At 34.6% G+C, this 60,948-nt stretch overlaps 1 protein-coding gene and 1 pseudogene across 1 annotated transcript; one reads left to right on the plus strand and one right to left on the minus strand.

The window, feature by feature from the left end:
* Window positions 1-17,397: 17,397 nt before the first annotated feature.
* Window positions 17,398-20,141, minus strand: LOC144257211 (14-3-3 protein zeta/delta pseudogene; annotated as a pseudogene).
* An 8,546-nt stretch (window positions 20,142-28,687) lies between these two features.
* Window positions 28,688-60,725, plus strand: Usp38 (ubiquitin specific peptidase 38). The gene is made up of 10 exons (XM_026392706.2): window positions 28,688-29,891; window positions 31,393-31,528; window positions 38,484-38,613; window positions 40,287-40,388; window positions 43,688-43,846; window positions 45,395-45,588; window positions 49,658-49,751; window positions 52,420-52,526; window positions 53,321-54,683; window positions 59,512-60,725. The coding sequence occupies exons 1-10, from the start codon at window positions 29,210-29,212 to the stop codon at window positions 59,671-59,673; spliced, it is 3,129 nt and encodes a 1,042-aa protein (XP_026248491.1). The 5' UTR covers window positions 28,688-29,209; the 3' UTR covers window positions 59,674-60,725.
* Window positions 60,726-60,948: the final 223 nt, after the last annotated feature.

Genomic DNA, 60,948 nt, shown 5'->3' on the forward strand with positions numbered 1-60,948 from the left:
GGTGTCACACGCCTGTAATCCCAGCAGCTCAGGAAGCTGAGGCAGGAGGATTGCAAAATTCAAAGCCAGCCTCAACAAGGCCCTAAGCAATTTAGTAAGGCCCTGTCTCAAAAATAAATAAATAATAAAATAAAATAAAAAGGGCTAGAGATCAGTGGTTAAATGTCCCTTGAGGGGTGACTCAAAACAGAGTAGGGAGGAAGAGCATGAGAAGATTACCACTAAACAGGGACGAGAGGTGGAAGGGAATGGGAGGGAGAAGGGGAATTGCACAGAAGATGGAAGAAGACTCTCATTGTTATACAAAATTACATATATGATGGTGTGAGGGGGAATAAAAAAAGAAAGAGAAATGTGTCACAGTAGATTGGGTAGAGAGAGGTGATGGAGGAGAGGGGAGGGGAGGGGGGATAGGAAGGGCAGAAGAATACAACAGACACTAGTACTGCTGTATGTATAAATGTGGCTGTATAACCAATGTGAACCTGTAATCTGTACACGTGGAAAAATAAGAATTCATACTCCATTTGAATCAAATGTATGATATGTCAAGATCATTGTATTGTCTTGAGCAACCAATAAAAAAAAATGCCCCTTGATTCAATCTCTGATACCCCCCACCCCCCCACACCCATACACACACACTAAGGAATGAAGTGGAAATTGACATCAGTATCCCATTTATAAATAATTTAAAATTAATTATATGAACCTATATATTAAAAATCCAAATGTGAAGAGTTTCTCTCCTTAAGTATTGCTAAAAAGAGATTCCAGAATTGAAAGGAGAGTTAATCTGCCATTGGCTCCTAGCATCTTGCAGTTTTTACAGCACATGACAAGAATGCAAAGACCTGACCATTTCCTGCCCAGGCCATTTCTGGAAGTTGGATGTACTAGCAACCTTGAGAATCAAAAAAGCCATCTTATTGACTGCTTGCTATAAAAGCAGTGGACTCTCAAATTCAAGATTGCTCTCCTGTAACACAACCCATTGCATGTGCAGGCTCCCAACTGGACCCTCTGTGCCACCCCTTGGGAATAGGAGGAAAGCAGATCCAATGCAAACATATTGATGCTTCTGCTTGTTGCTGTGCCATAGTAATAAAGTGCTTCCTCTGATGCAGAAGACACATATCTCCTATCACTGTGGATAAAACAGTTGATGAGACAGCAAAAGGCTAATTTATTAACCTTGAAAGTAAGGTAGAACTAAATCCCAGAACTGACAAACTCTGCCTGAATTTGTAATGAAAATTCCAGAATAGACAGCATGAAGTAAATAGTATATCTTACATAATATGTTTCTAAAATTTAACAGTTTTACAGATTTTTTCCACAAAAGTGTCTCCAATAATATAAATTGCATTAAAAATCTCACAGAGGTTCAATAAGAAATGACTCCTGAGCCATCAAAACTAAGTGAACATTCTTTTTCATGCAATTTAGTGTAATCTGTCACTTTATAAAGCGTTGCTGAAGTCCTATGAGAGCCCAAAGGGTAAATAGATATAATAACAAGATTGAGGGACGGAGTGAAAGCCAAGAGAGTAGAGAGAGATTGATGAATCAAGGAGATGGCTGATGAAGCAAAATGTCACAGCAGGTGGGAAGGAATACAAGGCACACATAGGAGGGCATGTAGTGAATGCCTGTAATCCCAGGAGCTTGGGAAGCTGAAACAGGAACCCTGCAAATTCCTTCAGCTTATTTAGCTATAAGCAATGTAGTGAGACCCCCCATCATAAAATTAAGAGATAAATAAAGTAAAAAGGACTGGGAGTATAGCTCAGTGGTTAAGCACCCCTGGGTTAAATCCCCAGTACTGGGCGCAGGCAGGGGCTAGAAGAAAGAAAGAAAGGCACAGACATCAGAATTAAGGAAAGAGAAAAACGTAATACAGAAACTGTGTTTTCTGCTGGAGCAAAGGGAAATTAAGGGAGTTGATGTGATAGTTCTCAATCTTTTCAATGCAGTAAGAATGAAGAATATTACAAGGAGAAGTAGAGATAGGGTGCTTGAGTGCTGGGATAATATGCAATATTTAGAGATGAATATAAAATTGAACAGCAATGAGGCCATAACTAAGGATGGGGAGCATAAATTAGTAGTATAACCAATTAGTCTGGTTTTAAGTCTAAGTATTAATAATATTTGACAGCCTGAAAACTGGAGTAGGAGAATTGAATTGTGAGAAAACTGACTGAATCCAAGTATGAAAATTTAACTGGAGTAGGTAATGCCTAATTAAGTGGCCTCTGCCTACTGATCTGTTGAAACTTTTCTCTCTGTAAAAAGGGCTTTTATTAAACTCACAGTGATCTATAGAGAGTTAAAGCTACTGTGGTACATATCATTGGTAAGAATAAAATAAACCTTGAAGTATAACAAATGAATTATTTAAATAATTAGAATTTGCATCTGCTGGAAGCTAAAGTGAATAGATGGATTAATTTATCATTGTGATGTTATCACTTTCAGATAATTTTACCAGTACAATAATCTGGGCCTAAAAAGGAATTACATTAAGACAGAAATGGGGGGGGGCAGGGGTATTAAATAAATATGTTATTATTGATTTGATGCTGTAAATGCCACTGGAAAAGACAGGCTTTCTTTAGCTTCAGGACAATATACTTGTGAATTATACTCAATAGTTCCCGTTACAAAATTTAAAAGAAAATGCCCCATCAGCTCAAAAACCAATAATTTTTAGCTTTCCTACCAATTCCACCCATCTCTTTTGTGGGTCCCTTTATAATACAGAAACTCTGTAATTAACATGAAAAATTATTTAGTCAAGAATAATAAAACCTGGGCTGGTGTTGTGGCTCAGTGGTAGACCACTTGCCTGGATAGTGTGAGGTGCTAGGTTTAATCCTCAGCACCACATATAAATAATTAATTAAATAAAGGTATTGTGCCCATCTACAACTAAAAAATATTTTTAAAAACAAATAATAATTTTACTTAATAACCCTTAAGTATCTTCAATGTTTTTATTAGAACTTTTTTTCTCAACAAGCTTATTGCTACTCTGGTTTTCCACCTTTTCTAAACCAATCCAAGATACACACGTGGATAGTTGGGAGAGTATATACCCTACATTTCCCTGACTCCTAATTACAGATGAAATCCAAACCACAATCTTTACCCTTTCAGATAGTAAAAAGAAAGAAGGAAGAAATGAAAGGAGGGTAGAAAGGCAGGAGGGAGGGACCTGGTCTGCAGTGTAAAAGGATGTGGTTTAAAATCCTAGGCTGCTGTTTTTTCTAAACCAAACCACCATCTGATAAGAAATACAGTCAGTCCTCTGTGAACTTGGGTTTTGCATCTGTAGGTTCAACCAACTGTGGATGGAAAACAGTTTGTTTTTTTTAATTGCATCATGTAGGGACTTTTTTCTTGTTATTATTCCCTAAACAATGCAGTATAACTATTTACCTAGCATTTGCATTGTATTAGGAATCAGAAGTAATCTAGAGGTGTTTTAAGTATACAGGAAGATGTACAAATATCATGCCATTTTATGTAAGAGACTTGAGCCTCAGCAGATTTCAGAACAAATCCCTTACTGATACAGAGGGATAACTGTATTCTTGTATGTCCATATGTGTCAGAAACAGGTACACTAGATTTTTTAATCTATGGCATGTCTCTTGAAAAACTCATACTGTCCTCATTTTGCACAGATGAGTAAACTGTGGTCCAAATAACTTATACAAGGCCACAAATAAAAATAGTCAATCCAGTTTAGTCTGTTTTAAAAATCATACATATTTCTCCACTAATCTACAACTCAAAGTGAAAAGGTATACAACATATTAAAACACAGAAAGATAACTGGACTTTGTTCCCAATTCTCTGGTTCTTTGCCATCACACAGCCTACATTCTAGAGGAACACTTTAAATAAACACTCCAAAATGCTCTGTACATGAAAGTGTCTCATAGCTGAAGCTGACTCAAGCAAAATCCTAAGATACAAATATTTCCCCTGCATTAGAATTTATAATAGACTACCACATCCTGTCTCCCCATCTCCTCCCTCTCTTCCCTTCTTCCTTCCTGTCTTCTTCTCTCCCTTCAGCTGGACTGCCCCCTCTCAGAGTGATGAGGGCAACAAGACTGTGTCTGCCAGTAGGGTCTATTCAGACAGTCAAGCCACATACCCCAACAATAGGGCTGAATCCTGTACCCAGTGTATTGGAAGCTCAGAGATCAGCAAGGCTACCATCTCACTCTTCTGCAATTTCTTGCATTCTAAGGGAAGGTAGTCACAAGAGTTGCTGATGCACCAGGTCCACCAGACATTGCAGAAATAATAAAAATTGTGCCTCAGAAATCTGAAGAAAACTTGAATCTGGAAAAGTGGAATTTATCCAATGTGGGGATCTGGAATAATCATTGTGGCTGCTGTTTATCATCAGACAAAAGAACAGTCATTATAATGAAGTGACAAATGACAAATTGCATATTAAATAATTTAAATAAATATTGTATTAAAAAATAATTTTAGAAAATTTAGATTAATACTTGTTTTCCCTTGGTCAACTTCTCCACAAGTTTCTCTAATTATTATGTTCTTTATACTTATTAAAGTAAACTTTTAAAAATGTTGGGCCGTTAATTTACTCTTTATTATCAAGTATTACCAGTGATGAAGTATAAAAAGTTTACAATGATTAGTAAACTATCATAGGTTTCCCATAATTTCATTTTTCTTTCTGTTTTTTCTTTTTAAGACCTGGAAAAAATTTTGGGGCAGAATCACTTTAGGTAAGTAATTTCCTGAAATTAGATGAGGATCAGTGAAATAATGACTCTATGGTTTGTCCTTAATTCTATGATGTTTTTCATTCACAAGACTACATAATTGGGTTAATAAGTGTATCTTACACTAAATGATAAAAATGTAGCTAAGATAAAACACAGTGACTGTGGTATTAAGACTATAATGCAAAAATCTTAAAGAAAAAATAAATGTCAGCCAAGCACTGTGGTGCATGCCTATGATTCCAGCAGCTTGGAAGGCTGAGGCAGGAGGATCACAAGTTCAAAGCCAGCCTCAGCAGCTTAATGAGGCCATGGGTAAGTTAATGAGACCCTGCCTCAAAATAAAAATTAAAAATGGGCTGTGGATGTGGCTCATTGATTAAGCATCCCTGGGTTCAATCGCTGGTTTAAAGAAAAAAAGGAAAAAAGAAAAAAAATGGAAAATAAGAGATCAAAATGAAAACAACATATAAACAAATGTTTTATTAGAACTGTAATTTATTATAGTTAGAAGAATGTGAAAGTCTTATTCTTTGGTTTGGTTTGGTTTTGATTGTGATCATCACTGTGACAAAATACCTGAGATAAACAACTTATAGAGAAGAAAGTTTTATTTTGATTCATGGATTCTGAAGTTTCAAGCTGTTGTTGGTTGGCCCTGTTGCCCTGGCTTATGGTGCTACAATATGTCACAGTGGAAGCATATAACAGAGGAAGTCTATTTACCTCATGGCAACCCATAAGCAAAAAGAAGGAGTCTAAGCACCAGGGTGTCAACATCCCCTTCAAAGGCAGGCCCCCAGAGACCTAACTTCCCTCCACTGCACCTCACCTCCTAAGGGTTCTACCGCCTCCCAATAGCACCAACCAGAAATAAACCTTAAACAAATGAGCCTATAGAAGACAATCAGCACCAAACTGTAGTATATGCAAATCCTGACAACTATTCACTTTCTCAAACTTAGTATCTGAAAGTCTCATAAAGTCAGCCTAAATATTTACTATATTAAGGCAACCTGTGAAACTTTAATAGGATTTTCCTATGCCAACTGTGCCAAGGGTATGTACATTGTGAAAGCCTCATTCTTCCATGCTTTAAATTTATAATAACACTAAAAAGTTACTGTCAAATCACTTCTTAAAGATATAGTTATACACCAAAACAGTGTATTCCCAAAGTATTTTTAATAGTATGGTAATTTAATAATTGCTAAGTCCTGAGTACTAGAAGATACTCTGCTGGATGCTGGGTAAGGAGCAAGAAAAAAAGATAAACATGATTCCTGTCCTCAAAGAACTTACATCTAATGCAGAATAAAGACATTCAAGAAGTACTGAAATAAGTAATATTTGTGCTAAGTACCAGAGAGAAATACAGGATCTATGAGGGTATTTTACAGAATAATTGGCCTATTTGATGAAGTTAAGCAAGGCTTCCCTAGATGGTGGAACATTAGAGCTGAAACCTGAAATAATGAGCCAGTGAGGCTCGAGGAAAGGGTCCAGGATAGAGAAGATATATTATGATTTAAAAAGAGTGGAGAAAGGATGCACATAGCTAGCTCAACATTAGTTTATGTAAATATTTAAAGAAATTTATTGCAACCAGAAGCCATTACTTTATATCTATAAGACATCCTAAAAACTAACAGGTTAATTTCTCAAAGAGGTTTTAAGAAATAAAATGCAACTTAAGCCAAGCATTAGCTATATACCTTGCAAGTTTTAATCTATTCTTACAAGAAAATAATTTCCAGATTCTAGATATATTCTCTGTATAAATCTGCTGGGCTAAAATATTGCATATCAATTGCCACACAGAAACTTTTTGAAAGTACATATAACAGAGTGAATATAATTAACAAAAATGCATTGCACATCTCAAAAATAGTTAAAGATAGGATTTTGAGTGTAAATATAAAGAAACTATATAGTAATGGATATACTAATTACCCTAGGTCATAATTCAATGTATACATAAAACAAAATAGCACTTTGGACCTCAGAGATATGTACAAACCCATGCATCAATTTTAAAAATTAATGAAAATGAACCTAAACATTAAATAATAAAGCTATCAGTACTGCCCTGCCTTCCATCTAAATCTTTAAAACCTATACAAAAACATTGCACTTTTATCCAATCTAGCCTTCTTCCTATTTTAGCAAACATGAGATTTCAGACTACATAAACACCCCACTCACATGAAAAGTAAAACTGCAACTATGCCATAGAGACCTCTTAGAGTAGTTCTAATTTTTTGAGAAGCCTCTACCCTTATCCATAATGCAGAACTCATTTGCATTCCCACAAAAAGAGTGCAATTGTTCCTTTTCTCCACATCTTCACCAACACTTGTCTTTTTTATGGTAGCCATTCTAACTGGAGTGAGATGATATCTCACTATGGTATTGATTTTTATATCCTTGATGATTAGTACGTTAAGCATTTTTCATATTCTTGTTGCCTATTTCTATGTCTTCCTTTAAAAAATGTCTAGTTATATATATTGCCCAATTTTAGTAATTTTTTGTCTTGTTTGCTGTTGTTTGGTTTCCTTATATACTTTGAATATCAACCCCTCATTGGACATACAGTTTGCAAATATTTTCTCCCATTCTGTAAGATGTCTCTTCACTCTAATGCTTCCTTTGCTGTGTTAAAGCTTTTTAGCTTGATATAATCCCATTTGTTTATTTCTGCTTGTTTATTGTGTTTCAGGGATGCTAACAAAAAAAAAAATCCTTGCCATAGCAAACACCATTCTTGCTTTCCACCTCATTCCCACTTATACCATCCTGCTCCTACAAGCAAGCCCCTCTGCCAGCCAGTCAATGCCTCAGTTGTTTCCAATCAGAAAATTGTAAACCCTTCAACATTCAGCAGTAGATATGATAGTTCTGAGTTCAAATGAGTAAAGAGGAGACATATGTCCAGTCCAGGTAAGTGATTTGAACAAAAGAAGTGGCTAAAAATTAATATCCCTAACCAATGTTTTTTCTGTGTCACATGTTGATAATTTCAGGTAGCATAAAGGGAACAATAACAGGTTTTTCTGTGCCTATAAACAATCGGGTGCTTTTTTTCAGGTTTGGAGTCCTCCAGCACCATTTCTTTGTTTTGAATTCATGTTCAGCAAGTTATGATTACTTTGATCTTTGGGAATTTTTTGCATCAGATTTCAAGTTTAAAATATTGTTTGAATGTTACTAGCTAAAATGTCAAGTCAAAAAGATGCTACTGCCACTCAAATTCCTGTCAGGCAAGAGGGCAAAACCTTTTTGCCTATCTTTGAGAAAGAGATCATCATCGTGATAATAAAAATCTTTGATAGTAGAAACAATTGCTGTATTACACTATTGAAGGTAATGAATAATGAACCTCAGTAACCTTCAAGGCCTTCCGATTCCTTCCTAATCTCAGGTACCACCTGTGCCCATGCAAGGAGGACAGACATTTTGCCTTAGGCATTTCACTTGTGGCTAACCTAAGCACAGGCTTGTCCTTAAATCTTCACAGAGCTTGTATATTTGTTTCATTAAAGGTTTAATTCCAAACCTAAAGTTTTTAATCAAAAACTTTTACCAAGTGAATCTCATTATGCCCTTCAAGCTTGTTGATTTTAGTTGCCACAAAAAGTCAAAATCAAGTCTCATCCTCTGGACTCTATTTCTGTAAGGTTTTAAACAGCCCCTTTTCTGACCCCCTTTCTTATCCCTGCCCAACTCCTGAAATCTTTCCACTATGCCCTCATATGAAGATGACTACCCGAAGAGCCCAACATGGCCACCAGCGAAGAGGCAGCACATTCAATGCGCCCGTGGTAAGGGGATCAGAGAGACTCATTAATACACCCACATGCGTCAGGCTGAGAAACTTCAAGCAAAATTCCACTGAAAGGAGACCTACCGGGAACTATGACTTCTTCCCATCCCTTCTAATACCTTTCCTCCCAAGCATCAAATAAATTTATAGGAGTAAACAGTAACTCAGCAGTCAAACAGAACAAGAAACAATATGAATAGCATGAAAAAGCAAGGAAGAAAAGGAGTGCAAACAATGCAGGGCAGTCTAAATATTCAGGAGGATATAGAGTCACCAGAAAAATGCTCATATAAAGAACTCATGGATCACCTGAGACAGATGGAACGGAACCTTAAAGAGGATATGAGACAGCAAATTCAAGCAGCGAAAGAACACATTGAGAATGAAGTACATAAACAGATAAAAGAAGAAGTTAAGCATCTTTATCAAGAGATAGAGACTACAAAAAAGAATCAAACAATGATCTTAGAAATGAGGGAAATTATAAACCAAATTAAAAACTCAAATGAGAGTATCATTAATAGAGTGGAGCAAGTAGAAGCCAGAACGTCAGATAACGAAGACAAAATATATCATCTGGAAAAGAGTCTAGCCAACTCAGATAGGCTGGTTAAAAATCACTAGAGAAACCTACAAGAGATATGTGATAATATAAAAAAACCAAATTTAAGAGTCATTGGGATAGAGGAAGGGATAGAGATTCAAACCAGGGGAATGAGTAATCTACTTGATGAAATAATTGCAGAAAACTTTCCAGAAATAAAAAAGGAAACAGATATACAAATTATAGATGCATACAGGACACGGAGCATACAAAATCACAGTAGACCAACGCTAAGACACATTGTTATGAAGATATCCAATACACAGAACAAAGAGAAAATATTAAAAGCTACAAGGGAAAAGAGAAAGATTACATTCAGGGGTAAACCAATAAGGTTAACAACGGACTTTTCAACTCAGACGCTGAAAGCGAGAAGATCCTGGAACAACGTATTTCAAACACTGAAAGACAACGGATGCCAACCAAGAATTCTGTACCCAGCAAAATTAAGCTTCAGATACGACAACGAAATAAAAATCTTTCACGATAAACAAAAACTAAAAGAATTTGCAGCCAGAAAACCAGCGTTGCAAAGCATCTTGAGCAAAACACTTCACGAGGAAGAAATGGAAAACAATAACCAAAGCCAACAGTGGGAAGTACCTCAGTAAAGACAGACGGAGTGGGGAAAGCTAATCATGGAGAAACAAACGAAATATTAAAAAAAAAGAGAGATAAATAATCAAACATGGCTGGAAGTACAAACCATATATCAATAGTAACTCTAAACATTAATGGTTTAAACACTCCAATAAAGCGACATAGGCTGGTAACATGGATTAAAAAAACAAATCCAACAATATGCTGCCTCCAGGAGACACACCTGACTGGAAAAGACATACACAGGCTGAAGGTGAAAGGTTGGGAAAAAATATACCACGCACACGGTCCACGCAAGCAAGCAGGTGTGGCCATCCTCATATCGAATAAAATCGACTTCAAGACTAAGTTAATCCAAAGGGATAAGGAAGGACATTATATACTGTTGAAAGGAACCATTAAACAACAAGATATAACAATTATCAATATTTATGCACCAAATAACGGTGCTGCGAAATACATAAAACAAATTCTCCTCAAGTTCAAGAATCAAATAGATCACAACACAATAATTATGGGTGACTTCAACACACCTCTCTCACCATTGGACAGAACCTCCAAGCAAAAGTTGAATAAAGAAACTATAGAACTCAATACCACAATCAATAACCTAGACTTAACTGACATATATAGAATATACCAACCATCATCAAATGGATATACTTTTTTCTCAGCAGCACATGGATCCTTCTCAAAAATAGACCATATATTATGCCATAGGGCAACCCTCAATAAATATAAAGGGGTGGAGATTATACCATGCATTTTATCTGATCATAATGGATTGAAACTGGAAATTAATGATAAAAGAAGGAAGGGAAAAGCCAACATCACATGGAAAATGAAAAATACGTTACTGAATGATCAAGGGGTTATAGAAGACATAAAGGAGGAAATCAAAAAATTCTTAGAGATAAATGAAAATTCAGACACAACATATCGGAATCTATGGGACACAATGAAAGCAGTTTTAAGAGGGAAATTCATCGCCTGGAGGTCATTCCTCAAAAAAAGGAAAAACCAACAAATAAATGAGCTCACACTTCATCTCAAAGCCCTAGAAAAGGAAGAGCAAAACAATAGTAAATGCAGCAGAAAGCAAGAAATAATTAAAATCAGAGCGGAAATCAATGAAATTGAAACAAAAGAAACTATTGAAAAAATTAACAAAACTAAAAGTTGGTTCTTTGAAAAAATAAACAAGATTGACAGACCCTTAACCATGCTAATGAAGAGAAGAAGAGAGAGAACTCAAATTACTAACATAAGGGATGAAAAAGGCAATATCACAACAGACGCCACAGAAATACAAAAGATAATTAGAAATTATTTTGAAAACCTATATTCCAATAAAATAGAAGATAGTGAAGACATCGATAAATTTCTTAAGACATATGAAATGCCCAGACTGAGTCAGGAGGACACACACGATTTGAACAGACCAATATCAATGGATGAAATTGAAGAAGTAATCAAAGGACTACCAACCAAGAAAAGCCCAGGACCGGATGGGTATACAGCGGAGTTTTACAAAACCTTTAAAGAAGAATTAATACCAATACTTTTCAAGTTATTTCAGGAAATAGAAAAAGAGGAAGTTCTTCCAAATTCATTCTATGAGGCCAACATCACATTGATTCCGAAACCAGACAAAGACACTTCAAAGAAAGAAAACTACAGACCAATATCTCTGATGAACCTAGATGCAAAAATCCTCAATAAAATTCTGGCGAATCGGATATAAAGACACATCAAAAAAATTGTGCACTATGATCAAGTAGGATTCATCCCTGGGATGCAGGGATGGTTCAATATACGGAAATCAATAAATGTTATTCACCATATCAATAGACTTAAAGATAAGAACCATATGATCATCTCGATAGACGCAGAAAAAGCATTCGACAAAGTACAGCATCCCTTTATGTTCAAAACATTAGAAAAACTAGGGATAACAGGAACTTACCTTGATATTGTAAAAGCTATCTATGCTAAGCCCCAGGCTAACATCATTCTGAACGGAGAAAAATTGGAGGCATTCCCTCTAAAATCTGGAACAAGACATGGATGCCCTTTATCACCACTTCTATTCAATATAGTTCTCGAAACACTGGCCAGAGCAATTAGACAAACAAAAGAAATTAAAGGCATAAAAATTGGAAAAGATGAACTTAAATTATCACTATTTGCAGATGACATGATCCTATACATAGAAGACCCAAAAGGGTCTACAAAAAAACTACTAGAACTAATAAATGAATTCGGCAAAGTGGCAGGATATAAAATCAACACGCACAAATCAAAGGCATTTCTGTATATCAGTGACAAAACTTCTGAAACAGAAATGAGGAAAAACACTCCATTCACAATATCCTCAAAAAAAATAAAATACTTGGGAATCAGCCTAACAAAAGAGGTGAAAGATTTATACAATGAAAACTACAGAACCCTAAAAAGAGAAGTAGAAGAAGATCTTAGAAGATGGAAAGATAGACCCTGTTCATGGATAGGCAGAACTAACATCATCAAAATGGCGATATTACCAAAAGTCCTCTATAGGTTTAATGCAATGCCAATCAAAATCCCAATGGCATTGCTTGTAGAAATAGATAAAGCAATCATGAAATTCATATGGAGAAATAAAAGACCCAGACTAGCAAAAGCAATTCTGAGCAGGAAGTGTGAATCAGGTGGTATAGCAATACCAGATTTCAAACTATACTACAGAGCAATAGTAGCAAAAACAGCATGGTACTGGTACCAAAACAGGCGGGTGGACCAATGGTACAGAATAGAGGATACAGAGACTAATCCACAAAGTTACAACTATCTTATATTTGATAAAGGGGCTAAAAGCATGCAATGGAGGAAGGATAGCATCTTCAACAAATGGTGTTGGGAAAACTGGAAATCCATATGCAACAAAATGAAACTGAATCCCCTCCTCTCACCATGCACAAAAGTGAGCTCAAAATGGATCAAGGACCTGGATATCAAATCAGAGACTCTGCTTATGATAGAAGAAAAAGTTGGCTACGATCTACGTATTGTGGGATCAGGCTCCAAATTCCTTAACAGGATGCCTATAGCACAAGAGTTAACAGCAAGAATCAACAAATGGGACTTACTTAAACTAAAAAGTTTTTTCACAGCAAGAGAAACAATAAGAGAAGTAAATCGGGAGCCTACATCATGGGAACAAATTTTTACTCCTCACACTTCAGACAGAGCCTTAATATCCAGAGTATACAAAGAACTCAAAAAATTAGACAATAAGACAACAAATACCCCAATCAACAAATGGGCCAAGGACCTGAACAGACACTTCTCAGAGGAGGACATACAATCAATCAACAAATACATGAAAAAATGCTCACCATCTCTAGCAGTCAGAGAAATGCAAATCAAAACTACCCTAAGATACCATCTCACTCCAGTAAGATTGGCAGCCATTAGGAAGTCAAACAATAACAAGTGCTGGAGAGGATGTGGGGAAAAGGGTACTCTTGTACATTGCTGGTGGGACTGCAAATTGGTTCAGCCAATTTGGAAAGCAGTATGGAGATTCCTGGGAAAGCTGGGAATGGAACCACCATTTGACCCAGTTATTGCCCTTCTTGGTCTATTCCCTGAAGACCTTAAGGGAGCGTACTACAGGGATACTGCCACATCGATGTTCATAGCAGCATAATTCACAATAGCTAGACTGTGGAACCAACCCAGATGCCCTTCAATGGATGAATGGATTAAAAAAATGTGGCAGTTATACACCATGGAGTATTACACAGCTCTAAAAAATGACAAATTCATGGAATTTGCAGGGAAATGGATGGCACTAGAGCAGATTATGCTTAGTGAAGCCAGCCAATCCCTAAAAAACAAATACCAAATGTCTTCTTTGATATAATGAGAGCAACTAAGAATAGAGCAGGGAGGAAGAGCAGGAAGAAAAGATTGATATTAAACAGAGACACGAGATGGGAGGGAAAGAGAAAGAAAAGGGGAATTGCATGGAAATGGAAAGAGACCCTCATTGTTATAAAAAACTACATAAAAGAGGTTGTGAGGGGAATTGGAAGAAAAAACAAGGAGAGAAATGAAGAGAGAAGATGGGAGGGGAGGGGAGGGGGGATAGTAGAGGATAGGAAAGGTAGCAGAATACAACAGTTACTAATAGGGCATTATGTAAAAAGGTGAATGTGTAACTGATGTGATTCTGCAATCTGTATTTGGGGTAAAAATGGGAGTTCATAACTCACTTGAAACTAATGTCTGAAATATGATATGTCAAGAGCCTTGTAAGGTTTTGAATAACCAATAAAAAAAATAAAAAAAATTTTAAAAAAGATGACTACCCAGGTAGTCATCAGCAGAACAAGCTTCTTGAACAGGGCTTTCTGTCTTGCTTTTAAACTTTATCAACCCTGTAGCCCTCTTCTCTGCAGCTCTCTTCAAAAGTGTGTGTTATTTCACCCAAACTCCACTATTACTATTCCTAGACATTAAGAAGACATTCTTGTTCTTTGTTGCTCCTTCCAGACTATTCCTCTTCCCTCTCTGAAGAAACACCCATTTAAATTATGACATCAAAATACATGCTATCTTTTCCTTTTGCAGTGCTCAATCTCCATGTCACTCTCTCTCTACTCCACTCCTTGCAGAATTTAGCTCTTGACTCACTAAGACTGTCTCAGACCCTATTCCTGTCATAATCCTTAGGTGACTTCAAAGCCAACATAGATTAACTTTCTAATATGGTGTCTGTCACTCCATGGCTTGAGTTCATCTCTTCCAATGTTTTTGCCTCCCTTCCTACTCCAGCTACTTACCCTCATGGTTAAAACTCATCCACTGTCATTCCCAACAAATACAGTACCCATCTCAACTTGAAACATCCTATCTTTCCAACTCACTTCCTCCAGTTGGAATCTGAAGGATCCCAATACCCCTTGACCTCACTAGAACCTACAATTAATTTATTGATCCTAACAGCTTTTTCATTGTCCCTCACTCAGATCCTCAGTTCTATCTTTATCCAGTTTAAATTCCATGGTTAATCTAATCACTCCCTTGCATACATCTTACCTGTCCTTGTCTTGCTTGATTCCTTGTACTTGACTAAACCACAACCTTGGTTCTATCCCTTTCTCCACCTATTCTACACTTACCTGCACATATTAACATAGCTAGATTTTTTAAAAAAACATAAATAAATTGACTATTCTCATTAACATTCATGGTCTCTAAAACAGCCCCTTAATGCTAGGAATTATACTGTATTTCCATTCTCCCAAACAACTGTAACATAGTTCTACCTCTCTCCTAAAACCTGTATCCCATCCTCTCATTTTAACTGATACTCTTCCTTTATATTTTACTGAGAAAACAGAATCAGAGAACTTCTGCAAACTCTCAGAACCACATTCACCCGCCTACATGCACTGTACTCTCTCCTGTTACTGTGAGTGAACTTCATGCTCACAGCAAAAGCAAACCCTCCACTTGTGCACTAAATCCTTTCTCACTTACTCAAGGGTATTGTCTCAGCAATTTTATTCTTTTCTAGATATTTTATCTAATAGCCAGAAAACATAATTTTTCTCTTTTGTTAACACTTCAGCTTGATACTACACTTCACTTTACGGCTACCAACACATTTTTCCTCTGCCTTTGGCAAATCTCCTTGAAGTAGTTATTTATCCTTGCTGATTGCAATTTCTTTCCCATTTTCTCTTAAGCCTACAATTAAGCTTCAATACTCACCTCTCCATCCAATTGCTCATTTTTATGTTATTAAACACAGTATTCAATCCTCAAGCCTTGTTTTATTAGACTATTTAGCAATATGGGACACAGATAATTCTCTTCCTCAAATGTCTTCCAGAATTCGTGTTCCTCCTACCTCACTGGTTATTTCTTTAGAATACTTTTTTTTGTCCTCCTCTCTGAGATGATCTGAATGTGTGCTCTTCAAAAATTTATATTTTGGAAACTAACCCCAAAGGTGATGATATTAAGAGGGGGACCTTTGGAAGGAATTAGGTAAAAGAAACTCAAAGGAGCCCCATCTTCTTTTACCATGTGAGCACACAACAAAGCGCCACCTTTGAAACACAGAGCCCTTACCAGACATTGAATATGCTGGTACCTTGATCTTGGAATTCCAGCATCTTAAACTGTGAGAAATAAGTTTGTTTTTTTATAAAATTACACAGTCTAATGCATTTTGTTATAGCTGACTGAATGGACTACAAACTCTCACCTCCCAAATATCTTAATGTTGGAGTTCAACTAAGAGCTATAACTCTATTTCTTTTCACCTAATTCCTTTACTGATATCAACCACCTTATGCTTTAAATACCATTATGTGCTGATAACTTTTGAATTTTATCTCCAGCCTTACTCTTTTCCTGTACTTGAGACTCATTCAACTATTTAACATCTTCACTTGGTTATCTAGCAGATATTTCAAGTTTAAAAAGTTAACAATGAAGATCACCTCTCTTAAACATGCATTTTTGGCAATCTTCTTCATCTCAGTTCATGGAAACTCTATCTTCCAAAATGCTCAGGTGAAAAGTCTAGGAGTCATTCTTCTCTTCTCTCTCACTCTACATCCAATCTAAAAAATCTTATTAGTGCTACCTTCAAAACATACTTGTAATCTTAATATTTCTCACTACCTCTACTATTAATAGTCCAGATCTAAGTCACAGTCAATTATTCTTCTGGATTATTACAAGTTATTTAACTGATCTCTCTACTATTACTACTGAAATCCTTCTTGCCCACGTTAAGTCTTTTTTAGAACAAGATCCAGAACATTGTTGTATTTTATTTTTTAATTTTATTTTTACTTTGGTACTGGGAAATGAATTTTATTTCTAGCCTTAACCTTTAATGGGGAACTTTACTACTGAGCTGTATTCCCAGCCATTTTTATTTTTGAGACAAGATCTCACTAAGTTGCTGAGACTGGCCATTAACTTGTAATCCTCCTATTTTAGCCTCCCCAATTGTTGGAACTACAGGGATGTACCCACCATGCCGCACCACCATTATTATCATTCTTCTTTTCCTCCTCTTCCTCCTCCTCCTCCTCCTCCTCTTCTTCTTCCTTTTTTTGACTTTTATAACTATTATCTATCTTCAACAATTATCAATATGCAGCAATCTTTTTTCAATAAAATCCACAATCCTAATCCCACATTATTCTGAAGTAAATCTATGACATCATTTTATCTTTGAATATTTCAGTGTACATCTACAAAAGATAAGGACTCTAAAACATAATCACATATACCTCAAACACTTTTCATATTTTTCATATCATCAAATATCCCATCAGGGTTCACTTTTTCCGTTTTATTTTTTAAATGTTATTAAACTGAAATCCAAACAAGATCTATATATTGATTGGGTAATATATTACTTAAGTCTCTTTTCATCTATACTAAAAAATCTCTCCTCCTATTTCCCTTTCTTTCAAAATATCTTTTGAAAATTTATCTCTTGCTTATCCTGGAGTTTATCAGAGTTCGGATTCTGTGATAGCATGTTTGGCATCATGTTTCTTTTTTTTTTTTCCCATCATCAATATTTATTGAGCATTTACAGTGTACTAGGCACAATAGAACATACAGAAAACATTGTCCCTGCTCTTGAGGAGCTTACATTCTAAAAGGGGGAAAAAAATACAACTCTTTTAAAATGGAATTTTTGTTTGGTGTTTTCTGTAAAGTACTGAGGAAATATTCTGCAGGGTGAGCTTTGGGTATAACTTAGCCCCATCATTATTTAAAGAGAGGAAGAGGAAAGATTTTAAAGGCAGACAATGACAGACCATTCAGGATTGGTAGGGTTTACAGGGAGATAAACACAATCTCATCAACTAAGGAGAGATGTGCTGCAGTAAAGAGGATGTGGGAAATAGTTGGTGGGATGCAAGCAAAGGAAGCAGGGTGGGTATCTTAGACATTGAGTGGAGCCAGAAAGATCATGCGGCCTTTTCCCAAGTACACGGCCACCAAATAGGAATGGTTGGTGACAAGACAGAAGGCTAAAAAAGAAAGGTAATCTTGTGCACCTGACAAAGGATCAAAATTGAAGGCAAGCCATAGAATATCAAGAAATTCTTAAAATCCAAAATGATTTGGAAGCACAAAACTTTCAGTTAATGCTACCCAATGTCATGATGGGTCAAGAACATTGTGGCTTCCTAAGTTAGAAAATGCCATGTACCAAAATTCTGAATGGAACACAATACTTTTTTCCAATCAATCTCACCCTCCCCCAGAAAACAATTTTTTTTTCATTTTTTTGGGGGGAGAGGGAAGAAGGGGAACATGGGACACGGTTGAGAATGGTAGTTATATTAGTAGTATTCTTGTTATTATAAATTTTGCATTTAAACTTGGTAAAAGCCCATTAGCTGCCAAGAGGGAATAAGGAATACATTTCCAAGAATGTACAATTTACTTTAGAGAAGTTTCAAAACCAAAAGACTATAATTTACATGAAAAGCTGTAGAGAAAGTAGTTGAAAAGTCCATTCATAAAACTTTTATTCCACTTACATGAACTTAATACATGGGTTCTTAACAATTATGCTTGAATTGTTCATGAAAATTTCATAAGACATTAAACAAAGCTAGCCATCATCTCAAGTTATTTCCCTGTTATCTATTTTTACAGCACATGCATGTTAGGCAAGTATCAAAAAAAAAAAAAATCACAAAAGCAAAAAAAAAAAAACCAAAAAAAAAAAAAAAACAAAACCAAAAAAACCCTAAAAAAGTTAAATACAAGGGGTTTGTTTTGTTTACTGCTGTGCTTGATATACATGAAGTAATGGATATCAAGCAATTCATTTTTTACTGCATCTTTACTTTTACATTTGTTCTTAGGTTGCCTAAAATATTTAAATACAAATAAAATGTGTAGCAAAAATAATGAAAGCAAACAGCAGGTAACTTTACAAATAATGGAATGTGAACCGTTTTTGCCCTTATCCAGAGTAAATTGGGTCACAACTTTGTCTAAAGGAGCACTTGTGCAGCTGTAGTCAAAGTTGTGCACACTGAGATTGACTATTCCACAGAAATACATGATTCACACATGTAGGATCCATGGGATATCTGTTTCTACTACAGCCTTGTAAGTGCTCCAATCCTTAAAGTACCCACAATAACTACACCTGTGACTGGAACCAATGATCCCTTTTATTCCCCACCAGGACAAACCAATATGTAGGCAGTTTTCTTTGCTTAGACATGGAAGCAGTTTTAACACTGGCCCTTGTGAAGCCACAATGTACCTAAAGTACTATGCCAAACATTTATAACTCGTATAAAAATTCCACATCCCCATATTGGCCACCTCAAGATGAAAACAGATAACTCCCTAAATGTTAACTGGCTCTACTCCCCTAATATTAAACATAAAAACCACATGGGAAATATAGAAATTCAAATAGAAGTAACATAAACCTGTCATAAATCGTAAACAAAAAACTATTTGTGGGACAGCATGGATGACAAATGGTCTACTGTGTAAATTTTAGAATGAGGCAGACAAAAGTTGGAAGGCCGGTTAATTTTCCCCTCCTTCTCCTGCTTCAGCTTCGTCTCCTTGGGTATCTGATGTCCACAATGTCAAGTTGTCTCTCAGTAATTGCATTATTAGCGTGCTGTCTTTGTATGATTCTTCACTTAATGTATCAAGTTCAGCAATGGCTTCATCAAAAGCTGTCTTTGCAAGAGAGCAGGCTTTCTCTGGGGAGTTCAGAATCTCATAATAGAACACAGAGAAGTTAAGGGCCAGACCCAATCTGATAGGATGTGTTGGCTGCATTTCCTTTTTGCTGATTTCAAAAGCTTCTTGGTATGCTTGTTGTGACTGATCCACAATCCCTTTCTTATCATCACCAGCAGCAACCTCAGCCAAGTAACGGTAATAGTCTCCTTTCATTTTCAAATAGAAGACTTTGCTCTCTGCTTGTGAAGCATTGGGGATCAAGAATTTTTCCAAAAGAGACATTACATCATTGCAGATATCTCTTAGCTCAGTCTCAATTTTCTCTCTGTACTCTCGAGCCATCTGCTGCTTTTTCTCAGCACCTTCCGTCTTTTGCTCAATACTTGAGACGACCCTCCAAGATGACCTACGGGCTCCTACACCATTTTTATAAGCAACTGAAAGAAGATTCCTCTCCTCATTAGACAATTCAGCTCCTTGCTCAGTTACAGACTTCATGCAGGCTGCCATGTCATCATATCGCTCAGCCTGCTCGGCCAGTTTGGCCTTCTGCACCAGCTCATTTTTATCCATGACTGGATGTTCTGGCGATATGCTGGCCCGGCCAGAGCTCGGCCCGCTCTCGGCCAGGCCCTCCCCCCGCCCAGGTCCCCGGGGTCCCCAGCCCCTCCCCGCCGCCCGGCATCATGTTTCTTGACTTCTTATATTCTTCATTGATTAATTGACCAATTGATCTAGAAGCTCCATCAGAGACAGATTTTCTTGTATTTATTTTCTACATTATTTAATGGGTTGAATTGTGCACTTCTGACAGGAGATACATAAAGTGGTGATCTCTTTTTGTGATTTTTAACACCATGGATGAATCACTAATTCATTAGTTACAAATGGTGATAATTTACCTTCCTTTCTTCTTTAGCAGAAATACTTCTGTATCTTTCAAACTTCACGAACTCTAAGGTGAATATTTTATAGATAAAGCAGGAAAAATGTTTGGTTCTTTCCTTTCCATAGTTTTCCAAAAAGAATTTTTAAAAGAGAATCAATAAGCTTTTTAAAAATATATTACTATGGATTAATGAATGCAAACATAATATTAATATCATAGATACTCAACTTTTGCCATCTTTAAACACAAGGAGGTTATTCAAGTTGACTCCCGAATCCTTGAGACATGACCCTGATAGTCTTTATTGCCTTTTTTTCATCTCAAGTTTGACAAGATGTTATAGGATCCTCTAGAACATATCCTGCTCCATCCCTAGAAGAAGCTAATTCTTCAAATTATCCTTGTTCTTTTTAGTGAGAACTAGTAAAGACTGCATTCTGAGTACAACTACATTTGCCTTATTTCTATTGATTCTGGGCCCACTTCTAAATCAGAAGTTGGCAGATAGATGATAAATTTTTAAAAATAAAATCCATCATAAATTCATACTGATACTTCCAATTCAAATTCAGAACAGGATTTTTATGTAAACCTTACCACTCATAAATCTGTTTGTTTTCTTTTAAAGATCATGAAAATCTCCATTATTAAAGATATAATTACTCATTTATTATAGGCTTTTCCTACAATAGACACAAAATATTCCACCCCAAATAATATGATTACAATGTGGTTACCAAAAGTTTACAATATTTTGTGGTTCCTTTTGCTCTTAGGGTATATTCAACTAGGGATGTACAAATTACTTTGTTAAACATCACTTGTAATATTTTCCTTTTGTGCAGTTATAAACAAAGTGTTATATAGAAAAATTCATTCATTTCATTTTTCATTTTAGTAATTATTTTTTATTTCATTTTGTTTTATAATTATGTAAAATATATACAGGAGTCCAAAGCCAAAAATATAAGAAATTTCCAAAGAAATCAAGCTTTACTAAGCTCTTCTTCCCCTTTGTGTACTCTATTATGAATAGTTCTTTCAGTACTTAAAAATTTAAATATATACATATGTGTATTATATATTCCCAGTCCATGCATTCTGAGATAAAAGAAAGCTTACTTTAAATACTAACACTTTTTTCCTACCATGCTTTTTAAAATTAACAATCTATTCTGAAGAAGATTCCTTTTTGTTCTTTTTCTTTTTTTGTGAGAGAGTATCCATTGTACCAATTTATTTTATTCAGTCAGTCCCCTAGGGTTAGACACTTGAATTAGTCCAAAGTCCTTGTGCATTTATAGATGCAAATTTTTTTTGACCCATGCATTTTTTGGGATAGTCTTCCAAGTAAGATTACCAAATTCAAGGGTAAATGAATGCCATATTATTATATTGCCAAAATGGTATAAACTCCATATGGGTTATACCATTTTTCATTTCATTCCCTTAAACAATGTATGCGAATGCCTGTTTCTCCACAATCTCATCCAAAGGATGTTGTCAAATGTTATTTGCATCTGAGATATGAGAGACACATTTAAGTATAATTTTCATTTGTATTTGTCTTACTATGAGTGATGGTAAGCATATTTTCATATGACTAAGGGCCATCTACATTTCTGCATAAATTGTTCTAGCCTATTTTTATTTTTTTTCCTAGCTTATTTTTAAATGGAGTTGTTGCCTTTTTATAAGTCTATTTTCAGAAGCTCTTGTTGTATTTGGACACCCCTTTTTCTGTGACTAACCTGCAAATGTTTTTTCTCAATTTGTCATCTATCTTGTGACTTTTTCTTTTTCCCCCAATTATTTTATACATACTCAAAATTTTCCATTTTTCCCTTAACGTATCTGTACTTTGAGTCCTATTTCGCAAGATTTCCTCACTTCTAGATTAAGAGAAATTCACCCATATTTTTATTGTATGATTTTATTTTTCCCATTTAAGTTTCTGATCCATCTGGAATGTATTCAAGAATGGATCTAATTTTATTTTGTTTTCTCACATGGCTATCAATTACTCACTTATTAACAGCCCATCATTTGGTCAATGATTTGAGAAGCTTTAGCTCATGTACTATATACCTACATAATTGAGTCTATTTCTAGATTTTCTATTCTGCTCCATTCTGTTCTGTGTGTCTTTTCATGTCCCAATACAAAAATTTTTCCAAATTATAATTTTAAGTCATATGACTTATAATTTTTTCCAAAATAACTTTTAGAGTATCTGTTTTAATGTCTAGTAGAGCTAGCCCTCCTCCCTCTCCACTGTTCTTTTTTTTTTTTAGAATTTCCTTGGTATCCATGTTTTGTTTTTCCAATTGAATTGCATATTCAAGACGGGTCTAACTCCAAGGGGAAAAAAAAGAAACTGATGGCATTTGTATTGTTATTGTACTAAATTTAAAAGAAAAAAACGTGGGGAAGAATTGATTTTTATGATATTGCAAATTGACATTTTTAAACCATCAAGCCAAATCATGCCATCCCTCTGTTCAAACCCTCCAAGGGAAGAATTGACTTTTATGATATTGCAAATTGACATTTTTAAGCCATCAAGCCAAATCATGCCAACCCTCTGTTCAAACCCTCCAACAACTATCACTTGAGGTATAAACTGAAGTGTTTTCAACAGTCTGCACTATTTGACTTCAGTTCTTAAGAGCCCACCCCCTCCACCGCTGGTTGCTAACTCCATGGTAGAGAAAAGCTGTTCACCTCATGGCAGCCAGGAAAGACAGGAGGTTGAGGGGAGGGTTAGGCACAAGATGACAACCCGATGACCTACTACTTCCACCTCCTACAGTTACCACCACTTTCTAATAATTTCAGCAAACCATGAATGCATCCATGGATTAGCCCACTGATGACATTAGAGAGCTCTCATGATCTAATCACTACACAAACCCCCTGCAATGGGAGCCAAGCCTTCAACACATGAGCCCTTTGGGGACATTCCAGATACAAACCATAATGGAAAATAAGTCCAAATTTCACCTCAATTGTAGGTGGTCCATTGAGAAAAACTGAGTGGTTTTTTTTTTTTTTTTTTTTTTTTTTTGGATAAGAGCAAGAATATAGCCCACAGCGGGGAAATTTTGGTTTCTACTACAGAGTGAATGTGTGCCCACCACTGCCACCCCAAAATTCATATGCTGAATCCCTAACCCTTAATGTGACTATATAAAGTCTTAAGATGGTAATTAAGATTAATGAGTTAATAAGGGTGGGGCGGATTCCAATAGGACTGGTATTCTTATAATACATAGAGAGCCTTCTCTCTCCTTGCACACACATTAAAAAGGTCAGGTGAGGACACAGGAAAGCGTCTACCTGCAAGCCAGAAAAAGGCCTCTACCAACTTCATGTCGAACTTCCAGCTTCTAAAACTGGGGAAAAAAGATAAATTTCTGTTGTTTAAATCACCCAGTCTGTGGTATTTTGTTATGACAACACAAAGGTTGTTTCTATCTAGATTATTTTTTACTAAGAATCTGTTGCAGCACTTCCTCATTATAATACATGCAAACAGTTGAAATCTTTACAGAACTCCAATTTTTATATATGTAGTCCCTACTTTCTGTTTTTGAGCTTAATATCTAGGAATAAAAACTCACATTTCTGAACACCATGACTTATTCATACCTTATTTTTCACTTATCTGTAATTAGATAAGAGCAAGAATTCATATAAAATCAGGACATTGTGTATGAATTGTTGAGAGCCACAGCCAAGTCGGGATGGCGCCTGGCATTTTGCCAGAAGGAGTGATTGAGAAGTAACACCAGGGAGTCATTAAGATGATGATAATTAGGTTAAGCTGTGTATAATTATTAAGATAATGACTGATTGCTGTAATTGGATGGTGCTAAATTGAAACAAGCTGTGTATTCAGTTGTGTATATAAACCTCTGCTGTCTGGCAATAAGGCGGCTCCTGCTACCTTGGTGCCCGCTACTTTTGAGTTCCCGTGGAGTTCCCATTGAGTTCTCTCGGAGTTCCCGTTGGTTCTCGCACAGTTTCTGTGGAGTTCTGGAGAGTTCCCATTGGGTTCGGACAATAAAGTAGTTCCTGTTTGAACCTACAAGTGGCTCATGACCTGGCGGTTATTTTGTGCCCAGCAATGAATAGTCATGATTCCATTTACCTTTTGAATCATGCTGAAAGCTCCAATATCATAGTTTCTAAATGTTAAGGATTTGAGGTTTGTTTTGATGGTGAATATAAAATAGGATACTATGGAGTTACCTAATTGCATACAGATAAATTATTAGAGTTGGATATTTGGAGGGTTGTTTTTATCTTTTTACTTTGGCCTAGATCCACCCAAAGTTGCAAATATAATATAGAGATACTCTGTATCCTTAAGATCCATACAAGTTGTTATATCTATAGTTTCATGTTATAGGTACACCAGTTTGTTTAACATTTACTTATGGACAACTATTTTGGTTTCCAGTTTTTTATTACAAATAAAGCTGCTGTGAACATTTGAGATGTGTACCTACAAGTAGAATTGCTGGATCATATGGTAACTTTGTTTAAAGTAAACTTTTGATGAACCATTCAACTATTTTTTACAGGAGTGTCACCATTTTACATTTTTTTCACATCCTTGCCAACATTTGCTTTTTTTCATTGTTTTTGTTTTTCAGTAAAGATCATTCCAACATATGGAATACCACTGTGGTTTTGATTTGTGTCTCCCTAATAAGTGAGATGTTAAGCATTTTTTCACTTTGAGTACTCTATGTCTTCTATGGAGTGTCTACTCAAGTGTTTAGCCCATTTTTAAATTGGGTGTTTTGTTTTGGGTATAGGAGTTCTTTATATATTTTGTATGATCCCTTAACAGATACATGCTTTCTAAATATTTTTTCCTATTCTATGGGTTGTTCTTCCACACTCTTAGTAGTGTGCTTTGATACACAAGTCTTTTACTCTGTTGACTTTTGAGAGTACTTTATTCTTGATACAAATCCTTTGTCAAATATATGGTATATAAGTATTTCTTCCTAGTCAGTCAGTTGTCTTTTCATACTATCAACAAAGTCTTTCTTTTCTTCTTTCTTTCTTCCTTCCTTCCTTCCTTCCTTTCTTTCTTCTTTCTTTCTTCTTTTCTTCTAGTAGTTGCATTAAGCCCATATTTCAATGTGGGTAGAATTAATATCAGTACCATGTTGAGTTTTTCAATCCATGAACATGATCCTTTATTTAGATCTTTTGTGATTTCTTACATTAGTATTTTATTGCTTTCAATAAGAATCCTGTACATATTTTGTTAGATTTACATCTAAGTAGTCTTGATGTTGTGTAATTACCAGTGGTATTATATTTTTAATTTTGGTTTCCATGTGTTCATTGCTAGTATATAAAAGTAAAATTAATTTTTTATCTATTATCATGTAGTAGACACAGGAGCAAATTTATGTTGGGAGTTACAGTCAATGATTGCCATTTGGATTTTACTCCAAATGGGATGAGAAGCACCAGTAAATAGTGAAATTAGCTTGGTGTTCATTATAAATCTTTTTTTTTAAATCCCACCATATTAAATGATTGGTGTTATATTTCTTTCCAGTTTTTTTTTTCTTTACAACTTAAAAGATATATGTGAACATAAACTGAAAGTTTAAAAATTAGGAGTATTTGCAATTATTTCATATAATGGTTTGCTGATCACAGTTCTCTTTATACAATGCTTTCACTTTTGATTCTACAAGGTGACATAAATTTCTACGGGACAGTTAACATCATAATAAAGCTGTTGCAACTGGCTGATTCTAACCACTGCTTTTGGAAATGCCTCTACTCATCATAAACACAAACGTACTCTTTTGGTATGATGAAAATAGTAGAGATTCTGGAGACAAATGTATGTATTTAATCTCTCATGGCTTCAATTATATTTCTACACAATACAGACACTAACACCTATTTCCAAAAGTCTGTTTTAAGAACTCAGGATAAAGTATATAGAGGATCTTTAATAAATGATAATTCTCTCATCACTTAGCTCCCATTCTCAGATCTATTTATAAACACCATTTAATTAGCAATTTGGGCCTTAGGCTAAATCCCTATACAAAATCTTAAAACCCATAGTAATAGCACTTCCTAATCTGATGATAACTGGCATGAGTCTCTGAAACAAAACCCTTCCACAGACTTCTTACAATATTTAAAAATGTTGAACAGGATCAAAATAGTGTTGTATGACTTTTGGCTATGCTATAGAGTTGTCCATTTCAAACTGAAATTCTATAACCATAGAATGAAATAAATATATGTGGCAAAATATGTATAAAGAAATGCAAAAGTAAACATGCTTTTAATTCTATGATAATAAAACCTACCATTTTATTTCATGCATATATCACTCAATAGTATTTTAAAAATAGAGTCTCAGTCACATTTGGAAGTCTGATAGTATGAAACTATGTTTTATATATTACATAGCCTGAGAATTGCATTTTTCTCAGACATCTTATTTTACAAGTTCTCAAGATATAAGTTCTCAAGATATAATATTAGCAAAAAGGGAAATGTTATGGGTGATTAAAAGTACCATACCAAGTATTTAACTAAATATTTTTTTCCTGTCTGCTCTGGACTAATCATTTCACTGCTATTGTTCAACAATCTTCAGTCATCCTCAGTTGGTTCCTTAGCACAAAAACTAATCCTAAATCTTCTCCAGGGATTTAAATCAGGGGCACTCAACCACTGACCACATCCCCAGCCCTTTTTGTATCTTATTTAGAGACAAGGTCTCACTGAGTTGGCTGGTGCCTTGCCATTGCTGAGGCTAGCTTTGAACTCAATGATCCTCCTGCCCCAGCCTCCCGACCCAGGCATGCCTCACACTACAGGCATATACCACCACGCACGGGCTCCACCATTCCTTATTACTTTACTTTCTATGTTATATCTGTATTCCAAGGAAGCTCTATTCCCAGTACAGCTACTTTTCTCTGTAGTTTTACCTTAAACCTATTCAAAAAAGGAAAGTTCCAAAGCCATTCCTGTCCTCTATCATGACTGTCTTTTACATCAATCAATTGCCCCATTCTCTCCTTTTCCTACAAATCAACTCAGTTTCAAGTTCTTTTTACTTAGCTTCTATCTTCTCTAAACTGCTATTCATTTTAAGATAATCCTGTAACGGGTGTGTTAAATATACTGGCATAATCATGTTTGCAACTTATTTTTTTTAAAATATCCTTTAGTAAATTGAATTTGCAATTTTGTTCGTTTTGCTGTTGGACATTTTAAATGAACAGGCTGTTAATGTCTGATTTTACAACTATATTACCAAGCCTAAAAGGAGCTATACTTAGGCAATTTTTTTTCATTGTAAAAGACTCTGGTTAAAGTTTTTAAATTCTTGTTGTGAATCATTGAAATTTTAACTTCAAAGAGTTCAAGCAGCATAAATCCACCTGTTCTTCCTTATTGCAAACCATCTTCAGTGGCAGCACACACATACATTAAACTTTGTTGTTTTCAGATAATTTTCAAAGTACCCTTTTATAATGACACAAGCATACACATAACTCTTTCTCACCTGCCATTTTCCTTACTCTCCTTCCCATTTCGAAGGCAGCTTTTGAATTTTCGATATGATACAAAAGCTCACTAACTGAATGCTTACTAGGGGCATGATAAAAAACAAACTGCTGATATTTACTGTCGCTCAACCTTGGTGCCAGGTGTAGTCCTTACTTTAGTAAGTAACCACACGGTAGGAGAAAAGCCAGTCTGGGTCAGACACCCTAGGCGCATTTCTCCATGAACGAACCGGGGCATTAAAAGATCTCTCCTAGTCCTAATTTTTTTTCCGTACTTTCTCCCCAAATGCTCTTCTCGCGCTTCCAAAACCCTCACTCACGAGATTTTACCTAAACAGCACTTCCTTAGGTTTTCACGAGTAACCTGACCCTGACACAATCGACAGAGGTCAGCCCACAGGATTCCTAGAGGCGGGTCACAGGCACAATGCGAGTCCCAGACAGTTCCTCCCGGAAGTCTGCCTGTGACCAGACACACGCTCTCCAGTGACGTTCCGCGACTCGACAGGAGGCGGCGCGCGTGCGCGTCGGCAAAGGGGCGGGGCGGATGAGCGCTGGGAGGGCGTGCATGGGTGGAGGGCGGGGCGGAGGGGTGGGCCTTTCCGGGCGCTCTTTCGTGCTTCACTTCCTGTTTGCCGGCACTTCTGAATCCGGGTCAAGGGTGTCCACCTCCGCTTCGCTTCCCCGGCTGGTCCCGGCACCCTCCTTGACAGCCCAGAGTGACAGCGCCTCCTGACTCATCCTTGGGCCGGTTTCTTCTCTACACCAGTCGGAGCCTGGACGCCTACACCTTCTCCAGAACCGGAAGGCGGGCCTCCCCCGCCTACGGCTGGCAGCCCCAGTTCTGAGCCCCCACCATAGCCGGGGGCCTTGCTGGTCCCTCCGCGCTGATGCCGCAAGGGACCGCCAGCCCGCGGTGGCTGCGGAGTACGAACCTCCATCGCCCTAGGCCCGCCGTGGGTGGTGTCGGTTCTTATCGCGCCCCAGGTTCGCCAGCTCCCGCCCCGATTTGGATGGGCTCCCCTACACGATAAATGTGGCTGCTGAGGCGGCGGTGGCGGTGGCCGGTCCCGCTGCTGCTACGCTCCAAGTTCACCTCCGCCCCGGTGCTCTCCTGCCCTACCTCGGGGCTGCCGCCGCCCGCTCCTTATCCCCTGGCCCTGGCCCTGCGGCGTGGCCACAATGGACAAGATCCTGGAGGGCCTGGTGAGTTCTTCGCACCCGCTTCCCCTAAAGCGGGTGATTGTGCGGAAGGTGGTGGAATCCGCGGAGCATTGGCTAGATCAGGAGCAGTGCGAGGCCATGTTTGACCTGACTACCCGGCTCATCCTGGAGGGCCAGGACCCCTTCCAGCGACAAGTGGGTCACCAGGTACTGGAGGCCTACGCACGCTACCACCGGCCTGAGTTCGAGTCTTTCTTCAACAAGACTTTCGTGTTAGGCCTCCTTCAGCAGGGCTACCACTCGCTGGACAGGAAAGACGTAGCCATCCTGGACTACATTCACAACGGCCTGAAGCTGATCATGAGCTGCCCATCGGTGCTGGACCTCTTCAGCCTGCTGCAGGTAGAGGTGTTACGGATGGTATGTGAGAGGCCAGAGCCCCAACTTTGTGCCCGACTGAGCGACCTTCTGACCGACTTCGTGCAGTGCATCCCCAAAGGGAAATTGTCCATCACCTTCTGCCAACAGCTGGTTCGAACGATAGGCCACTTTCAGTGCGTGTCCACCCAGGAGAAAGAGCTCCGGGAGTATGTCTCCCAGGTATCAAAAGTGAGTAATTTGCTGCAGAACATCTGGAAAGCTGAGCCCTCCACACTGTTACCTTCCCTGCAAGAAGTTTTTGCAAGCATCTCTTCTACAGGTAAGGATTATTTTTAAGGAGACTATCTCTTGGAAATTCAGTCTCTCTCACATACATTTTATGCTTGCTTCCAGCCCAGAAAACATTGTTAAAGGAGAGCAAATCCTAGAACCCTCATCCAAAATTTCATTCCAATCCTCTACCTTATTCAGGATGTCACGTTATACCTTAAAAACACCTCCTGTTCCTATTTTAAAAGTTGGGAACATCTAAGTCTAAGACCTTTGGCATTAAACAAGTTACTTAATTACCCAGCTTTCAGGATGACAGCTGCTATGTAAAGCGTCTACTCATTAGTGACTAATGGTAGCATAGTAATAACATTTACCACATAATTATTGTATGTGATTTTGTCATCTTGTTGAGTTTTTTTCCCTGTTTTTGAATTCCCGCATTTATAAATTCATGGATTGTGCAGTTTTATTACTAGGTTATCACAGTTTACTATGTAGATTTTAAATATTGGCATTTTCTGTCTTAAGTAGTGTATGTGAGAAAGGGATACAGGTAGAATGAGGAAAGCAGGAGTGTGAGACTTAAATACATAATTTTGTGCTACGACTGAATCCTTAAAAATTGAAGAAGGTCACATAATAATACTTGGCTAGAAAATGCTTTCTTTCCTAGAAATTTTACCTGTATGTCTGGGTTCCTGAAAGCCTTGGAGCTTTCAAGTTTATAGTTGTGAAATAATACGTCCAAAACCAGCATCACTTCTCTACTTAATACAACCATTCTCCTTAATTATTCCTCTTGGGTATTCGAACTAGAACTTGTGTCCTCCTTTCATTTTGAGAAACAGAAATAAGGTTGGAGTTTTAGCCTGTCCTTACAATCTGATAAAGAATTTAATGTATGCCAACTATTTATTTACAGTATTTGTTTGGGTTGATTAATTTTTTCTTACTGTAATTTTACTTGTATTGTCTGTGTTACCATAGCTGTTAAAGGTGCTCATCTTGGAGTCACTTAATTTTTATGTAATTTAGCAAAGTCTACCCTTAATTCATCTAAATTTCAACTTAAAAGAAAGATTTGTTAAAAAAATCTTCCTTATAGCTTTGTAATGACTATTATAGTAGTTTTAAATAACCTTCAGTAGTCTTAAAGTGAGAATTGAAATTGATACCTAGTAATTCTTTTCTAATGCTTTGCAAATGAATATCTTAACACAACAATAATTAATATTAAAAATTGGAGGTCAAGTAATTAATGGATTAAAGATGGCAGTACTAAATAACAGTTTTTAAAATTCAATATTCTGTGTGTAGAATGAGTAAATACTGCTATTTGCTCTTAGTCTCTCATTTAATATTCATGTAATTTAATATTCCTCTTTCATCAGAATCTACTATGGTGTATAGTATAGCTGCTTCCTGATTAACACCTTTGCTGCAAATAAATATGTATTTTTTGTTCTTTTGGGAAAGTGTTGTTTTCTTTATAATACTTCACTTGAACCTTCTTGCTATATTTCTTTTTCTTTTGAATTAAAAAATAGATGCATCATTTGAACCTTCTGTAGCACTGGCAAGCCTCGTGCAGCATATTCCTCTTCAGATGATTACAGTTCTCATCAGGAGCCTTACCACGGATCCCAATGTAAAAGATGCAAGTATGACCCAAGCTCTTTGCAGGTACTCCTTCATTCTACTCATTGTAGATTTGAGAGGAGAAGATATCTTGTGAGTAATGAGAAACTTAGAGAAATAGTTAAAACTAATCAGGGACTCAAATATATAAATGTATTCCAAACTAATTGGAGTGGTTTATCTTATTATAGCCTTGGCAGGGATCCTAGTAATTCATAAATTTGTTTCAATTTAGCTTTTTTATTCCAAAATCCTACACTTGTGTTCATTTATTATACAGATAGAAGTTTATTGTATTATCAATATCCATGTATTTTTCTAATTTCATTGCTCATTTTTATTTCCTACAACCTATTTATTCCCTCCAGGCTTTTTTAACTTTCCCTTCCTATTTTATCTTAAGCATACTTTATCTTTCAGCTGGGCTCAGTGGGTAATATACTCTTTTCTTTTGTCTAATATTTAGTTTTCTGCTTTAGTTTTAGATAGATAACATATTTTTCTGATTTCAACATGCATCCTGATTTCAAAGATGTTAAAATGTGGAAATGCCCGGTTATGGGTATTCTACTTAAATGAGCAAAATTTTTTTCACTTAGTGCTGTATAACTAATTATACATCTTAAAATTGACTTTGTTTTAGATTTAGATTTTGTTTTAGAATATATCATAAATAAGTAAAATAATTTAGTATGTGCAATTGTTTTGGGGAAAAAAAGTGGGTAAGAAGAGGAATGTGGTGTGAAGAAGGGGTTTACAATTTTGAATAAGATGGATAAGGAAACCTTAGTTGAGGTGACCATGACAATAAAGACATGAAGGAAATGGAAGGAGCAAACCTGTGGATATTTCAGGGAAAGAATATCAGTGTAGGTGGTACTGGACTTAGGATGATTTGTTTTATGATTTTTCAACTTTATGAATGTGAATTCAGTAGAAACCATACTTTGAATTTTCAGTCTGCTCTTTTCCTTGGTTAGCAATACTTGGTACAATATTTTCTCAAAATATTGGGCAGCAGTAGTGATCCACAGGTCCCAGTCAGCTACATAATCAGAGGGTAAATAATCTTTATGGTGTACTGTGTTGCTAAGTTGGAGTGTTTGGCAGGTTGAGTGTCTTGATTGCATTCTTTATTTATATTTTGTTTACAGTGAATTTATCAGGATATAACCCCAACCTAAGTCAAGGAGCATCTGTACTGTCTTACAACTTCCTGATTTTTCTCTTCTAAAGTGCCCATCTATGCGCTTATTCCAGCTATTGAGTTTCTCTTTTCAGTTATTATATGTTTTCTCATTGAACTTTTCCTGTCTGTTTTTGTTCTTTATTTCTTCTTTGTGTGTGTATTAAACATATTTAAGTAGAAAATAAGAATTTGCAACAAAATGGTTTTTATGCCATTGTTATAAAATTTACATATATAAATATATGAACTGAAGGATTCATGTTGAATTCCCAATAGGCTGCATATGTACTCATCCCACTATCTATTACACAAACTCTAGAAAGTCAGATTTTTTTTCATCTTTTTCACTGCTGTGTTTAAAAAGGTCTTTCTCTTCAAGCTTTTCTTCTTTCTTTGTGCTCTTAAACTTAAGAGAATCATCTTATTTGTAATTTATACTTCTGACTTCTTATTGCTCACTCCTTTCTTAATTTCCAGGGACTTGTGAGAATATTTATATATTTGAGAAAAGTCTATATAACTATGTTGTATGGCTTCTGTCACTATTACTTTTAATTTATAGTGAAAGCTTTGCCTTTTTTTGGTAGTCTGTATTTTTTATTTTCATCTTTTTAATGTCTTTGTATTTATTGTTTTTTAATTTCTAGTCTTATGACAGCATGCTTCCCATGTCTGTTCTTTTTCTTCTTCCGTTTCTTCTTATCACTTTATTAATCTGTTGTGTATGTGGTTGATTTCAATCTTTTATAAAATAAAGTTCTTAGTACTCAGGACTGAGGCAGATTACTTGAGCCCAGGAGATGGAAATGGAGAATAGCCTAGGCAACATAGTGAGATTCTGTCTTAAAAAATGAATAAGTAAATAAAACTGAAATTTAAAAAAAAGAAATATTCTTATTTCATGGATCTCTCCCTAATGAAACTCTTGTTTGTTGTCAGTGTGACTGCAACATCTCTTTTGAATGAATATATCAAATTATATTGTCCTCTTAGTAAAATATTGGAACAAATAGACTGTAAGCTAGATCAACCCTCAAAATGTGTCAAAGTGAGTATGTAATTCTTTGAGAATTAGATTTCACAGCTGCAAGTAAATTAGAATTTAGTTTTTCCATACCCTTCGTTGCATACGTAATAATAGCTAATATTGTTTACATGCCAAAAGTCATTCATATTCACCACAGCCTTTTGAGGTAGATCATATTTTTGACCCTATTTTATAGTTGAGGAAATTGAGAGATTAAATAATTTACTCAGGTTCACTTAGAAAGGAAGTGGTACATTTGGCTCCAGAGTTATCATCATACCATGTAGACACCAATGAAGAGAGAAACCCAGAATAATCAGATTTATTACTCGCGGTTGCTCTTTAAGAGACAGAACTTATCTTCATGGCCTGATAGTGATTTTTATTTATTTATTTTTCTTATTTTGATTCCCATTGACACTTTTAATTCTCCTAGATATCTGCTCACAAATCTAGAAGCATTTTTCAATTCCATCCTTCCATTCCCTTTGAGTAACATCACGGAGTCTTTTGGATTCTTTCTTTAGCGCATTTCTTAGAATGATATTTTGTCTATTCCCACCATTTGTGGAAACAGACCCGCACTGTTGAAGTGGGCTTCTAGTTGTCCTTTTAATTTTTCTTATCTGAACACTCAGCCCTACTGATTTTTTTCCTCTGACCAAGAAACTATAGTGACTGATACTACTTACTATAAACTATGTGCAGATTCAACTTGTCAGCACTCAGCAAACACTCTTGTTCTTAATTTTCTAGACTTTTTTTAAACAGTCATTGTATCCAACTTAATAATTTATTTTGTTTTTGAAATGTACTTGGGAATTAATTTTTACCTATTTGTTTCCACAAGAAGATGTGATCCAGTTTTTAAACTACATTTCCAATTTAACCTATACAATCCTTTTTAACCCATAATCTACCCACAGTGATTATTTTTTACATAGAAAGTGCAATTGCAAGGATGTTTATTTTTACCATACTCCTACATTATACTTGCTCATGCACTATATTTTTCCAAAAGTACCACTTACCATGCTTCACAGTCATTTTTTGTAATTCAAAAAAACAAATGCAAGTATCATTGCAGCACCAGATAACATTGAAGTATGAAATAGGCCAGATGTCAGTGAAATGATAGTGAATGCAGTACACAAGCATCTTCTGGAGAAAGCTGATCCTCAATTCTAATTGTTTGTTGTCACAGGGATATTTATATTCAATCTTGTTTGATCTCATTTTTCAAAAGAAGCCTGAAATCCAGTTTTTTATGTGAAACTTCCCAATTTTTAAAACATTGGGACAAATAAGACTGAAGGCTAAATGTAGACCTCAAACTGCCATGTAAAAGTGAAAATTGATTTTACTCTCCATAAATTATGATTAAATCTATTTTGTTGCCTTTCATGACTCCTGCTTTATTGTTAATTTTAAAGTTGCATATATGTATTTTTTTAGCTATAGAAGAAATGGTTTTATTTATTCAGCAAATGAGCTCCTACTCTGTGCCAGGCACTCTGCTGAGTAAGGGGATCCAAAGATATGTAAGATTAAAATAAGAACAAGATCTGCTCCAGAGTTTATAGTCTAATAGAGGCGATAAGATGTTGGAGTACATAAACAACAACTGCAGTTAAAATGTTCTTTATTGTAAGCAATTAAATAAAAATTTAAGAAAAATGTCCTTAGAATTCAAACTTATAGTAACCAATATGTGATAGAAATGATCGCTATAGTTAACCATAAAAATAACTCATCCTACGATTTCTGTGCCTGAGGGGATTTTGGCATATACCAGTTTAATCAAAATGAAGAAAAAAATGCAGAGGGAAAAGCAATTGCACTGGCAAGTTTAATACAGATACCAATACCACTGTTTGATAATTTTGTGATCATTGATAATTTTTATCTTTCTCTTTTCCAATCTGAGGATACAAAACATCTTACTACTATATTCTTAGCAGCTAACATAGTACTCCCTATATAATACACACTCAAATATTTGCTTCATGAACAACTTCTGTTTAGTCTGCTATAACAAAATAATTTAAACTGAGTAATTTATGAACAACAGAAATTTATTTTTCACAGTTCTGAAGGATGAGAAGTTTGAGAATAAGACACTAGCAAATTCAGTAACTGGTGAGAGCCTGTTTCTCATAGATGGCACCTTCTGTGCGTGGGTGGAAGTATCTTTTATAAGGGCACTAATCCCACCCGTGATGGCTCCACCATTATGATCTAGCACCTCTTAAAGGTCTCATTTCTTAATACCAATGTATTGGGAATTCAATTTCAACATGTGAATTTTAGAGGGACGCAAACCCTCACACCATAGCAGCTTCTAAAATGTGTAACTACTGATGTGAAGTTTGTTTTAAGATTGTTCTGGAGATTGGATTGGTACACATGGGATAAAGAGTAAGATTTATGAGATGGGAAGAAAATAAGGAGGCTAGAGGAAAAAATATAAGTAATTGGGAATAATAAAGAGCCATTGCCAAGTGGGATTTTCTTTTTTTTTTTTTTAATATTTTTTTTCGTTGATATGGACAAGTATCTTTATTTTTATTTATTTATTTTTATGTGGTACTGAGGATTGAACCCAGGGCCTCACGCATGCAAGGCAAGCGCTCTACCAATGAGCAACAACCCCAGCCCCCCAAGTGGGTTTTCTGTTCTCTGCCCACTCACCCTGTATTATACTCTCCTTAGACTGAATTAAAGAGGATTCTGGTCTTGAGCTCTGTCCGGTTCTTCTGTGACAGTGCCACTCCCCTTAGAGCCACAGTGCCAAATAGAAATGCTCACACATGCCCCTCTAGGCCACATTAGGTTTTTTTGTGTATATTTCCATGTGTATACTCACATTGTTTTCTTTTAAACAAAAATGAAAGATTTTTTAAACTTATTTTAACAACATTTCATATCTTTCCATATTAGATAACCATGGATAGATTCATCTCCCTCATTTCTTCAGATTCTGCTTAGTGTTCTGCAGTGTCACTGCTGCAGTGTATTTGGTCTTTTCCTTATTGGTGGTCATTTAGGTTTTTCTGCAGTTTTTCTGTATCAAAAACAGTGCTACATTGAGAGTGAGTGAGTGAGTGAGTGTGTGTGTGTGTGTGTGTGTGTGTGTATTTTCTTTTGGTTTTGGAATTGAGCCTAGAGGTACTTAACCACTGAATTACATCCCCAATCCTTTTTATTTTTTTATTTTGAGGCAGGTTCTCACCAAGTTACTACTTACCAAGGCCCAAGTTACTTCGGCCTCACTAAGTTGCTAAGCCTGGCCTCAGACTTTCAATCCTATTACTTATCCTCCCTAGTCTCTAGGATTACAGGCATGCACCACTGTGCCCAGCATATATTCTTAATTCACAAAAGCAAGTATGTCTCTTCTTTTATGTAGAATAGTCACTAAATTTTTGAGAATCAATCTTGAAATAGTTGGAAGATGTAGAATAGCTATCAGGGGCTACTTCAATGACTTGTAGCTGTCATTGTTGGAAGAAGCCAGGAAAACAAGAAGTAAATTGAGTATAGGGAATGGAAAGAACATACAGATAACTTGTAGTCAGTGTGTATTGGGACTTTAGGGGCATTTTAATCTTAAAAGGAAAAAAACTTAATAAAGACAACACTCCAATATTATTATAGATAGTTATATAATAGCTTTGGTGAAGATGTCCAAATCAATTTAGATGTCAGTCCTTTTAACATGGTAGTTGCTTTTTGGGGGCAGATTTATGACCTCGGCATTGGTAGTTTGACAGTTTGGAGGATGAAGATGTTTATTGTTGCATATGTTAAAAGAGAGGAATTCACAATGAATATTTCCAGTGTCATATATTGACCCATTTTCTCTTCACAACATCCCTGAAAATGAGCATGCTTACCTGCAATCTAGAGATAAGGAATTTGAGGCACAGAGATTATAAGTACTTATAATATATATCATATAATATATAGTTTTCTGGCTAATAAATTATAAATTGAGATCTTTAAACCACTTGCTCTGACTTCAAAAGGTGAGTTTTTTCCCCTACTATTTTCTTATTAGATAATCCTTAAAATCAGTCTGTTAGGTTGAATTGTATGAACATTTGGTCTAATTGCTTTCCAAAAGAGTTGTACCTGCTTTCATTGTGGTAAATATCTAACTTAGGGAGTCCCTTTCAAACCTTGTTTTACTTTATCTTTTTTCCCTTGAACTGGGTTGATATTCAAGAAGAAAGGCATTCATTAATGAAATTAGGCCATTAGCATATTTACACAATTTGTACCCTTTTATATATTTGAAGTTTTCTTTTGTTGTCTTTACATAGTAGAGTTTTGAAAGAGATGATGATACCTGTTCCATAATTGACAATATATCCTCTTTTAATGGTGTATTACATTAGACTGCACTCATCAGGAAGGAGAAATCTTGATTGATATCCATATGTTTTCATTTGGATATCTATATGTCAGCTGTTCTTAGAGTAAGTTTGATAATAAATTCTTGATACCATTATATAGTATAATTTTTTTTATTCTTGCATTTGTTAAAATTAGAAATTTTTTAATGGAAATGCATTAAATATAAGAAATTGTCACTGTACAAAATTGAAAACTTCTTGAGGGTAAGCATCCATTGTATTTCATTGCTACATCTTGGTCAGTGCTTTTTACTAGCAAGTTGTAAATAATGAGTTATGAAGTGAGTGGTAACAAGAGTAGTCTACTCTTGAGTAATGTTGAAAATATTTCCAATACTGATAGTTTTATTTTTCTTCATTTTTCAGAATGATTGACTGGCTATCCTGGCCGTTGGCTCAGCATGTGGATACTTGGGTAATTGCACTGCTGAAAGGACTAGCAGCTGTTCAGAAGTTTACTATTTTGATAGATGTTACTTTGCTGAAAATAGAACTGGTAAGTGGGAGTATATTAATCTATTAGAATGCATGAAATCTTATAATCAATATTTTTATAATCAATATTGTCTCTTTAAAAGCATTTGAATGCTTAATTTTGGTTTTGTTTTTGGTTTTGTTTTGAATAGGCCTTAGTAATTTAAAAAATGCCATGTAAGTGTAATTAAAATAGTTTTGCTATTTTCAGATACTGACTATGAAAACATTTCTCCCATTATTTCTTGAATCCATCTAATTAAACTTTTACCATTACCTTACCAAAATTACCTTTGATAACAGTGCTTCCCAATGTTGCTACACCAGGGATCATTTCTCAGGGCTCTCCTCTTCAACCTGTCAGCAGCATTTGACACAACTGAACACTCCCTCTTAAAACACTTTTCTTACACAATTTCCAGGACATCATATTTCCTTGGGTTTTGTCCTGCTTCACTGGCATATCAGTCTCCTGTTCTTGCTTTTTCCAGTTTTTAGATTGCCTTAGAGTTCAGTCTTTGGTCCTCTTTCTTTTCAGTGCATATTCACAGCATAGGTGTCCCAAGGCTTTATGACTGACAAATGTATATTTCTAGTTCATTGTTCTCCCTTGAATTCCATATCCATATATTCAACTGTCTATACTCAGATATGAAACTCTAATTTTTTTTCTCCCACAGGTGATCTTTCCCATCTTAATAAAGGGCTACTCCATCCTTTCACTCACTTAGGCCAGAAACTTGAAGCTATCCTTATCTCTAACATCTCTCTCAACCCATATCCTATATATCCTGCTGACTCCACCTTTAAAATATATCCAGAATCCTACCACTTTTAATCAGTTACATCACCACTACCTCAATCCAAAGTTGTCACCATCTCTTGTTGAATTGATTACCATAGCCTCCCTGCTTTTTGTTCCCTGTAGGTGTCTCACAAGATGCCATGTGATCTGGCCCACTGCTACTTCTCTAATTCCATCTCCCACTTGCCTTAGTCTCTTGCTTCACTTACACTGTCCTCCCTACTATATTCATATCTCACCAGCATGGAGGACTTGGGACCTTTGCACTGCTTTTTGTCCTGTTTAAATTGCTATTTTCTCAAGTATCTACCAAGCTTATCTCTCTCCTTTCCGCTTTATAGTCAGATATTACCTTTTACATGAGGCATTTTTTTTGCACATCCTTTGTAAAAATAGCAAACCCCTCTGCCACCCAGTATTTCCTTTTCATGCCCTGCTTTGTATTTTGATAGCACTTACCATTATATGTTCCTTTTTATTATCTCTTCACATCCTTTATACTTAAAGTCCTTTTAGAAATTATTTTTCAGATCTACTGTTTTCCATTGCCTAGAACAGTGCTGAGCAATAGTAAGTGCTTAATAAATATTTATTGAGTGAATTAAATGAAGAGTAGCCCAAGAAACATCATCATATAAACATAGTTTAACAGATTTCCATTTATCGGTGTATTTTAAGAATTGGGTAGGCCATTACATTCCCCTTGATCTCAGTCATGTTGTTATCTCAAAACTTTGTCCTTCCCCCAAAGTTTAATAACATGTTATGATAGAACTTTTCAGGAATGGGGGCATTCATATATATCATTTTTGCTCTAGGGAAATAACTACTGATTGAGTTACTGATTTTCCTCCAAATTCTTAAGATGGGTGTCTTATCTTATTTTGAAGGTTTTTAATCGACTTTGGTTTCCTCTTGTGAGACCTGGTGCTCTTGCAGTTCTTTCTCACATGCTGCTTAGTTTTCAGCATTCTCCAGAGGCGTTCCATTTGGTAAGTTATGCCAGAAGCTTCCTATAATTAAAAAAACATTTCAAAATTTAGTTTCCTATTGAGTCACATTTGTATGTAGTGAAAAGGCTGTAGGTTAGTTCTGATCTATTTTCACATAGCTTTACCTTTTCTTAGAAAATTGAAGCTGTGTAATTTCTCTCCAAGGAATGTATTTTCAGAATGTTTTGTGTCTCACCAAAACTACCCTACTTGTTACTGCTCTATGTGAGATATGTCACTGATGGATGTCTGCTGTACATATGAACAGTGCAAAAGGATTAAAATAGTTGAAAATCACTAATGGCTTTAAAATTTCAGAACCATGAAAACATCAGTTTGATTTATTGCCTTAAAATTAAGTCTTTTTATTCACTCTCAGCCCATATCCTGCTGACTCCATCTTAAAACATATCTAGAATGCTACCACTTTAAACAATTACATCACTGGTTTTGATTTGATTATCAATTATCACAGGTAATGACCCAGATGTTACTTAAGGGACCTGTCCATTGACATTTTTATGGCATCAGAGGAAAGCAGTAGCTTTGTGTGAATGCCTGCTTCCTCCAAGATCTGATCCGCAGTTTTACAGGACTATTAACTCATTATCAGTATACCTACAATGTTGAAATCTTAAGGATACTGATCACCATAACAAAATTCAGAGGAGACTGATGAAGATGTATAGAATCCTAGTTTGTTAATTTTTAGGTGACACTTTTTTTTTTCTTCCAAGCATGATTGTGTGTAGGCCCTTCAAAAAAAGGCTTGTTTTCAAATTTCTAGGAAGGAGACTCTCTAAAATAACTTAATCATTTATTTTATTGTTTATTATACCAAGAACATTTCTTAATCTCTGGGATTAGTCGCTTACTCTATACTCTAAACCTATTTTATTGCTCAGAATGTTTTAAAATAAGTTATCTCCTTACCTTTCCTACTTTAGTAGTACCTAAACTACTTTAACTACTTTTTTCCCCCTGAGAAAAATAGTTAAAATAACAAATATTTGACTTTGAAATGTTTGATTATTAATTAAATGGGTATTAAATTATTTATTTAAGGGATCATTTATTTAAGTTAGATCTGAAACTGAAAATTTTGATCTGGCTTAGTAAAGCCTAAAAACAAAGACCAAATTCTTGTCTAAGTACTGTGTCGAGTTTGACCCTCCACTTAACTAAGAATAACTTGGACATTTAGAAGTGATTTAAATGGTAATTAAATATCATATAATTCCAAACAATTCAGTGAAGGACTGAGATTTAAGGGTGGCTAACTATGAGCAACAATTTGGAATCATCAACATCATTATTCATCATATTTTATGTTTAGAATAATTTAGGGCAAACCAGGATTGATGTTATAATATGTATTGTAATGAGACAGATTGCTTTTTATATATTTTTTAAAATTTTTTAGTTATAGATGGACACAATAGCTCTATGTTATTTATTTATTTATTATGTGCTGAGGATTGAACCTAATGCCTCACACATGCTAGTCAAGTGCTCTACCACTGAGCCACAACCCCAGCCCTTTATATTTTTTATAAGTGGAAAAAATTTAAATAGACACTGTGGCAGATAGTCATAATGGGTAAGAAAAAAAAAACAACTATTTAAGTTTTATGCATTTCCTCAAATAGTAACTTATGTTTAGTGTTACAATAATGTCTAGAAACATTTAGTTTCCTCATTCAAAAACTCAACTTTCAAGCATTGAGGAGTCAATATAGCTTGCTTGGAAGTATATCTCTAAGAAAAGGTCTTATTTCTGTGTCAATGATAATATTGATCATTTGGGGCATAGTAATAGAAAACCATATAACCTGATTGCAAAGATCAAATGTACACTAGAAGTGCTTTTGGACAATTTGGAATTATGAATCATTTTAAAATTATTTCCTCTTTTTATTTCTTTCCCTTCATGTCTGAGAAAACAAAATAATTTTAAATTTTTAATTATTTTATCAAAAGAATGTCTGAGAGATGTGGCTTTATGGGGCAGGGTTGCATTCAGATTTGCTTAAATATGTAGAGATGATAGCAATAGTATGAACCCATTAGGAGCTGCTAGTTTTATGGTGATATCTATACCTTTGATGGAGGTAAGATTAAAAGTAGTGTAAACCTAAAATGTGATTTAAGACCTCAGGCTCAAGGATAAAGCTAGACAGAAAACAGAAGTAGCACTGTTAATTTAAGAATATGATGATTCTTTTTAGGTAAAAGGAAAAGAAGTTGATTGGGGCATTACTATAACTGTCATTATTATTGCCTCATAGCATAGCCCTAATATAACTATAGCTTCACTTTTTTCATGAGATAGCGACCAAAAATACTCCACAAATAGAACATAATAAGATGTCTTTTAGCATGAGAAGTGTAAACATGTAGTTTCATATTACAATTATTTGGAAAAAGTACAGCATTATTCAAATAGAATGAACCATTGCTGAAAAATAGAATTTGTTTCATTTGGGTAATAACTTCTTAAATATGTTATTATGTCTATATTTGTTGGGTTTTTTTCAACTAATTTTACAATGAAAACATTTTTGTGATGATCATCAATATTAACAATTGTCTACATGTTTACAAGCAATGTACATTTTCAATTTCCTTTTTATTTTTAGCCCCAGTTTCTTAAATATAATAGAAGATTCTGATTCCTTTTATTTTTAGGACCATCTTTATTTGGGTTGAGGAAAGGGTTTGTTAATAAGGATATCCAATCCAACATTAGACATTGTCCCTCTTCTTATCTAAATGAAAAGTATATTATTTGAGCTATAGTTTTAGTTACATTTGTAAGTTATTTCAAAGACTTAAGGTAGACTTAACTTGTAATTCTTTCAAGCTGAAAATTTTTAAGTTCTCACTAGGTGGAGCTCTTTAGCCAATTCTAGGTTTGCTTGTTTATTTGTTTTTAATTTGTTCCCATCAAATGATCTGGTCAATATAATAGCCCTAAAATTTTTCAACTGAAGGCATTTCTTTAGAATTGTTGCAATGACTAAGATTCCTATTTGTACCTATGTCAGACATATAATAGTGTAAGAATGAAGAGAGGAATAGTAAATGGAATTACACTTGTACATGACTGAAAACAAGGTTTACCTTGATATTCTTGATATTCTAGAAAATTTAAACTTTATAACTTTTTTAGAAAAGGCTATGACAACACATGGGAAAGAACTTGCTGATCATATATCATTGTACTCTATTTGTAGGCTAGAGAATGTGTTGCCAGTTTGTATACATTTTAAGAAATGTTTATCTTTTTTTTTCTTCAGGTTGTTCCTCATGTAGTTAATTTGGTTCACTCTTTCAAAAATGATGGCCTGCCTTCCAGCACAACCTTCTTAGTGCAGTTAACAGAATTAATACACTGTATGATGTATCATTATTCTGGATTTCCAGATCTCTATGAACCTATTCTGGAGGCAATAAAGGTATGAGAATTGTTATACCAGTATTTATGGAGTTGCAGATTAATAACCATATTTCTTCAATTCTCTGGTACCATCAAATAAGGCATATCTTAGAATTTATAACCACTTTTGGGGAAACTTGTTTTAAAAATATACTATATTAAATGAATCCATATATCAGATTTGCATCCCATGTGTTCAAATATGTAAAGTACATATTAGAATCATGGAAATGCAGATAATAAAGTATTTGACTGATTTTGTCCCTATTTTTAATTCTGCTTTTACTATATACTCTTCATGAATGTCTATATTTCATAGAATCTTTACTTGAATTATTTGTGGTCACTCTGGTTTTCAACTTTGTATAGATAGTGCATCGTTTCTGTTTGTGAAAAATGGATCACAGCAAGCACACTTTTCTCAGTAAATTTACTGCAAAGTCAAGGTAGAGCAAAATAAGAGAGTTTAACTCAGACATTATACTACTTCGTATCTGAAATGGACTCAAATCATATAATTTTTACTGTCTAGTTAGCTTTATGAAAGTAATTTTGGGGTCCAGAAGATAAGACTGTTAAACAATTAATGTGTGTGATGTATAACACTGGTATGACACTTGACCTTTCTAAAGTAAATTATATGAAGGAGCATTTGTCATGGATTTAATAGTAATGATACTCTCTATTGCTGTGACTATTGATGACTGTTCTTCAGTGCTTTCATATTGAAAATTCTGATAACTCATATAGTCTCAGAAGAAGGAAAGGAATTACTCTTAGCCCAAGGAAACACTTTCTCTTAGCTATCATCAAAACAAAAAAAGCAGAAATACTTTAAAAATGTTTGTTTTCCAAAGTCTAAGTACCAGAAATAGCAGTCAATAAAAGATAATTGTAAATTATTTGACCAACTTTCCTTATTCGCCAATGCTCTACTCAAGCTTGAAATCATTTACACTTAAAATCTTTTCTCATTATCACATACTTTACTAAGCAACTAAGAAAAATCTGTATGTTGTAATAATTTTCTAGATGGTAAAATGTGATTAGTTTTTCAGAGTCAGAGGTCATTATGCCAATGTGTACTTTTTTTTTAATCCCCTAATTACTTTGGACTTTTGTTTCTAAGGATTAATACTAAGTAAATATTAGTAATGAATTAAAAGAAAATATGATTTTTATCCCCAAATTTGAAAAGCAGATTATTTGTTGTTTAACTTATTCAGTTATGGGCCACTTTAAGTCCTCATTCCTACTGCCTTTAAATAGCACAGATACTCTCTGATCTCAAAGTTTTATGTTGTAAATATTTTGCTAGCATAAATAGTTCAAATGTGACAATTCGTAAGTATTGTTCAACTTGAGCAACTGTGTTCAGGAGGCATTTATTTTTGCCATGCACTGTAATTTGAATTTTTAGTGACTAGCTAATTACTGCTGTCAGTATTTTAAAACTAAGAAGTAAAATAATGTCAGTGGGAAAATCTTCTTTGTGGTGTTAATTATTTTAATAACAAAAATAGTTTTTATTTTACTTTAAAATATTTTTCCTATTTATGATGTGTAGGATTTTCCTAAGCCTGGTGAGGAGAAAATTAAGCTGATTCTCAGTCAAAGTGCCTGGACGTCTCAATCCAATTCTTTGGCATCTTGCTTGTCTAGACTTTCTGGAAAATCTGAAACTGGAAAAACTGGCCTTATTAACCTAGGAAATACATGTTATATGAACAGTGTTATACAAGCATTGTTTATGGCTACAGAGTAAGTTTAAATTTGAACATTTTCACTTCAACTATACAATTTGATGAATGCTAACAAAATGTAAGGTGGGGATTTTCTATACATTATTTCTTATAAATGGCAAAATGTTAATATTTCCATATACTAGGCTTATTCAGAAGTGAAATTGCTTTTAGTGCTCAAGAACTATTGAAATAATACTTATATAAAGTCTGCTTAATTATATCTAGTGTGTATTCCATTTATTTATAATGCTACTATCTTTTTTAATTTCTATGACTTGACATTTAATAACAGAGGGATAGATTTAGTCTGTTAAGTGTCCTAGAGATCTCATTTGCTATTATTATTTCTTTGTTTCTTTTTTCCCCCTTTCTATTTATTTATTTATTTATTTATTTTGCATTACAATTCTTAATACACCATTATACAATAATTTTTCATATCTCTGATTATATATAGGGTATGCTGACACCAGATTCACATCTTCATACATGTATTTTGTATAATGATGAGGGTCTCCTTTAACCTCCATGCTATTCCCCTTCTCCTTCCCTTTCCCTCTTATCTTTGTTTCTATCTATAAGCCCACTATATTTTTTTAACCCATATATCTTTTTTTTTTTTTTTTTTTTTTTAAACCAGGGGCATTTCACTACTAAGCCACATCCCATCCCAAGTCCTTTTTATTTTTCATTTTGAGACAGGGTCTCACTAAGTTGCTGAGGTTGGTTTTGAACTTGTGATCCTCCTGCCTCAGCCTCCTGAGCCACTGGGATTAGCACCACTATGCTAGGTTTCACCCATATATGTTTTGAGGGTATCAAATTTAGTTTTATATGCTTATAGGTATTTCGCTGTTTATCAGAACAACTTCTTTGTTGTTTAGAAAACAAGCTCTGCTTCCCACTCCAATATGGTAGTTACTGAACAAATGTATTAACAGACATATTCCTTTGCCTACTTATGAATTTACTTTTAAATCCATTTTCTTTTGCAGCTAAGTGAATAGGAAATAAAAATTGCTAGTTAGAGGAATGCTGTCCATGATGGTATAAAATAATATTGCATAAAGGCAAAATATGGTTAATATTTTCTCTTTAGTACCAAAAAGATTTCATGGAGCTTTCCCAAAGATGTTTATAAATTGAGTTCCAAGCTTTTATAAGTTGTTATGGCTGCCTAGAAGAGACAAAAACTATTAGATATTGAGTTCATTTTCAGTTATTGCTTAGCCCCAGATTATAGCGTGAGCACTAAGGTGTTTTACATATGGGTTAGTGTTTTGTTTATTGTTTTGTTGTTGTTGTTGTTTTATTTTCTTCTGTGTGTGTGTGTGTGTGTGTGTGTGTGTGTATGTTTAAGAAAAGATGTACTCAGGCTCAACTAACCCTAAGCATAAGATTGAAGAATCTATATCTGACCACCAGAGGTCATCCACTGAGCCATCTCATTTTACACATGACAGAAAGCAGAGACCAAAGCAATTATAACTGGCAAGAAAAATTGAGAGAGTACATTTTGCTGTGCAGTGGCCAATAATCTCAGAATAGGAAGACAGCGTATTTTATTTCTTAGATACTAAATGAATTCTTTTTCATGGCTTTATAAAAATTACTAAATGTACAAATATATAAAATAAACATCACACACACCCATTCCCAAAGACACAGTTTTGTGTGCATTATTCATTCCAGATTTTTTGGGTATAGTCATTAGCCTATATCTAATACAAAAACAGTGTCATTGTTTTTTAAAAAAGTTTTGCAGAGAATCCTATTTATAAATTCTTTTTTAGTCCACTTGTTTTTGTCATTTAATAATTTGTGTTAGAAATGTTCCTATTATGGGGCAGTACGTACCTATGTCACTCTGAATTAAATCATTATCATGATTTATTTAACCATATTCCTGTTGAACAAATTATTAATTTACTTTTAAATCTGTTTTTGGTCATTATGAGCATTTCTCATATGCAGATAGGCAGGATTTTCTTTGAATAGGATATGCCAGATTGCTCCGCAAAAGATTGTAGCATTTTGAACTTACATACTAACATCTGGTTGTACCTATGACTGTCTATACCTCTGGAAGTACTTTATATAATCAGTCTTACTTTTTTCCCAATCTGAGTAATTTCTTTTGTTTTTGTGTTTTATAAAAAATAGGGTTGGGCTGTGGCTCAGTGGTAGAGCACTTGCCTAACGTGTGAGGCACTGAATTCGATCCTCAGCACCACATAAATAAACAAAATAAAGATATTTAAAATATAAATATATATACACACACACACACACACAAAATATATATATATATATATATATATATATATATATATATATATATATATATATATAAAAATAGGGTCTTACTATTTTCCCAAGGTTGACCTGGAACTCAGCCTCCTATGTAGTAGCTGGGACTAAAAGGAACATGCCACTGCACTTTCCTCTTCTTTTTGTTTTAATTTGCATATTATTGACCATTATGGTTTTTTTCTTCTCTATTTTTCTTTGTTCATTTGCTTTTCTTTCTTCATAACCTGTTCTTTTGCATCTTTCTGCTGGGTTTTCTTCTTTTTCGTGTTGATTCATTTATACTCTGCATGATAATCCTTATTACATGCTTTCCTCTAATTACATGAATCAATTTTTTGTAGTCTTATTTGTTTGTTTATTTTTTGTACCGGAAATTGAACTCAGGAGCACTCCACCACTGAGCCACATCCCCAGCCCTATTTTGTACTATATTAAAGACAGGGTCTCACTGAGTTGCTAACACTTTGCTTTTGCTGAAGCTATCTTTGAACTTGGGATCCTCCTGCCTCAGCCTCCCGAGCCACTGGGATTACAAGTGTGCGCCACTACACCCAGCTATTTATATAGATTTTTTTTAATGTAGTCAAATCTTCCGGTTTTTGTTTATAGCACCTGTGGTTTAGAAAGCCCTTACCCTCTAAAATTTCCCCTTTTGTTTTTAAGTACTTTATTAGTTTTGTATTTGCTTTAATTTCTTTATCCAACATGGCATTTGTGGTGTTACAAAATCTTGACTACTTCTATTTTTTCCACATGGGTAACCAATTGTTCCTAAACTATTTTTTAATACTCTTTTCCCAAGCTATGCTATACCACACTCTTTAAAATCACTCCAACTTTTTTGTGTTTTGATGACAGCATATTTTTATTTCATGCATATTTAAAAGAATTTAAAAGTTTCTTATCTAAGATATAAATGAATAGCCTAGTTATATATACTAATCCAGGAAATAGGAATAATATGGGAGAGCACATAGGTCATTGCCAGGCCAGGTAGTTAAGTGTTCGTTTATTATCATATTATCATTCCCTTCTTCCCTCTTCACTGTGTTACATACAGTTAGGTAACTTTGTTAGGCAAAAAAAAAAAAAAAAAACCTGTCACATAAATAACGTTTTACTCTAAGCATAAGTTGTTTTGTTTGTTTTGGGTTTTGGTTTGGGGGGGGGGAAGGCGGGGGTTAGTATCGGTGAGTCAATCCAGGAGTGCTTAACCATTGAGCCACATCCCTATTTTTTGTTGTTGTTGTTTTATTTAGAGACAGGGTCTCACTGAATTGCTTAGTACCTTACCAAGTTGCTGAGGCTGGCTTTGAACTTTGTATCCTCCTGCCTCAGCCTCCTAAGCCACTGAGATTACAGGCATGTACCACTGCATCTAGCTAAGCATAAGTTTTAATTTAAGAAAATGAATTTATGCTAATAGCTAATAGCTTCTTTTTAGGTTTTTTAAAAATTTTATTGTGTAAATTTTTTATTTATATATGACAGCAGAATGCATTACAATTCTTAATACATATATAGAGCACAATTTTTCATATCTCTGGTTATATACATAGTATATTCACACCAATTCGTGTCTTCTTACATGTACTTTGGATAGTAATGATCATCACATTCCACCATCATTAATTACCCCGTGCCCCATCCCTTCCCCTCCAACCCCTCTGCCCTATTCTTTTTAGCTTTTTAAAGATATTTTTGTAAAAAAAAAAAAATGCTTGTGTATATATGTATAGAGATATATTGCATTATATTTTATTCTCCTTCAGTTTCAGGAGACAAGTATTATCTTTAAATCTAAACGGGTGCAATTCATTAATGAAGAAATTACAGCATCTTTTTGCCTTTTTGGCTCATACACAGGTGAGTGTATGTGTGTATAGTAGTATATGCTAACTGTGATGATAATATTCTTTGAACTTCACATATGCCAAACCTTTTTAACTGAAGTAGTACTGCCTAAAATATCTAAATATCAGAATATGCCAAGTTTTTATCCCCATTCTCTCCACTTCCCATTCTTATTGATAAATATTATAGAGACCTACTGTTCTAAGAACTGTTATATGTAAAATCCAATTTCCTATCAAATAAAGAATCTATCATGAAGAAATCATTTTAAATGCATTTTTAATAGTTTACAGATACTAAATTAATGGATTTGCATAGAAATGAGCAACTAAAGTAATTGTGTGGTGCCAGACTTTTTTACCCCTCCCTTTTCTTATATATATCCTTCATTATGACTAAAGATGTTTGTAGAACTGTTTATGTGTTGAGTTCTAAAGCTTAAAATTTTATCATGATCTTTTATGTATATAGATTAATTCAAGGAAATGAATTTATGCTAATAGAAAAAGGTCATATATAGTAAATATTCAACAGAATATTTTTGGAGAGATACAATACATAGTCTATGATAAGCAAAGGGAATCCTATGTTCAGTGAACTTATAGCTTAGGATTTGAATATACATAGACAAATGATATATATTACTTTAATGTATTATTTTCTGGTTTTCCTCTGATTGCTATTGACTCACAGAAATCTTAAAAAGTAGTTGGTAATTAGAGCCAGAAGAAAAAAAAAAAGATTCACAATTGATGGGATTGTTTCCATCTACAAACTGAAAAATGTCTCAAGTCTAACTTCTTACATGAAAATGATTGAAACAGGATTGACAGAATAATGATGGCCTATGAGTACTGATGTTCTCAGAGAGATCATTTTATTAGTCTTCATCTGAGAGAAATATGCCAACAAATTAAATTTAACATATCAGGACCAAGAGAAATGAAAACTCTTCTTTCCTCTTTGTTTTCCTAGTGATTTTTTTTCTGTACTTGATTTATAGTTAGTCTACATTTACTATATTATAGATATATATGTATATGTGTACATATGTATATTTATATAGATATATGTATACTATATTAACTTACTAAATCAGAGCTACTAAGAAAAAACTCTAGGAGGTTCCCTATTCCCAAGAAAAGAAGAAAGAAACTAACGAGAGATCCTAATTAAAGTTCTATCACAGTTGAGACCTTCTTGATTGGGTAGCAGACTGGCAAAGATTATTTTAGGTAGGTAGATTTCCCTAAATAATTAAAGTTTTTTTCTTATAAATAATAAAGCTGGGCTGGAGATGTGGCTCAGCGGTAGCGCGCTCGCCTGGCATGCGTGCGGCCCGGGTTCGATCCTCAGCACCACATACCAACAAAGATGTTGTGTCCACCGAGAACTAAAAAATAAATATTAAAAATTCTCTCTCTCTCTCTCTCTCTCTCTCCCCTGTCTCACTCTCTCTTTAAAAAAATAATAATAATAATAATAATAATAAAGCTAACATTTACTGAGCATTTAAATTTTCTAGCCCTGTGGTAAGTCATTTATCTCTTAATCCTCAAAACTAATCTATCAGTATATCCCCAGTTTGCTGGAAAAAAAAAAGTTTAAGTTATCTGCTCAGGGTCATGCAAACAAGTAGCAGGATTAGGATATGAATTAAATAGCTCTGAAACTTATGCTAAATCAGTATGCCAAACTCCCTTTTTGCAAAATGCCATAAATACCCCTAATTTGAATAAAATTTTCTTTAACTGAGGAGGATTCCATTATTATATACCAAATATATTCAAAATATCAAGAGAATTTCAGATTTTTCAAGTTATAATCATATTTTTCATACACCTATTCAGCTTTTGTGTGTGTGTATGTGGAAAAATCCAGTATTTGAACCTAGATTAATTTAATCCAGAGTCTAAGATCAACTACTAGATTGAACTGCCTATCTGCACTTTTAAAAAGAAAACAAAAGCCAGGGACTTTCCTGTAATCCCAGAGGCTCTGAAGGCTGAGACAGGACAATCTCAACTTCAAAGCCAGCCTCAGCAACTTAGTGAGGCACTTAGCAACTCAGCGAGACCCTGTTTCTAAAAAAGGTGCTAGGGATGTGGCTTAGTGGTAAGTTTCCCTGGGTTGGATCTCTGGTATTAAAAGAAAAAACAAAACAAAACTAGCAAGGTCCCTAACCAGTGTGTTCACATTCTGTACATTTAAGACATGTACCCAAGCAAGGAAATTTTCAACTAAAGCAGGTAGTTGCCTGGCTCTGTAGACCATTCACCATATTATTTTGTTCACAATATATATTCAATAAGCTTTCATTTAAAAAAAATTAGGGACTCAAACACAGTTATCATAGAGAGGTAATATTATATCAAGAGTTAGAGAAACCTGGGTTCTAATGTAATCCCTCTACTCACTTAGTTGTATGACCTTAGACAAGCCCCATAGTTTCTGAAGTCTCTGTTCTTTACAGAGTGAGAAGGTGTGACTAAAGATTGCCTATATTTATTTGTAACTAGTTTTATATGTTTCCAGGATGCTCCATGTTTCTGGCTTTTTTAGAAAAGGCTGAGTGCAATGTAATTTTAAATAATCTTTATTAAACATTAGATATTAAGATTTCCGTTACTTTTGGTTCATGCTATAATACTTCTTGTATTTTCTGTGCTGCTATCTAAAGAGGGAAGCATATGCACCTCGGATATTCTTTGAGGCTTCCAGACCTCCATGGTTTACTCCCAGATCACAACAAGACTGTTCTGAATACCTCAGGTTTCTGCTTGACAGGTAAAAAGTATTTTTAAAATATAACTTGAATGTGTCTTCTCATAACAGTTTCTTTCTATTTAATATTGTTTTACTTTTGAAAACATTTCAGGTGCTTATCTAGCATTTATTGTATACTTTTTAAGTTTACTTTTGTTTTTAATTTGGTTTTGTTCCCCCCCCCCCGATTTTTGTACTTCAGATCAGCTGTTATCAAAATATGAGCTATTATCAAAATAATATAAATGGGTTGCTTAGTTATTTTTAAGAATATAAAGGGGTGCTAGGACCACAAAGTTTAAGAGCCATTCCTTTAGACCACTTATAATTATAAGCATAGGGTACATTTTACTGTATCCTTACCACTGAATGAACAAAACTTACAATCTTCTTGTGTCTCCTTGTCTTTGCTCCTTTCTGTCGTATGAATGACAAAGTTAATTGGTCTTAACCTGTGCAACCTCCCTTTCTTTCAGCTAAGGATATATTAATGGTTTCTTTGTGCCAAAGTTCTCTGAGATGTCAAGCAGACAAAATATATGAGACAATAAGGGACATATATACTTAATTGTAATATAATACATGCTATAAAATAGCCTTATGAAGAAAGTATAATGAGAATAAAGAGTAGTAATTACCCCTTAACTTTTCTTCTAGATTCTGTAACTATTCAGTATTCTTCTTGATTAGAAGAAGAGAAACTTGGTTTTTATATTGATTAAAAATAATTTATATTTTAAGCCACCAATATTGTTAAATAGAAATGATATTTTAACGTAAGTAAAGTAGTAATATACTGATATATTCTCCCTCAGGCTCCATGAAGAAGAGAAGATCTTGAAAGTTCAATCCTCATACAAGTCTTCTGAAAGTCTGGGGTACAGTGAAACTTCTTTACAGGCAGTGGCCAGTAAGGCAGCTGTACTGACAGAGACCCCTTGCACAAGTGACAGTGAGAAGACTTTAATAGAAAAAATGTTTGGAGGAAAATTACAGACTCACATATGTTGCTTGAACTGCAGGAGTACCTCACAAAAAGTGGAAGCCTTCACGGATCTTTCACTGGCCTTTTGTCCTTCCCCTGCTATGGAAGACTTGTCTTTCCAAGATCCAGCATCATTATCCAATACACAAGATGGCAGCTTAATGCAAGCCAGTGTATCTGGTCCTTCAGAAGAACCAGTAGTTTATAATCCAGCAACAGCTGCCTTTGTCTGTGATTCAATTATGAATGAAAGAACAATAGGCGGTCCTCCTGATGGGTTTCACTATACTGAAAACAGTTCTGTCCCTAATGAATCTCCCAAGATTCTTATCAATAAAGATGTACCTCAGAAACCAGGAGGTGAGACCACACCTTCAGTAACTGACTTACTAAATTATTTTTTGGCTCCAGAGATTCTTACTGGTGACAACCAATATTATTGTGAAAACTGTGCCTCTCTGCAGAATGCTGAGAAAACTATGCAAATCACGGAGGAACCCGAATACCTTATTCTTACTCTCCTGAGATTTTCCTATGATCAGAAGTATCATGTGAGAAGAAAAATTTTAGACAATGTGTCACTGCCACTGGTTTTGGAGTTGCCAGTTAAAAGAACTACTTCTTTCTCTTCATTGTCAGAAAGTTGGTCTGTAGATGTTGATTTCACTGATATTGGTGAGAACCTAGCTAAAAAATTAAAGCCTTCTGGAACTGAAGAAGCTTTCTGTCCAAAGTTGGTCCCCTACCTATTAAGTTCTGTTGTGGTTCACTCTGGTATATCCTCTGAAAGTGGGCATTACTATTCTTATGCCAGAAACATCACAGGTACAGAGTCTTCATACCAGATGTGCCACCAGCCTGAAAATCTCACATTAGCACCCTCCCAGAGTCATATACTAAGCAGAGATAGTCCCAGTGCAATTATTGAACAGGATTTGGAAAGTAAGGAAATGTCAAAAGAATGGTTTTTATTTAATGACAGCAGAGTGACATTCACTTCATTTCAGTCAGTCCAGAAAATTACAAGTAGGTTTCCAAAAGATACTGCATATGTGCTTCTGTATAAAAAACAGAACACCACTCATGGTTTAAGTGGTAACAATCCAACCAGTGGACTCTGGGTAAATGGAGACCCACCTCTTCAGAAGGAACTTATGGATGCTATAACAAAGGACAATAAACTATATTTACAGGTAAGTTGAAAATATCTTTATTTGTGGAAAATATTACACAATTGATAGGTGGTTAATTGAGTGGCCAGATTTTGAAATCCAACTTGACTTCCACATTTTCAAGGAATTCTGAAACTTGATTCTGGATTTATATAAAATGAGCTCAACCTATATAATTCAATTATTATACTTTCTAATATTGGGAAGTAGTTGTGAAAAGTGGCAATTAGATTCAACCTATTTTGTTTTTATTTATGAAAGCTCTATTTTTAGTTAGAAAAGATGATTATAAAATCATGCCATACAAAAACCCTTTTCCCTTCATCCCCCCTCGGGAAATGACTGGTAAATTTGGTGTTCATTCCTTCAAGTTCTTTGTGTAAATATTTTAAGGTCTGTGTGTTGACATTCAGATGGTCAAAATAAAGGATATTAAAAAGGAGAAAATATATAAAGAAAGGGTGTTTGTATTTTTGAGCATCTGGGCAATAAAATCAATGAGATAATAGCACAGTTAGTAAATAAAAGCCATGGCATAAATGCTTCAAATGAGATAGATTTGCTTATTTTAATATATTTTTTTCAAGGAGTATTTTATTTACTTTAAAGTTAGTAATGGTCATGTTGCAAGTGTTTTTCTTTGAAACCTTCCAACTTTTGGTTTAAAAAAAAGGACCAGTAGCAAATTATAGGTGAAATTGTAGAAAAGGAAATTATAGGTGTAGTAACTGGGTAGTTCAAATTATTTTATGAGTTTAAATTAGTAAATTTCTAAAACTTTTGTGTTTGAAAGACACAAAACTAAAAGATACAAGCAGAATAAAAGAAGAAATGGGCATTATAGTACTGATTTTTAGAGGGAAATTTTCTCAAGAGCTTTCAAATTTCCTGCATTATAAAATACCCAAATAATGACACATTTTTAAAGGATGACAGCAATGTTCTGAAGTGACACGTAAACAATTAACTTTACAGAAAAAAAAAAAAATAGGACTTCAGAATGTTTGTTAGAATTGATTTACTACCAAAGACTAACACCAGTTAAGTGGTTTATTATCTAGATAATAGAAATAGAATGTATTCACTCATATTCTTCTTGTTACATGATAATTAATAATTAGTTATTAATTATGATGATTCTTAAAGATTAAAGAAGTAGAACAGAGAATTAAGTTGAAATAGAAAATTTCTACCAAGTGTAGACAATTAAGGCCCAGGGCGGTGATCCTGACTTTTGGAAATATGCAAAAGGTTATTTACATACCAGTGATTGGGCAGAATATTATATTTATCAAATATTTGAAAAGACAAGGAACTACTCTAATTTCTGTAATTAGAGTGTCAAATACTATTACAGCCATAATGACTATCGCATTGCCACCTAGATTTTCCAGTTTAACCATCTTGCTTTGTACATCCTGATTTAGTGTCTGAGCATGAGCAGCCATTCTTTTTTTTTTTTTTTTTTTCTTTTTTTTAGAGAGAGAGAGAGAGAAAGAAAGAATTTTTTTTTTAATATTTATTTTTAGTTTTCAGCGGACATAACATCTTTGTATGTGGTGCTAAGGATCGAACCCGGGCCGCAAGTATGCCAGGCAAGCGCGCTACCGCTTGAGCCGCATCCCCAACCCCAAGATTAAAACAGGCCATTCTTTTATTGTTTTTTTTAATATTGTTTTTTACTTATTGATGGACCTTTATTTATTTTTTTATGTATGTTACTGAGGATTGAACCCAGTGCCTCACACATGCTAGGCAAAGGTTCTACCACTGAGCTACAACACCAGCCCCCCATTATTTTTTAAGACTCTTATATTAAATAAAGAAAAGGCGTTATGTAGTTTGTGAATAGTTTTTCAGTGTTGTACAATTGTCCTAAATCCCATCTTAATAAGTCTCAGATTGGTTAGTTGTTTAAAGCAGAAAACATATTGCCAAATTTTACAGTAAGGTATTTATTTAAGAATATTTAGACTGGCTATTAAACTTTACTATCAAAATGCCTTTTTAAAGCAAATTATAATGATAAACAGTAAACTTTTAAATAAGAACTTAAATATAATTTAGATTGTAATTATTTACTTTCAAATACAGTGGTGTAATTGATGAAGACTTTAATTGTAAAGTTTCTCATAACATCTAACCAAATCATTCTGGTATTTTAAGTTTGTGGTAAGAGACTATCTTGTTTATTCTGTTATGCTGATGAACATATCTAGTAATTGCCAGTAATGGGAATGTCTGGTTGAGATCTTACGTACAGCAGTTTTTTAGCTGTCCGTTTTTCAGTTTTGAACACATAGAGTATGTATGTGTATTTGGAGTTTTGCACTTAGTTTTGAGGTATAATTTAAATTTGTGCTTATTTCATAGCATGTACTTTATATTACAAAGCATTTTGTGCTTTATAATAGATAACTATGTCTAGAATATAGGATGTAAGAAATAGCAATGTACTGATTTATAAAAAGTTGTTGAAACTCAAATAGTAAAAGGATCTTCCTCTTCATATATTTCTTTCCCTTCAATTCAACTTCCACTATGTAGTAGCTACTCTGTTGTTTTATCGTCCCAATTACAAAAACTAAGCTTTTGGTTAGTATGCAGTAAGATAAAGACTACGTAAATACCACCAGCATTGCAGAGTGGAAATCACCAGCCATGAGGCCCACATTGACCACAGGCAGAGTTTTCTAGCTTTTGCTTGTTTTCTTTGTTTCTTTGAAGGAGATGGTAGTTTAATTTCTTAAATTTTTTTATCATACATAAAGAAAAGTATATATAATATATATGGTTTAAAGAAAAATAAAAGGGGGGAATTTAATGTCAACAGTTTTTCTTGATGGATAGATCTAAATATAGTATAATCTGTCCCAAAGCAACAGTAATGCCTTTCTGTAGCTTTATTTATGGTCTGCTACTGAAATTAGAATTAATTTGAATACTTGCTATAAATTTGTGATATAAATTATATATGCTATGAGAATTGATTTTAACATTGTACACAATGTCTCTTCTTTATTAAAAGAAATAAAATGAAAGGTATGTTTTCTGCTTTGATTCATAAACTCATCTTCTGAAAACAGAAAACTATACAAAAAAGAAACATTCTGGGGATGCTTTTATGTCTTGAAATATGAATTTTGTAGGTGTTAGAAGCAGTGGGGTTATTAGCTTAAAACAAAGTCTAGGTTAAAAACTATTGTATCTTTTGGAAGCAGAACTTCTGGAACACTACCTTGCATATTCAAGCTCCTTAGGGAATACATCTATATATGAAACTATAGTTCCTTAGATACAGAGTTATGGTTTCATTGCTGATTTGAACAGCTTAATATAAAGATAGAGCACTGAGGATTTTTTTATTATTATTTTAGTGTCTTTTTCTGAGGTATGCTTTTCTGTCCAAAAAAATATATATTTTTTAATAATATAGATTGAATATCTACTATATCATCGAAAAATGACTATGTGGGAGCTAACAATTATGAATACAGTAAATGACACAGTAGATGAAAACAGTGTTTTCAAAAATATTCTACAAATTAAGTTTTAAAAGCCCTTTCAGGTTAATTAGGCCATTAAGGATTTCTTATTCAAAGTTCCTTTTAGCTATAAAAATATGTGATTCATAAAGAGGGATTCATAAAAATTTTAGCTAGAAATTATAAAATAAGATTGCCTTTCCAGATGGCAGAGTCTCGGGGCTTTAAGTTGAAACATGGGATATCATACAGTTGTGGCTAATGTCAGCTGGTTTTCAGAATTCTTCAGGATGGTTCTGCTGACAAGCAAGCTTGTTAGTAGTGGCTTTTAGACCTTATTGGATCAATTCCATTTGAAGGCAGTAGACCTTCTTCCAGAAAATGGGCACATGTCAGTATATTCTGTGTACTATTTAAAGAAGTTTGTGGTTCCATAATTCTAAAATCCAGTTTCACACCTTGCCAAATGAATATGACATTATTTACTCACATTATTCCTTTTGAATCCATGTACCAACTAGCATTCTAATATGAAATTATTGATATTATTGAACACCTAATATGTGCCATAAATGAATAAGACTGATTCCTGATAAAAGTTCTAATAATCTGGTAGGGAAAAGTAATAAGTACTACTAGTATAAAGAGATAGACTTCATTTTACTTATCAGTTGTTTTTGAAATCTGTCTTAGTGTTAAGAAGTAGCCTAAGGGAAGGGTGAGAAAAAAATGCAAGGTGTTTCTTTTTAACTTTTACTGTAATCTCTCACTTCCAAAATAGCTCCAGGTGATAAAGTATAGAAAACCCACTGTTAGAATCTTTGAATTCTGTTTTATGTAGAAGAAGAAATTCTTCCTATAAAAGAGTGTTGCACGGGCTGTAATATTTTCTGTAAAGAAGATTATGTCTTGGGCTGGGGATGTGGCTCAAGTGGTAGTGCGCTCGCCTGGCATGCGTGCGGCCCAGGTTCGATCCTCAGCACCACATACAAAAACAAAGATGTTGTGTCCGCCGATAACTAAAAAAAATAAATAAATAAAGTTTAAAATTCTCTTTAAAAAGAAAAGAAGATTATGTCTTAGGAGCTACAGTTTATTATAAAGTGAGATCTTGAAACGTTCTATGTTTTGAGATATGTCATTCTGTGGAGTTACATGAGGATTTTGCTCTCTGCCTTATTTGTTCCAAAGGTGATTATGTACTTCAGTAGGATTTGGGAAGGATTAATGTCAATATTTTTAAAGTAATTGAGATTTGAAAGATGCTTATTAAAGATTAAGGCAGTTTTAGAATATTTGTTTGTGCAATATACCTATCCATGTACTTAGCATTTTATCTTTATAAGAACTATTTTTAATTTTAGGAACAAGAGTTGAATGCTCGAGCCCGGGCCCTACAAGCTGCATCTGCTTCCTGTTCATTTCGGCCCAATGGATTTGATGACAATGACCCACCAGGAAGCTGTGGACCAACTGGTGGAGGGGGTGGGGGAGGATTTAATACAGTTGGCAGACTCGTATTTTGATCCCGAGAGTGTCCAAAATGCACTTGGTCACAAAACATCTAATACTATGACTGTTAAAATGTCAGACTGTAACAAATATCATACCTATCTTTTATTTTTCTTTTCATTAGACCCTTGTACTTTAAGAACACACATACAGAGCTTGTTTTTATTTTATTGACAATACATTTATTAACAAAATGCATCATGGGAAAAAAATCTACCTCTTAAGATTCCATTTGCATTATGGTTAGTCATGCTCGACCAAAAATGTTCAGAGGAAACAATGTACCTGGTCCCTAATTAAGCTGCACTAAATTTGGTAGAAGCATTTAACTGGTCTATCTTGGGTTCTACTGAACAAAAAAATACATAATTCACTTAGCATTCTTTATACAAAAATCAATGCTAGAAGTAAGAAATGTTGTTTTAAAGAAATTCCTTTATTTCTTGGGTAGTTGCCCAGTTATTAAATTCAAGTCTTTGAAAATACTAGAGATGATCCAGTCTCTAATGAAGGCAATAACAAAATTTATCAAACTATAGTACTTTTCAGGTTTCTGTTTAGTGCTATCTTCAGTATCACTGTATCTGCATTTCAAGTACAGATGTTTTAAAAAAGGATTATTTATACATATTGCTGAATTGATTTTAAGAAAGGTGCATGATCCTGTAGAAGCAATGTTTTTACCTAAAAATTGCTAACTTTGTCGTATTTCTAATTGTTCAAGAATTTAAAACTTATATTTCAGGGAGTATCATCTGTGTATTTTGAAGGAGGTGAGTTCTGTATGTGCCTTGCAGTACTGTAATTCAAAAATAGGAATCTTTGGCTGCAGAAAAGTTTTTTAAAAAATGAAATCTTAGGAAGTAATTTTTGTGCTAACATTACAATTGTAATTTTTTGAAAGGTATTAGATTTTTCCAGAAGCAAAATCTGATGGTTCTAAATCAGTAAGTATAATAGTCAATTTTTAACTCTTAGAAAAATTCAAAGGAAGTGAACTTAGTTAAGTAAAAAATCTCTTTTGATTTGTTACTTAATCCTCAAAACATTAAAAATTGTTAACATATCTTTGGAGTTGTATATTTGGAATTTTTTGGATTTTTTTGAGTTATGTTTTCCACAATTGTTTCTATTTCTTAGTTTCAGATACAATGTGAAAATGCCAGCCCCTACCATCACACATTATGTTTGGCCAGGAAACTGGAAGCATGTCAGTTCTCCTGGGTTTTGATTATATAGTATTCAAGAGTTATCCCAAATATCCTCCTTCCTGAAGGTTTTAACTTATC

This window comes from Urocitellus parryii, chromosome 10, assembly GCF_045843805.1.
Source record: "Urocitellus parryii isolate mUroPar1 chromosome 10, mUroPar1.hap1, whole genome shotgun sequence".
NCBI classification, from domain to species: Eukaryota; Metazoa; Chordata; class Mammalia; order Rodentia; family Sciuridae; genus Urocitellus; species Urocitellus parryii.

What these genes read in the sequence shown, in the direction of transcription:
- Usp38 (XM_026392706.2), top strand. Translation starts at nt 29,210, where the DNA reads ATGGACAAGATCCTGGAGGGCCTGGTGAGTTCTTCGCACCCGCTTCCC. An exon ending in TGCAAGCATCTCTTCTACAG is followed by an intron (nt 29,892 to 31,392) that starts GTAAGGATTATT and finishes ATTAAAAAATAG; the next exon opens with ATGCATCATTTGAACCTTCT. An exon ending in CTTTGCTGAAAATAGAACTG is followed by an intron (nt 38,614 to 40,286) that starts GTAAGTGGGAGT and finishes CTTATTTTGAAG; the next exon opens with GTTTTTAATCGACTTTGGTT.